This window comes from Coptis chinensis, chromosome 9 (assembly GCF_015680905.1).
Source record: "Coptis chinensis isolate HL-2020 chromosome 9, ASM1568090v1, whole genome shotgun sequence".
Classification (NCBI taxonomy): domain Eukaryota; kingdom Viridiplantae; phylum Streptophyta; class Magnoliopsida; order Ranunculales; family Ranunculaceae; genus Coptis; species Coptis chinensis.
The window spans coordinates 26,094,852-26,166,940 of record NC_141464.1 but is presented as its reverse complement, the minus strand read 5'-3'; the positions used below and the strand labels follow the sequence as shown (position 1 = coordinate 26,166,940).

Here is a 72,089-nt window from a genome sequence, read left to right as displayed (position 1 = left end):
TTATCTCATCTCATTTATCTGCTACTGAATAGGCAACTTTGATTAGGATTATTCGTGAACATCGTTCTGCCATTGGTTGGTCTTTAGATGACATTAAGGGTATTGACCCTAGCGTATGCAAACATCGCATATATTTGGAGGATAATGCGAAAACCTCCTGAAAGCCACAACGTCGTTTGAACCCTGCCATGAAAAAGGTAGTTAGAGTGGAAGTTTTGAGATTACTTGATGTTGGCATTATATACCCCATCTCAGATAGTGAATGGGTGAGCCCAGTTCATGTAGTCCCTAAAAAAGCAGGTGTTACAGTCATTCATAATGTTGATGGAGAGTTAGTTTCCACCCGAGTGCGTATAACGTGGCAGATTTGTATTGATTATAGGAAGCTTAATGCTATAACACGTAAGGATCACTTTCCAATAACTGGCCAAGCTTACTATTATTTTTTAGATTGCTACTCTGGCTATTTCCAGATTATTATTGACCCTGATGACCAAGAGAAGACTATATTCACATGTCCCTTCAGTACGTATGCATATAAAATAATGCCCTTTGGCCTTTGTAATGCACCTACTACTTTCTAGTGTTGTATGCTACATATTTTTAGTAACATGGTGGAGAAATTGATGGAAGCATTTATGGATGATTTTTCCATTCATGGTCCTTCCTTTGAAGATTGTCTTTCAAATCTTTCTAAAGTTTTGAAACAGTGTTAGGAAAAGAACTTAGTCTTAAACTATGAAAAATGTCATTTTATGGTCACTAAAGGCATAGTTTTAGGTCATATTGTTTCTAAAAATGGAATAGAAGTAAATAAAGCTAAAATAGATAAGATAGCGTCTCTGCCTACACCATGGACTGTTCGTGACATTAGGGCCTTTCTAGGCCATGCAGGCTTCTACAGACGTTTCATAAAAGATTTTTCAAAAATAGCTAAGCCTTTAACAAAATTGCTTTTAAAAGATATCATTTTTTTATTTTAATCATGACTGCAAACAGGCTTTTGAAACTTTAAAAGCCACTTTAACCTCTGCACCTATCATACAACCACCAAACTTGTCAAAACCTTTTGAACTTATATGTGATGCTAGTAATTATGTCGTTGGTGCTGTGCTAAGACAGAAGTTAGACAATAAATGCACAGTTATTTTTTGTGCTAGTATAACCTTAAATGATGCTCAATGTAATTACACTACTACTGAAACGAAATTTCTAGCCGTTGTCTATGCCTTAAATAAGTTTCGTCCATACTTGGTTGGTTCCACGACCATCGTCTATACAGACCATGCTGCGCTTAGGTACCTTCTCATGAATAAGGATACTAAATAGAGATTGATCCATTGGATTCTTCTCCTAACTGAATTTACCTTAGAAATTAAGGATAAAAAAGGAGCTGAAAATGTAGTTGCAGATCACTTATCTAGATTAACTAATGAGGATGACAGTAATTCCGAATCGATATCTGACTCTTTTTCGGATGAGTATCTTTATTCAATTTTTTCTAAACCTTGGGATGAAGACATTGTTAATTTTTTAGTGTATGACATCATTCTTGAGATATGGTCCAGGAATGAACGCAAGAGATTTTTGGCCAAAGTTAAGTTTTACTACTGGGATGAACCCTACCTTTTTAAGTATTGTGCTGATCAAATAATTCGACATTGTATTCCCCAGTGGGAGCACAATGAAGTCTTATCCTTCTACCATGAACAATCATGCGGGGTCATTTTAGTGGAAAGAAAACTGCCGCCAAAGTTCTTCAATGCAGTTTTTATTGGCCGACCCTGTTTCAAGATGCCCATGCATACTGCAAAGCATGTATTAGATGTCAACAACTTGGGCGTATTACTCAACGTAATATGATGCCCTTAAATCCCATTCTCATAGTGGAGATTTTTTATGTTTGGTGTATTGATTTCATGGGCCCGTTTCCCACTTCACATGGTTTCATTTATATTTTTGTAGCTATAAACTACGTTTCTAAATGGATTGAAGTCATGGCTTGTCGTAGTAATGACCATAAAACTATAGTATTGTTTATGAAAGAATATATCTTCTCACATTTCGGCATACCTAAGGCCATCATTAGTGATGGAAAAAAATATTTTTATAATAGAGTTATTGAAGCTTTAGTCAAGAAATATGGAGTTACCCATAAGGTGGCGACTCCATATCACCCACAAACTAGTGGTCACGTCGAGGTGTCCAATAGAGAAATAAAAAAGATTTTAGAAATGACAGTTAATCCCGATAGGAAAGACTAGTCTAGACACCTAATAGATGCTTTATGGGCATATAGAACGACTTTTAAAACACCTATTAGTATGTCACCCTACCGCTTAGGTTTTGGTAAACCTTGTCACTTGCCTGTTGAGTTGGAATATCATGCCCTGTAGGCTATTAAAAGTCTTAATTTCAACATTAACGCCACTAGTGTCAAGCGCAAATTACAATTAAATTAGCTTGAAGAATCCGTAGTGATTCTTACGATTTAGCGAAAGATTATAAAGCTAACATGAAACGTATTCATGATAAACATATTTTGCGTAAAGAGTTTGATCTTGGTCAAAACATTTTGCTATATAACTCACGTTTGCATATTTTTCCTTGTAAATTAAAAATGCGTTGGTCTAGACCTTTTCTAGTTATTGATGTCACCCCTCAAGGGGTAATTACCTTGGTAAACCCCAAGGACAACAGTACCTTTCAAGTAAATGACCAATGCTTAAAACATTTCCACGAATTACATTCGCCCGGTGTAGAAGAAACCCTTCTACAAGACCCTGTTTATGAGAACTGACCCTCTATGCTTGGTGTACTTCATATCCATATTCTATATTTTGGGAGTACTCCATTAAGGTAACCGGACCCTCCTTTCGGACTGTGTGGTTGTAAGTGGCGGATCCTTACTCCATGTTCAAGTAATTCATGTATTCCTTTCTTGCACTTTTTCTCGTTTCTTTTAAGTAGTGTTCCTCTATAGAGTGATTTACATTTTTACTTTCTTTGTTTCTTTGATTTTCAAAAATCATTTTCATAAAAATTATAAAAATAAAAAACTTATAAATATTAGATAAATTAGAAAGTCTAGGGTATCTGACTTTAAAATACCCACATTTTCACCACAATAGAAAAAAATCATCCTATTCCAAAATTTTGTTTGAGGGTGGGTAATCACCCCACCTTGTTCTCTCAAATTCCTATCTTTGTCTATGCTGCCTTTTAGTCATATAGATTTGTGTGACATAATCTAGTAATCTAGATTTCCATCGCCCTCATAACTTATGCCATTTACGCATTCTGAGACATTCTTCCACCATTTCATATGTCACCCATAGTTAGATTTGAGTTTTTCCTAGATCATTAGATAGCATTCTTCATGCTGATCATTTTCATAGCTCATTCGTAAAAATCAGACCGCTAATGAATCGGATATCTTAGTTTTAAGTTTTACGATGCATCTGGACATGATGGGTATTTCATAAAAGATTTGGGCTTGGGCCAAAATTCATTTTTCCACCCAACCCATGATATTTACACCCCACCGACCATCCCATTTAACCTTGCACCCCAACCCATTCACATCATCTTCCCAGACGAAATTAGATCTGACCTAAATTGATACCAATGCGAACAGCGCCTAACCAAACCTAAATCCATGCACGCCAAGTGCCTTCATCGAAACAGACCTTATCAAGTTTTTTACAACACCTTCCCATCAGCATCCCCTACTTATACCCCTACCTGTATTCAAATTTCAACTTACCAATGGCCAGACCAGCAAAAATCATGCCGAAATTTGCATTCAATGCGGACCAATTCCAGCCATTTTACGGTACAGAAATGTGTGCTAGAAGGTGGAATAGACTGTGGTACTCTACTGATGAGTACTACCATGAGGATTTGGTTTTGAAATTTTATCGTAATAAGAGGATAACTACTTCAGAAAGACTGTTTGTGGATTTGGACGGAGTTCAAATGGATGTGACGCACGATTTGCTAGCATCCATCACTGGGATACCCGTGAAACAGGTCACCCTGACCTTACAGAGATCCCAGTTCAACGGTGTGTATCAGTTGATGCTAGAGACGCTACTCGAGGGTCGATACAACAGTTGTTCTGACTGTGCCAGGCAACAATCACTAAGGATTAACCAGCTAGCTGTGACGCAGTGGGTAGGCAAGAACCTCTGTTGCACTTCAAAGTCAAGTGACATCATCTTGTCATTCCTGCACGTCCTTTGGGTTTTGCAAAATAAGAGGTATGGTTTTTGTCTCATTGATTTTCTGCGTGAAGAGCTTATGGCTGTAGGCCTACTGCACCCCTACCTATTTTAGTTACTAAGATTATGCTATCTTGGGGTTGCATGCCTTAGTCCCCTAGGACTCATATTAAGCTTCACTCGAACGTAAAGGCGTATAGTGACTGTGTTCAAAGGCATTGGACACTGCCTTAAGAAAGGGCTGATGGTATAGATCAGGATGAGGAAGAGGATGAATATCCTGTTTGTTTTGCTGAGAATGCTATGGATCGTGCTTCTTCTAATTTTGCACATTTTTCACTACTCCATAACGGGATGCGTATGCTTTATGATTATCAGTGAACCCTATCTACGCTCTGTGAATCGATACAGAAGCACTAGGGTTCCATTCAATGTCATCACCAAAACTTAGAGCAGAACATTCAAACCATAGATGCCAACCACATTGACATGCTTAATACTCTAGAAAATATGGAACAGGAGCAGGCATCTTTTCAGGCCGAGGTCTTGAGACGTTTGCCCCAGCCCGAAGGTTTTTCTTCTTCTTCTGACTCTAGACGTGAGCGTCGTCGTCATCGTCCTTCTAATGGTTCTGGGCCCTCTTCTTCTAAAGGATAGCTTATTTCTTTTTGATTTGTTGTGATGCAATTGAGTTAGATTTATTTCTATTTTGTAATAACTATATAATTTTGTATTTGTTTTAATTTCAGTAACTTAGTTTAATTATTTGTTAATTGCATTTTCTTTAGTTAAGTAGTTAGTATTTTAATGTTTATGTGATTGCGCTACTATGCATGTATCGTTAAAATTAATGCATGATTAATCACATATTCTTTACCATATTTTGTTTTCTTGTTTGCAATTCAGCATGTTTAGGTATTTTACTAAACTATTGCATAAACCCCCCCCCCCTCAAATTGTTTGAGGGTGGTATATTTTCATTTTAGCACAATGTATGTGCACGTATGAAATTGCATGCCTTAATCACACTTTTATAAGTTTTGGGCCATAAATATGACAACCCTTGGGCCTTGTTTAATTTAATTGGGATCCACAATGTAATTAGGTACCTGATATTTCGAGGAATTTCATAAGCTAATCTAATAGAGAAAACCCATTATATGCAACCCATGAGCCTTGTTTCATTCAATTGGGATCCATAATGTAATTAGGAATCTTAAATTTCATAGAATATCAAAATTTCAGGGAATTTCAGAAGGTAATCATATATAGAAATTCCAAAAACTAAAATAGAATTCATGTGTAGGAAACTATTCTAAAAATACGTTTTTTTCACATCTTTTTAATTTAGCAACCATCCAACCTTAAACTTAGCAACCAAACACTATAAAAACAATCTCTAAGCATGCTCTTTCGTACCTAAAATCCCTAAACACATCGCTGCATCTTAGAGCGTGCACGCGCCCTACCCAAGAACAAATATAGTGCACACCACCCTCATATAAATTTGGTATCAGCATTAATTAATCGCGCCCCGTTCCCCCCGAAGGATTATCTGAAGTGCGAGCACACCCTCACCACAAGCTTCCAGGGTTGGATTTCCAGGTTTTTTTTCTCTAACTTCCAGTACTTACATTCATTACTTGTTTGCTATGTCTACTCTAAAAATTATACCGGAACAGTCTTTTGAGGATCTATTTCTCAATAACAAGTACGGTATATACTTTGATGATATGGTAATGGAGCACGATTGATACACCCTACTGGTAAGACCTAATCAAACTTATTCTCCTACCCTTACCAAATACTTTTATGAGCATGTTGAATTCTTTACACACTCCCATGTAGAAGACGGACTCATAGTGACGTTAGATGACAAACCTTGTTTACTGACTAAGTACTTAATTGCATGTGCATTAGAAATTCATGTCCCTGCCCAACACATCCATATTAATTATATAGATGATAATGACACCATTATGACTGGGTAAACTTCCACGAAACCTATGGTGCGGGTATATTCCAAGTAGAACATCAAGGCTAACATAATGTATCCCTAGGAAGCATAACCCTTAATACTGGCCTTGCTATGCTTTTCCTTAAGCTTAATGTCCTAGGAGATTGGCACTTCAAATCTGCGGATTCCCACGCATGCAACGCCTTCATTGATTTAGCGAGGGGCGTTAGTTTTATGATATATCCAAAACCATAGTGTCTGATCTTGCCATAGCACAGACTGTAATGCATAAGTACCTTCTTATGCCAATTACAGTCACTCGTATCATGACCTTCTTTTTCCTAGAACTCTACACACATTTATTGATTCGGTCAAGGTTGATACAATGTGCACGACCAATGCTATAGTCCGTTCTTTACATGCTATGGTTTGGCCTGGCTGGCGCATCCAACCTCACCTAATAGCCCCCCATATACCCCGTCTGACCAAGTCGTACTAAATAGGTTGGCTAGGGTAAATGACAACAGAATGAAGGCATGGAAACTAGTCATAGATAGTCAAGACTTAAAGGAGCCTCATTTCACAAGTGAGGAGCAAAAGGAGGATAATGCCTGATTAGCGCAACTATATATGGTAATATTTATAATTTCATGTTAGTATCCACTTACGTCCCAAGCGATTTTTTATTTCTTGTTAGCTCTATAATGGATGGAACTCATATAGGAGTTGCGTCTGCATTTTATTATTTATATTTGTAGTGTTTTAACTTTCTTTTAACAGGTGCTCCCATTTCCAAGCATGTTTATGTGGTACTCTCTATCCTTTATTTTCATTCCATACTTTGGGGGTAAAACATGATTCTGTTTGGGGGTGGTATAGAAACATGCTGTAAATGTTTAAGCACATATTAGGTTGTATATTACGTATTATTTGTCGTATAAAAAGTAAAAAATAGAAAAAACATAAAAAATAGTTTATACTATGCACTTAGGATAATGGTATTATTTCATTTTCCATTATGATATTAGTCTAGAAATCTTAAGTAGCAATAGAATTAAGGATAGTTCTTAGAAACTTAGGTTAATATGTAGGTAATAGTCAATGCATCTTTTCATTAACATCTTGCATGAGCATGTATGAGTGTACTTGGCAGTATTTTTCTGAGACCTAGGTTAGACTACTTAATTTTACATATTACATATCTTGTGAGATTCTAGCCTAAAAGCCTCATATAAGTGAGTATCTGAGTGATGACACAATAGAGAAGTATAATCTGAGTAGAGAAATCACACATCCACTTGCTTGATCACCATACCATATCCTAAGCGAGAATTTAGGCCCTCTTTGGATCGATATAGCTAAAAATTCGTACCTATAAATAATTATCCGCTAGTCGCCCCACTGAGCCTTTCATTTAGCCTTTTCACAACCACAAATCATTTACCCATCTTTAAAACTAATAAAAAAATAATAAGCCTACCCATCTTGAATGAGTCTGAGAAATAGGATGAGTAAGGAAAATAAAGAGAAAGACCTGTGGAAAACCAAAATTAGTTAGTTTTTCAGAAAAGAAAAAGAAAAGAAGTTTTCATCCAAAGAAAAGAAAAGAAAAATAGAAATGGAAATAAAACAAAAACACCAAAAAAATAGAATAAAATTAGTCAAAAAACCAAAATAAGAAGGGCTAAGGATGGAAACTAAGTATAGAAGCAAAGTAAGAACAAGGTTTTCTCTAGTTACATGTAATTGAAAATCCTATTATCTCAGACTTGTTTATTTAAATATCCATTCCGTTTCTTCTTAAACCATCACCTCAGCCCCGTATCACCCAATAAAGACCTCTAACTCAATTAGGATTAATTTGGTGTGATAGTAAGTGGTAGATGTGATTGATCGACCTCAGCTCTTTTGGACGTTATTAAGATTGTGAGGAAATGTGTGCCCACTGTACGCTGGAGTGAGTAAAACTTGAGTGGAAAAATCAGAGTATTTTTGTCTTGACAAATTGTGAGTACCTATTTAATGATGTTATTCCAAAAGTTTCATAAACGGACCTACCATTGCATTTCATAACATAGTTCATAGCATCTATGTGTATCTTTAGATGATTTGATTATTATGTGTGTATTAGCTTAGGTTTCAAAAGCATTGTTCTTATTATATTGTTACCGAGATGTATAGATATATGAGATTAATTAGGAAATTTTACTTTTATCTCTTAGTCGTTGTAGTATAAATGAAGTTTGTGAGTATCTTCTCTGGAAAACTTTCACGAGGCTATAACTCGTCCACTAGGGAATTCCTAGTGGTATAAGGCCTTATTGCATATGGTCAATGCAATCGCACTCTACAAAACGAGATTAGTTAGGTACACATTTTTTGCCACTTATCTGTTTTCTATTTCTCATCTTTGCTTGAGAACAAGCGAAATATTGTTTGGGGGTAGTGTGATAAACACCCAAAAGTGTAGTTTAAACCCCTTAATAGTATTCTACTTAGGCCAATTATGTTTATAATAAATGAGAGTTAGTATTGTTTACGTGTTTTTGTGTATTTTAGAACTTAGAGCTGATTAGGTGACTAAAGGCACCACTTTTGCATGGAAAATGAGTCAAGATGATTGCTAAGAAAATTCTACATTTAAAGCCTAAGAATCATGAAGAAAAGCCTTTTTCAAGCCCAGTCAAAGTCAATCTAGGTAGAAAAAGAACATAAAAGCCAACAGAACTTCAAGATGTCGTATCTTTGTACTCGGGTCTCGGAATTGGGCCTACTTTATGTCAAAATGACTGGCTCGGAACCAGCTTTGCAATGAACCCGGCCTTGCCCCAATCAAACTTGTAACAGTAGATGGAAAGGGTATAGAAGTAATTTCCAATAGTTGTAGCGTCTTTAGACTTAACCTAATGGACTTTGGGCTCACATTAGAGGCCCAAAGTCCCCATTTTTTACCCATGCACGAAAATGTAACCCTAACCTTCTCCTATATAAAGAGGGTTAAGGCTAAACACTCATCTCCTCTTCTTTTCTCTCAACCCCTTAGTTTATAATTAGTTTTAGTTTAGTTTAGGGTTATAATAGTTTTAGTTTGTAGCCACCATTAATTCCTATCAATAAAAAGCTTTAAGTTCTTCAATTAAATTCTTGTCTTTTACATTATGTCTTATTATTATTGTTTAGTTGATATGATTCCAATGACACAAGGCTAAACCTCCATTAGAGGAGGTTTATGAAGCCACGTGAGGATGAGTAGCCATTAGTATATTATTGTTTTGCATAAAAGAACTTGAAGTTCTTCTTTGTGAGGTCCAGCAAGATGGAAGTGGGTATGGAGGGACTATACGAGATGGCTTGGGGAATGTTGTTCGCGCTTATGCAGGTTACTCGTCAAGGAATTCAGTCATTCATCAAGAAATTCAAGCCATTGCAATTGGGCTTAAGCAGGCCCAAGAGATGGGTATAGAAAATCTGGAAGTCAATTCGGACTCTCTGGGAGCCATAAACATTTTGAACGGGAGTGAGCGCTGCCCATGGTATTGTGCTAATATGGCTGCCTGTATTAGAGGTCTTACTCGCACATTTGTTAAATGCTCTTTTAGTCATATTTTTCGAGAAGGAAATCGGGCAACTGACTACCTTTCAAAAATGTATAGATCGCCAGAAGAAGGTGTTGTTTTATTTTCACTTCCTCTAGATGAAAAGTTACACCATATCATAGAGGAAGATAGAATAGGCACTATGTATCCCCGTTTTTCTCCTAATACAGGTTGAGGTCAGCCATAACCTCTAGATTATTTAAAAAAATAAATAAATAAATAAAATAGAGCTCATAATGGAGAACTAGAGTTTAGAGCCACGACCAAAGAGATTTGTGGGAGAGCTAAACTCTCAAGCTAGTGAAACCTCGATCTGAGACGACTTGGTGTTCACTAAGGATCAAATAAGCAATTCAATAACTAACTAATAACCAATCGAATCGCGTGGCAGATTAAATCCCTTCTAATATTTTCCCTCATCATATAAAACACTGTTTTTCACCCTTAAATCTACTATTTTTACTCTCACTAGTAAAGCATTTATCTAATCTAAACTTGCAGTCATGTAATGTATGACTAGAGTGGTTCAAACACAACTACTCCACATTATTTCTATGAATTTTTAGAGTATTTAATTATTGTTTTTCCATCTCTAATCTACTATTTCTTCACCTTCAATTCACTGCTTTGGTAGTATAAAAATTTGTATCTTATCAGTGCCACTCGACAGCTCAATCAGCCTATGGACGGAATTCACTTCCTCCATGGAGGCAAAAGGATTCTGCACTAGCACATCTACTAACTCAAGCAAACGCAAGGAGTCATTATAGCTATAACACCCCGTGTTTTTATTCTTTTATTTTCCTAAGAATAATAATAATAATAATAATAATAATAATAATAATAATAATAATAATAATAATAATAATAAATAATAATAAATAATAATAATAATAATGAAAATAGATAAAATGGATAGATGATAACTATCAGTTAAGGATAAAAGTCCTGTAAGTAATAGATAAGTGTTGTCCTTATTTTTTGGGGAGTTTTCTCTCATAGATTTTTTGGGGGAAAACACAGCGAGAGTTTTATACAGAAAAACGGGATTTTACTGATAGCAGAAAAGGAAGATTTTTCCTGGTAGCTGGTTGATAGTCGGAGCGCGCTAAAGGTGAGTAGATATTTTATGGATTCTTAGTTTATAAAATCCTTATTACTATCGATTTCTTTTCGGTTGAAATCTGTTGGGTTGTTAAAACTTAAAACTCTGAAATTTAATATTTAACTGTTGAACTGTGATACTGTGCCTTAAACTGTCGAAGCTTGAAACAAATTTGTTAATGGCGTAAGCCCCCACGTTAAAGATTTCGGCTTGTGTTTTGTTTAGACTCTTTTTGTTTGTGGTTTTGAAACTCTGAACTTAAACCGCCGGCTCTCATCAAAGCTTGGAGGCGTTAATGGCGTCGACTACGTAAATCGGCCGCATTGTTTTTAACGTTTTGTTTTGTGGTGGTTTTTAAAGTCCTATTGTTATGAAGTGTTGGGTATATTGTATGGATTGTGGATTTGTTGATTTGATGATTGGGTGGGCTGTTGGAGCTCGTAAGGGCGTTAATGGCGGCCAGAGAAATCGCCCAGTAGCTTAGATTATTTAAACCTTATTGTTGGGGTTTTGGTTGTGTGTTGGAATGGATTGTTAGTGATGGGGTAGTGTAGTGTGTGTGTGAGGGCTGTTAATGGGTGGTGTTGAGGCTTGAATGTCCAGTAATGGCGTCAAAACGCGTTTTTGAAGAGTGATGGAATTTCAATTGGGTGATATCGGCATGTAGGGTTTTTCGGGAGGAATCAAACCGATATGATGGAATTGGAGGAGGAGAAATACGGTGGTGGCTGGCGGTGGATAGGAGCTGCTGGAGAGAAGTTGGTGAGGAAGATGACACTGTTCCTTAGTAGGGCTTGGGCCAAGATCTACTTTTGTTTTGGGCCTTAATTTGTTTAGTTGTTGGGCTGAGACATTAGTTTTCTTTGGGCCGAAATCTATTAGTTTAGGTTGGGCCATGTTCTATTATGTTCTTGGGTCAGACCACATTGGATTGGGTCGAAACCAATTAGACTTTGGGCCTTTGACTTTGGGCTTTTGGGTTAGAGGAGTTTGGGGCTGGTTGACTGCTGTTGACCCTTGGTAGGTCGACTTTGACTTTGACCAGGGTTGACTTTGACCAAGGTTGACTTTGACCAGAGTTGATTTTTGACCAGTTGACCCAAGTTGACTTTTAACTCGGATTATGATTTGGGCTATTAGGATAGGTCTAGGGCTATTAGCTTGCTTGGCTTTAGGCTAAGACCTTTATATATACGTGTGTATGTGTATTAACTACTATGTGAGATTTTCGTCTTTTATGATATACAACGTTATGACACTTATACATCTATGAAATTAATAACGCATAAACCAAAAATACATGAATCAAGATATTCCTTCGTTCTCTGAAATAATATATATAATAAATTTCAATAATGCGTAAACAAATTTACCGCACTCTTTTAGAACTCTCCACGCCTCAAGTTTTGGAAATGAGACTTATAACTAAAGATGTCATGTGATAGGTGGGCATTTATTGAATGTGCCATAAATGGCCCGTTAGCGTTATCTATGGGTATTCATTGAATGTGCCATGAATGACCAAATTCTTTGGACTGCCCTAGATAGGAACTAAGGAATTCGCCTTGCGGGTTAGTTGTATTCTTTGACTATTGATAAGAGCCCAAAACTGTAGTTTTAACCCTTTAACAGTCATACTTTTAGACCAATTATGTGAGTAATAATTAAGAGTTAACACTGATTACGTGTTTTTATGCATTTCAAGCTTCAAAGTCCATTATGTGCAGAAATGTGCCACTTTAGCGAGATAAAGGAGCAAAGGTCGGTTACTAAGGAGTTCCATGATTAAAGGCCAAGTTTCGAGAAGACAAAGCCTTTCTAAAAGCCCGGTCAAAAGCTAAAAGTCGACGGGCGAAACAAAGACACAAAGTCGTGAGAACTTCCGAAGGACATATCTTTGGACTCAGACCTCGGAATGGGGCCTACCTTATGTCAAAACGACCGGCTCGGAAAGATCTTTCCAATGGTTTAAGCCTTGACCCAATCAGAGGAGCAAAAGTAGATGGAAAGTCTGTTGAAGCCAACTGTAGTTGAAGAGGCCTTTTTGGACTGAAAGAATTGGGTTTTGGGCCTGATTCTCTGGCCCAAAACATGGTTCCAAGCCCATGCACGATTTTTGGATCTGAATGTATAAAAACAAAAGCTTAGCTCTTTGTTAATGGTAGATAGTTTGACCTAGAAATAGATTATATTAGTAGCCTCCATTAATGAATTCTAGATCTAGTTTTTCATGTAGATTAATTAAGTTTAGTTCCATTTCAATTATTGTATTAGATTAAACCTTTGAATCTTGTTCTTCATTTTGATTAGATCAATAAAGTAGTATTTTTATCAATTTTGATTTTGTCATTTCCATTCCTAGATCTAATTTCAATTCCTGTCTTTATTTCATTTGAGTCATTAAATTAGATTTCATTATTGTTTAATTAAGTAAATTTCAATTCTTTATATCATGTTTAGTTTAAATGTAATCGGAAATGATTGCGTAATGATTCTCGGCTAAACCTCCATTAGAGGGGGTTGAGAAGCATTGATGAAAGCTTGATTCCGAATATCGTAGAATCGTCGTAATTTCCTTTCCACTCTAGAAACGATTAGTTCACCATGAGAATGGGTTTAATCATTCACATGCTAGTTATGAATTGGTAGGAATGCCATGTGTAATTAGGGATTAGGAAGAACCAATTGTTTCTTGCGATTCAAATTCGATTACTGACGATTCATCGTTAATAGGATTAAGTCGAAGTTAAGGTGGAATCAATCCCCCTCTAACTCCTTATCATAGAATCAACGTAGCATTCCCTTAGTTATTCCCATCGTCGACTAGTTGCATTGGGTTGCATCATAGTCTAGTTGCCTTTTTCGTAAATCTCTCATTAGACTTTAAGTTTAGAGTACTTACACTTGAGAACATAGCATGCGGAAGGACTAAGAGTGGAACGAATCACTCTACTCCACTATATCTCATAGACTTGAGAGTAGAATCTTTGATAAATATAAGCATCATAAGATAGTTTTAGTTTACTTACGTTTTGATTTCATCGTTCATTTCGTGAGTAGACTATTCATTTTTACTTTTATCAAAAAATACGCTGCCATCTTAGTTTCACTTTTCGCATTGTTTTCGTAGTGTTAGTACTTTTCTTAAAGTCCCATTTCACCCACCCACCGTGTTTGATTCATACCGTGGTTATCCGATTCAACGTTGGAAAATTCGGAAAAATTACCTTTGAAGCGACGGCGCCCTAGTAGAAGCGACCTGCGCTCTATAGCTGGAGCAAAGAGCGCTGACCCCCCCATGTGGAGCGCGACCCGCCCTAAAAACACTGTAATTTGAAAATTACCCGGAGCGCGACCGCGTCCTATCCGAGCGCACAAGCGCCCTTTGTTAATTTTTCCGGATTTCAACAGTTTTGATTCGAACTTTGATTTTTCATATTTTTCAGTGTTCTAACCTGTTATATACACTGAACACGCGTAAACAAGACGCTATTCATAAGCGAAGCAAGGACGCAATCAGGTATTCTTTTCTTCCACACCTCGCTCTCCTGTTAGAGGTTTATACTAGTATATCAGAATTGTTTGGAGTGTTGATGTGTTTAGCTAAGTTTGGTTTTATCCTTGTATGAGATTAAGGTCTGGCCGAACAAAAACACCGAACGTAATTACACAACAACGTCAACAAACAAGTCTATCTAGTATACCACCCACTACACCTCTAGCTACTATTTCACACACATCACCTGAGACAATGCCCGATGAAGAAGAGAGGCCTCTCTCTGACTTCTACAAAGCCTTGAGCGATAGCCCCAAATCGTGCATCGTTCTAGCAGACCCAGCGGGGGATTTCCAAATCCCCCCAAATATTTTTAATTTGTTACCCGTTTTTCATGGATTAGACCATGAAAAACCTTATCGACATTACATCGTAGGATTGAACAAGTCCTAACAACATTCCACCATCCCTACGGTTGGTGCGGAACAAATTAAATTAAGGGTATTCTCTTTCACCTTAGCCCGATAAAGGCGTCTTGGTTAACTGCCCAAACGCCTAATTCGTGGACTCGTGGGCTAAACTTGTTCAAATTTGTTTATGGAACATTTTTACCCACCCCTAAAGACGGATGAGATGCTTTCGAAGATTCATTTCTTTCGACAAAATCCTTATGAAACATTTTCAGAGGCTTGGAATCGTTTCACCGATCTCCTTATAGAGTGTCCACATCATAACTTAGCGAAAGACACGTTAGTTCGTGCCTTTTTCAAAGGACTTCTACACCACCATAAAGAAGTCCTTGACATAATGAATGGGGGTAGTTTCTTAAACAAAGGAGCTTCGGAGGCTTATAAATTTTTAGAGGACCAAACTACGCGAAATAACAACTAGGGGGGTAGTGACGATTACTCCCTCTCCGCTAGTTCTTCTTCAACAGTTAAGGCTACCAGTATGTTTGAGGTTAAATCAGATCCTGAGCTTAAAACTCTAATTGAATCCCACAAAAAGGTAGAGGCCATTTCGTACAACAAAAGCCAATCCCGTCATGAATGTAAATTCAAATCCATGTAGTTTCTCATTTGAGCCCCCGAGCATCCCGACTCATCGTCCCTATAGCCTATGAACAGGCTTGTTCCATTAATAGTGAACCTAAAGCCCGCGGAGACAAAATCCCAACTTTGGTTGGAGAAATAACCAAAACGTCACACCTCAAGGGGGTATAATAACCAATATGTTAGGCTACGCATACGGCTTTAACCAAGCCCCACTACGACAAGGGCGAGTCGGGGAATTTTAATAATTATAACAACCAAGTGCAACCTCGACAAGGTCAAGCACAAGGTCAAAGTAGTTATAATAATTATAATGCTAGTAGAGGTATCGTTAGGTAAATAATAACTACCCAAATCCACCCATAAATAATTCACTTGAAATAGTTCGGTCACACCACCCGTGACTACTACACCCACACAACCGGATCGTCTTGACACCTTCATACAAGTGAGCCAAAAACTTTTCCAAACCATGGCTCAATCTAACCAATAGCTTCTACAATCCGTTAATAATTTAACCAAACAGTTGGCTCAAGATAAAGCCCAACCCAAAGGTGTGTTTCCAAGTAACGAAATACCTAATCCTAAAACAACAAATACAGCCTTTAAGGTAACCGATAATACTAGTAGTGAATATGAAAATGTAGGTGAGCTAAAGGCCATCACCACTCTCCGTTCTGGCAGAGTGGTTGATAACAAAGTAACTATGCCTATAGTTACCACACCAGTAGCCCCTACACCTGCTATATTACTAGATACCGAAATAGAAACTGAAGAGCCTACCACTGTAGAGGTACCAGTTACAACAAAACCTAAGAAACACAGGAAGCCACGGTTAAACACCCAGGTAATACCATTGCTAAATATAGACAGAAACCACCGTTTCCACAAAAATTAGCCGTGTTAACTAGGGATACAAATTACGAGGAGATTAGGGATGTTTTTAAGAACCTAACTATAAACCTTCCCTTCCTCGAAGCTATAAAAAAGCTACCACACCATGCTAAGTTTCTTAAGGAATTGTGTACTACTAGGCGTAAGACCAATATACCAAAAAACGCCTTTTTAACAGAACAATTCCCAACTCTATCTGAACATAATGGAATTGTTAAGTACAAGGACCCTGGTCGTCCTACTGTACAATGCACCTTAGGAGATTCCTATACGACGACCGCGTTATTAGACTTTAGGGTTAGTGTAAACTTACTCCCGTTTTATTTGTATAGACAAATAGGTCTAGACGAGATGCAACCCACTAAAATGAGGTTGCAATTAGCTGATCGGTCTATTAAGTATCCTAAGGGTGTCGTCGAAAATGTTCTTGTAAAAATTCAGGATTTTTACTATCCGGCCGATTTTGTCATCCTCGAGACGAAGTAAGTCGCTAACTGTCCCGATCATCTTAGGGCGTCCTTTTCTGGCAACTGCCAATGCGCTCATTAATTGCCGTGATGGTTCAATGTCCATGTCTTTTGGCCATTTTTCTGTTGAAGTCAATGTTTTTAAAACAAAGACACAATTACCCGATTCGTCTTTGGATGGAGAGGTCAGCATGATCGAGAGCATTGCTCGAGATTATTTCAATAACACGTTCTCTGATAATCATATGCCCAAATTTCTTTCCTTTGGAAGTTCAGACTCCAACATTTCCATCCCTACACAAGTCGATACACATATTACGGATGAGGATGAGATAGATGACTTTCTCAAAGATGTAGAGGACTATCATAGTAACGAGGATATGACCAATCTAGATGAGCAATTCGATGAGTTTTTTCGAGCAAGTGATGAATCACCCTATCAAGAACTACTTTACACAACATCCATCGACTCTCTCCTTCCTTCCCCTTTCAAAGGAATCTCGAGTTTGCTTTCGATCCTTTTTTTTTTCTCCCTGTGCTCCATAATTTTTAAATCCACCTAGTAAACAAATACTTCAGAAGGACAAACCATTTGACACCTTCATTTTCAGACTTGAGACAGTCCCTACACACACCATGAATGAGTTTTGTGCTAAAACCACATCCTCATTGTTTACATGTTGTCCTTCTACAACTTATCCATATCCACCATATTCTCCACAACCATTCACTTTTCCACACTTATTTACTAGAACACTCACTCATTCAAAAATGAAAAAGAAGGTGCATGTTAGGTTACGTAATAAGGTTATCCGACTTCGCTTTCATTTCACTAGGTTGGGTCATAGGAAATCTTGGTGCTTGATTGTGTTTGGATATGTTTTCTGTGATATTTATTTATGGAATGATCCACAATTATTTCGGTTGTTGATATATGATAAACTGCATGTTCATACATATGTTTAGACAAGTCTCGAGTATCTGATTATAAACGACTCAACTTTTGTGTTTGGTGCATGTCCTTTCATTTCCATATATTGGTGAGTGCACCATTAAGGTAACCGGGCCCTCTCTATGGAGTGTGTGGCTATAAGTACCGGAACCTAAGTCCACGTTTAAACATAATTCACGTTTTCCACTCTTGCATGTTTTCTCGGATTTTTTGAGTCATGTTTCTCTATGGGGTGAATTATGTCTTTATTGTTTATTATTTTTATTTTTAAAATTAAAAAATATATATATATATTAAAGAATAAGCATAGTAACCTAGGAAGTCTCGGGAATCTGACTTTAAAAGACCCACTGCTAAAAACAAATTTTCTAAGCTTCGTTGTAAAAATTTGTTTGGGGGTGGGGTGTTCGTGTTTCCGTACTAAATATTTATGTCCCATTAGAGTTGCTTAGGCCGTTTTATTATATTACGATTCGGGTTGACATAATCCATGAATTTAGAGTTCAATTGTTCGCATAACGTACGTCATGCACGCACTTCGAGGCATTTTCCACTATCTTATATATCATCCACAGTCGGAATGGAGTGTTTTATGGATCATTAGATTGGAAATTCTCTCCTGATCATTTCCATATCTCATTCGCAAAAATCGGATCGATGCTTGGCGGCAATTTTGATTTGAAGTTTTTGCGAAAAATCGAAAAAAAATCACAAATTTCGATTTTGGGCTTGGGCCCAACCCAACCCACGCCTTACCTTTTAGCAAAGACTCGCGATCTTCTTCTCCATTCCGCCATTAACGCCAAGCTCCAAAACTAAAAAAAAAACAAAATCAAAATAAAAGGAAACGAGAATTAACCCACTTCAAAATCAAATCCCAACCCAAATCGACTCCAAACACCACCGACCACCACTCCCACCGATTTACATCACTAAAACCACCAAAATTCAAAATTTTGGTGCTGCCGCACCACCACTCCACCACCACCACTGTTGCTTCAACCGGTCGATTAAAATCCCACCACTACATCACATTTAAACCCCCACTACATTCCAAACTTCCAATGGCTCAACAACGCCGAATTTTGCCGGAGCAAGCTTTTACCGCCGACCACTTCGCACCGTTTTACGGTGACGAGATGATCAGTCGAGACTGGAGTAGCTTGTGGTACTCGACTGAAGCCTATTACCACGAGGACTTAGTCCGACGGTTCTACGATACGAGGGAGTTGGAAGGGACGAGGATTTTTGTTGTTGTGGCGAAGAGGCGGAAGGAAGTGACGACTGGGTTGTTGGCTGAGATTCTAGGCATTCCGCCTAGAATCCATCTGGATGTCACCCTGCAGGAGTCCCAACATAATGGGGTAGAGCCATTGATGCACGAGACAGTTATTGGAGGGGACTACAATGCAAGATCGCATTGTGTTCGACAGGCTTCCCTTAGGACCAACCAACCGCGGCTTCTGACCGGTGGATTGGTCTGAACGCGTCTAGGGAAGGGAAGGTCAGCGATATCGGCCTGAACTGCCTCCATATCTTATGGATACTCCAGGAGCGGAAGTATGACTTCTGCATCTTAGAGTTTTTACTGAGCATGATTAGGGGAGTAGGGAGGTCTGTTGCCCCTCTCCCTGTGTTGATAACAAAGATCATGCTCCAAGTTGAAAGCGACTCGCGATCGATCGGACATACATCACTCTCCACCGTAACCCTCGTGATCTATAAGGAGTGTGTCCAACGGGTTTGGAGATTGGCTGAGGATAGAGAAGAAGAAGAAGAGGATGGAGGAGCTGAGAATGCCAAGGAGGTCGGGGACATCGGGATGCCTCCGAGGATGAGGAGGACTTGACTGTTTTGACGCGGATGCCTTGGAGAGGGCCGGATGCGTAACGCATGGCTGTGATCCATCGAGGCATGCGTTCGCTTAACACTATCTGTGAAGACCTCCGGACTCGACAGGCAACGATGCATCACAACTTCGAGCTCCGTACCTAGAGAGAGGACGAGAGGTGGGAACAGATGAGCACCGAGCTAGAAGCTCAGCGCCAGTTCCGGGACGAGTTGCTGACACGATTCCCACCTCACGGGGACTCTCCTTCTGAGGACACACCATCCAGGCACGAGCGTCGTCGTCGAAAGATGAATGGTGCTAGCTCTTCAGGAGTTCAGGAGCAGTCTCCAGAGCATGTGCCTTCGCAACCAGTTCCGGAGTAGCTAGGGATAGTATAGTTTTATGTTTTATGTTTTATTTGTAGTTTCATTACTGTCATTTATTTTTATGTAAGTTTATTTCCGTAAGTTGAATTTTGTAGTGAAATGTACTCCGCATGAATTATTTTTAATATAATGGGTCATTTTCATTATGCGTGGTTGTTTAATATTGACCCCACCTTCCCAACTTGTTTGGGAGTGGTTTTATCAATTCAAGCATTATTTTTATAACCCTCGTGTTAGAATTTATTGCGGAGTCAAGGTGAAAATTTGGCCGTTTAGGCATATCTATGATTGAGTATCATTGTAGGATGAAATCTAGATTAAATAGGTACATTCTATCATAAAATCAACCTAAAAGATAATTGGGTTTGAATTAGAATCAAGGATATGAGTTGTTTTCGTTTCGGGTTTGGAAATTTTAGGATTTTCAAAAACTGCCGTAATTAGTTTTGGCAACTTCGATCCATTTTAGCAACTTTAAACCTATATAAACTTGATACAATCTATCCTCACAACTCACACTACACCTAAACTCCATCACTCACCTTTCACTCCCCGCGATTCCCTCGTTTTGGCTCATTTTCCGAAGTTTACGCAACTCCGAAGCACTTTCGCCCTATAGGGCGCTTTTCGCTCTGTATATTTTTTCTGAGTTTTTGTCAGAGCGCGCTCGCGCCCAAGCTGAGCGCGACCCGTGCTCAAACACTGGAAATTTCAATTTCTTCAGAGCGCGACCGCGCCCTGACTTCCGTGGACCAGAAAATTTCCAGTTTTTCGCGCGTAGTATCCGGATCATTTGCAGCTATTCCAAAGCATAATTTTGAGATGACATCTCCAACATTGATACCGGAATAGTCTTTCGAAGATTTGTTCCAAAGCACTACTTATGGTGCTTGGTTTCGCGAAGCGATCACATTCGTTGGCTGGGAGCCGCTTATGGTAAGACCGGATGCACTTTATTCTCCAACACTAGCATCTTATTTTTACGATAACTGCATTTTCTTTGAAAAGACCGGATGGAGAACAAGTGTTCTCCATCAACATTGATAATGAACCAATGGAAATTACCGTGTTCTTGCTAGCATTTGTTCTTGGACTTGCTATGCCCGCTGAAATACAAGACCCATGGTGCTATTGGGTCGATAATATGTATGTCTACACTTACGAGTTTTTGCATGAGTCGTATGGCGCGGGAATTTTCCGTATTGAGGACCAAGGGGAATATAACGTCGCCTTTGGTAGCTTTGTCCATGAACATAGGAACTGTTATGTTTTGGATCATGCTAAACATTTTAGGGGAATGGCGTTTTTCTTACGTGAATGATCCCACTTGCGCCGTCTTCCTTGCTTTAGCCACGGACGTATGTGTCATGACCTTCCCGAACCTTGATGTCTAGTTTAGCTCGATCCCATAGCATGAGGCATAAGTACCTTCTTATGCCCGTTCTAGTTTCTCGTATTATGCTATGTTTCTTTCCTTTTTTGTACACGCTTTCACGGATTGGATTACGGTCGATTAATCGCGCACGCGACCCACCAATAGTATTATTCGATCTTTCCGTGCAATGACTTGGCAAGGGTGGAGGATACAACCTCATCTGGTTGCACCCTACACCCCGTCAGACCAAGTGGCTCTTAATAGGTTAGCAATAATAGATGATAAATGGCGGGAAGCCTGGCAAATTATCATGGCATGGCAGGACGCGAAGGAACCTCAATTCTTTATGGAAGAAGAGGATGAGGAAGATAATGAGTAATGCGGGGGGATAAGGTAAGTTTTCATTCTAGTTAGTGTCTGCTTATGTCCCAAGCAATTTCATTCTTGTTAACCCCATAATGGGTAGAACTCGTATAGAGTTGTGTTAGTTTTTATTTCCTATATTAGTACGTTCTAACCTTGTTCTACAGATGTTCCGAATTTCGGCGCTTCAATGGTATTTTTCCTACCCTCTTTATTTAAATGCTTTGAGGACAAAGCATGCTTCTTGTTTTGGGGGGGCATAGAAACACGTGTAATTAAGGCATCTGTTAGGATATAGATAGAGTTAATATGCATTTGTTTTCTAGTTAAAATTTTAAAAATTCAAAAATATAAATAAATAAGTTCATGCTATACACTTAGGAATAGTGGTATTGTTTTCCTTCTCTATGCTCTTAACAATCTAGAAGTCTCACGTAGCTTTTGTATTAGAATAATTGTTAGAAACTTAGGTTAATATGTAGGTAATAATCTTTGCATCTATCTATAAATATATTACATTAGTATCTACGATTGTTAGCGAAGAAGTTTTCAAATCTAGGCTAGAGTACTTATTCTACAAATCCTGTGAGAATATAGCCTAAAGCCTTATATGAGCGAAACATTTGAGAAATGACACAAGGGAGAAGTAAAATCCAGATAGAGAAATCACACGTCCACTTGCTTGATCACTATGCCATATCCTAAGTTAGTTAGGCCCTTTTTGGATCGATATAGAATGAGGAAGAAAGAAGAAGAGAAAAACCTGTGTAAACAAAAGTTAGTTAATTGCTTCAGAAAATAAAGAAAAGAAGTTTCCATCCAAGGAAAAGAAAACTAAAAATAGAAATAAAATAAAAACTCCAAAAATAGAATAAAAGGGAGTCAAAAAAAAAAAAAAAAAAAAAAAAAAATGAAAATATGGCTAAGGATGGAAACAAAGTGTAGAAGCAAAAAAAGTAAATAACAAGGTTTTCTCTAGTTACATAATATGAAGACTCTATTATCTCAGACTTGTCCTTTTTGAATATCCATTTCCTTCCTTCTTAAACCATCTCCTAATCCCCCATGAACACCTAATAAAGACCTCTAGCTCAATTAGGAATAGGCTAGTGTGATAGTAAGTGGCAGATGTGTTTGATCGACTCGGCTTCCTTGTTGTCATTGAGATTGTAAGGTAAAGTGTGCCCACTCACAAGCACTAGAGTAAATAAACTTGAGTGGAAAAATCAGAGTGTTGTATCTTGACTATTATTGTGAGAACCTACTTAAGGACGCTTATTCGAAAGTTTTAAACGGACCTACTAGACATTTCATAGTATTACTCATTGTATATATGTTTATTATAGATGATTGATTATTATGCATATATTAGTTTAGGTTTTTGACTTGGTTATTCTTGTTCATAGCTAGTGAGATGTATAGATAGTTTGGAGCATGAATAAGGAAACAATAGTTTTATTTCTTAGTCATTGTAGTATAGATGAAGTTTGTGAGTACCTTCACTGGAAAACTCTCACGAGGCTATAACTCGTCCACTAGGGAATTCCTAGTGGTTTAAGGCCTTGTTGCATATAGTCAATGCAATCGCGACTCGCTAAAAACGAAGTAGATAGAACTCCATTTTTGGTCACTTATGTTAATTTCTCATCTTTGCTTGAGGACAAGCAAAATGCTGTTTGGGGTGGTTTGATAAGAGCCCAAAACTGTAGTTTTAACCCTTTTAACAGTGATCATACTTTTAGACCAATTATGTGAGTAATAATTAAGAGTTAACACCGACATTACGTGTTTTATGCATTTCGGGCTTCATAGTCCATTATGTGCAGAAATGTGCCACTTTAGTGAGATAAAGGAGCAATGGTCGGTTACTAAGGAGTTCCGTGATTAAAGGCCAAGTTTCGAGAAGACAAAGCCTTTCTAAAAGCCCGGTCAAAAACGAAAAGTCGGCGGGCAAATAAACAAAGACACAAAGTCGTGAGAACTTCCAAAGGACATATCTTTGGACTCAGACCTCGGAATGGGGCCTACCTTATGTCAAAACGACCGGCTCGGAAAGATCTTTCCAATGGTCTAAGATTTGACCCAATCAGAGGAGCAAAAGTGGATGGAAAGTCTGTTGAAGCCAACTGCAGTTGAAGAGGCCTTTTTGGACTGAAAGAATTGGGTTTTGGGCCTGATTCTCTGGCCCAAAACATGGCTCCAAGCCCATGCACGATTTTTGGATCTGAATGTATAAAAACAAAAGCTTAGCTCTTTGTTAATGGTAGATAGTTAGACCTAGAAATAGATTAGATTAGATTAGTAGCCTCCATTAATGAATTCTAGATCTAGTTTTTCATGTAGATTAATTAAGTTTAGTTCCATTTCAATTATTATATTAGATTAAACCTTTGAATCTTGTTCTTCATTTTGATTAGATCAATAAAGTAGTATTTTTATCAATTTCGATTTTGTCATTTCCATTCCTAGATCTAATTTCAATTCCTGTCTTTATTTCATTTGAGTCATTAAATTAGATTTCATTATTGTTTAATTAAGTAAATTTCAATTCTTTATATCATGTTTAGTTTAAATGTAATCGGAAATGATTGCATAATGATTCTCGGCTAAACCTCCATTAGAGGGGGTTGAGAAGCCTTGATGAAAGATTGATTCTGAATATTGTAGAATCGTCGTAATTTCCTTTCCACTCTAGAAACGATTAGTTCACCATGAGAATGGGTTTAATCGTTCACATGCTAGTTATGAATTGGTAGGAATGCCATGTGTAATTAGGGATTAGGAAGAACCAATTGTTCTCATGGAAGCTCATTCGATTCGGATTCTGACGATTAATTAATAGGATTAATTCGAGTTAAGGTGGAATCAATCCCCCTCTAACTCCTTATCATAGAATCAACGTAGCATTCCCTTAGTTATTCCCATCGTTGACTAGTTGCATTTCGTGGGTTGCATCGTAGTCTAGTTGCCTTTTTCGTAAATCTCTCATTAGACTTTAAGTTTAGAGTACTTACACTTGAGAACATAGCATGCGGAAGGACTAAGAGTGGAACGAATCACTCTACTCCACTATATCTCATAGACTTGATAGTAGAATCTTTGATAAATATAAGCATCATAAGATAGTTTTAGTTTACTTACGTTTTGATTTCATCGTTCATTTCGTGAGTAGACTATTCATTTTTACTTTTATCAACCATGCAAGTGTTTGGGTTACTTTTGAATACCTAATATAATATCTACATATGTTATATAGAAGTTCTAACTTTCTGTTGCAGGAGGGTAGGACTTAATAACATTTTGTGTAGGGACGCGGTCCTACCCTTATACAGCAGTGGATATCGGTAAGTTTTAATTCAATGATTTAGATATTAAAACGAGTTATTAGAATGAGTTAATATAATGGAAGTTTTGCTTGGGGAGAAAATATGCCCGTTGAAATGACGGAACTACCTGTCTTCCAAGCTGAGAATGATTAAGTTATGGGAAAAATATAACGTGTTTGTTGGATAATTAAAGTATGATAATGTTTATATGTGGTTAGTCTACTTATACCAGCAAATTCTATTTTGCTGACCCATGTTTGCTTTGTTTTGGCAACGTGGGTGTGTTCTTGGGAACATAGGTGGAAGGCAGTGGAACCGCGGCATTTGATTTGGATTCTTGCCTGGAGCAGTCCGTTAGTTCTTTATTAGGTCTGATTCTTATTGAAAGGATGTAATAACGTAGTTTTCTTTTCATATGACATGAAAATACGATGTTGAAGAACTATTATTCTTAGGGTGGTTTGATGTTTTATTGAGACGGAAGATAGACTTTTTATAAAGTAATAAAGAGGATTTTGGAGATTATTTTTGTTGTTAAGATTCTTTTATGATGTGGGTTTTCGGTTTTGGCATGTGTAGTATCCACCCCGTCATAGCCTGGGTTTTTAGACAATTGAATATAGTGATGTTTGAGATATTTATATTTCAAATATTCATTTTTTTTATTATTTAGAAATTTGGGCTGTGACAATAGCGGCACAGTGTTACTAGAACACTGTAGAGCATTAGAGATGCACTCCCGCATAGCAATAGACACCCTAGGACCCGATGTCGTCCAGGAGAAGGATCTTCTCGACGTCGTGACTAGTCACGCACGGATTCTGACTAGGCAGCTCCCTAGTGTCCGTATAGATAGTTTATAGTTTATGTTTTATCTTTAGTTTGATGTTTGTTTTCTTTTCACACTTATGTATAATTATAACGTTAGTATAATATTAATCTTATATGTTTGTTTTATTTGTTTTCTTATGGATTTGGTATATGACTAGAAGGTAATACAAATACATCATGCCAAAATTTCTAAAAGCCTTTTTATTCTTCGCCATAAATTCCTGACTCGTTACAACACATAAATTCCTTACCCAGCTGAGAAGTTGAGAATTGGATAGATATCAGAAAAGGAGAAGAGAAGACCTTGTACAAAAATAGATAAGTTAGTTGCTTCAAAAAGAAAAGAAATTGAAGAAAAGAAAGACCCATCAAAAACCAAAACTCTAAAAAAATCAAAGGAGTCAAAAATCGAATCTCCTAAAAGTTCAAAATCAAAAGGAGACGATATCAAGAAAAAAAACAAAAACAAAAACAAAGATAGAACTCCCAAATTTCAAAATCAAATGGAGTCACAAAGTCAAAAGGCTAAAAGAATGAATCACAATTCGGAAGCAAAGAACAAAACGAGATTCTTCTCTAATTACAAGTATCTTGAAGACCCAATTTCTCAACTTATCATATTTTTGTTTTCCCCTTCCTTTTTCTTTCTAAACCATCACTGATAAGAGCCCAAAACTGTAGTTTTAACCCCTTAACAATAATACTTTTAGAATAATTATGCGAGTAATAAATAAGAGTTAATGCTGATTACGTGCTTTCATGTATTTCAGGCATTGGAGCCAATTATGTGCAGAAATGTGTCACTTTTGCGAGATTAAGGAGAAAGGGTTGGTTGCTAAGAAGTTCTGTGATTAAAGGCCAAGATTCAAGGAAAAAAAGCCTAGTCAAAGCTGAAAAGTCAAAGTCAACGCGGGCAGAAACAGCGCACAAAAATCAGCAGAACTTTCGAACACCATATCTTTGGACTCAGACCTCGGAATTTGGCCTACCTTATGTCAAAACGACCGTATTGGAAAGAGCTTTCTAATGGTCTAAACCTTGATCCAATCAGAAGAGCAAAAGTGGACAAAAAGTCTGTTGAAATCAAATCTAGCTGAAAAGACCTCTGTGGACTGAAGAAATTGGGTTTTGGGCTCGATTTTCCGGTCCAAAACATGGCTCTAGGCCCATTCACGAAATTGGGGATCTCTTTCTCTTCTTGAAAGGAGGAAAGGAGGAAGACTCATTAGGTAGACCTAGATTAGAAAATAAATTAGTTTAGACTCCATTAATTAGTTTTATTACTTTGTTTTGAATTCAGTTTTTAATCAGTATTGTTATTATTCATTAGATCAATAAAGTTAGTTAGTTATTCATAAATCTGGTTTCATTTCATTAAATCATTTTAGCTTCAATTCATAGATTTAGTTAATTATCATTACTAGTTTCAATTCAATCTTACATGATTAGATTTCCATTTAAAATCAAATAAGTAAATTTATAATCTTTTTTATCATGTCTTGTTATGATTTATATATTAATGATAGCATAATGATTCAAGGCTAAAACCTCCATTAGAAGGGTTTGAAGAAGCCTTGATGAAGCTTGATTTTTGTTAGCGTAGAATAGTTCGTGATATTCAATTCTATTCTAGAAAACAATTAGTTCACTATGAGAATGGATTTGATTGTTTCACATGCTAGTTGTTAGTTGGTAGAGATTACCATGAACAATTAGGGATTAGGAAGACCAAATTGCTATGCGAAAGCATTTCAATTCGGATTACGACAATTCTTCGTTAGTAAATTAAGTTGAGTTAAGGTGGAATCAAATCCCCCTAATTCCTCCTCATATAGTCAAATTACCAATTCCATAGTTTGAATTATCGTTTCCTGATTAGTAGTTTCCCATCGTAGTATAATCCTATCGTTACTTTCATTAACTTTGATAGACTGATAATCGTAGTTAACTTAAAATTCTAAAGAACTAGGAGTGGAACGAATTTTCTATTCCAACTATATTGCAATATCATCGAGAGTAGAAAACTTTGATAATATTAAGCGTAATTTAGTTTTAGTTTTACTTGCATTTGAGTCTCGTTACTTATTCGTAGGTAAAACTATTGTTTTACCGTTTATCAATCACCCTAGCCTCGTAACTCCTAATAAAAGACCTCTATCTCAATTAGGAATAGGATGGTGTGATAGTAAATGGCGAGTATGATTAATCGACCCCGGTTTCTTTGGACGTCATTCAAGTATGTGAGGAATATAAGTGCCCACTGCACTTGAGAGAACAAAACTTGAGTGAATCTATCAGAGAGTTATGATTACGACACACCCCTATGAGAACCCACTTTAAGGACGCTTTCCAAAAGTTTCAGAAATGACTTTGCTTTTGTATTTCATTGCTCATGTTTTGCATATTTATCTTTAGATGATTAAATTACTGTACATATGTTATTTTAAGTTCAAAAGAGCTTGTCCTTATTCCCCGCTAATGAGATGTATAAACTTCTGCGAATAAATAAGGAAACAAGATCTTTATACTAGATAAAAGAAGTTTGTGAGTACCTTTACTGGAAAACTCTCATGAGGCTTAAAGCTCGTCCACTGGGAAATTTCTAGTGGTTTTAAGGCCTTGTTGCATATGGTCAATGCAATCGCACTCCGCAAAACGAGATTATTATAATTAATAATAAATCAGTCATTTATGATCTTAGTTTTTCTCTCATCTTTGCTTGAGGACAAGCAAAATGCTATTTGGAGGTGGTGATCAGCTCCCAAATGTGTGTTTTATTATACTTGCATTACTGCATTATAACCCTTCTTACGCATAATGAAAAAATAACTCATAGCTTTTATTGTCTTTTTTAGGTTACAGAGCAATTCATACCACTTATCATAAAAGTTGCATCTTAGCACCAAAAGGAGTCTTATTTACGCTTATTATAAAAACTCGAAGCTGCTATGAAATAGTGTTGAAAAAGTTAAAGGTCAATGTCAAAGGTCAAAGGTGAAGGACTCATAACCATAGAGCTGAAAGTCAAGTCCTTAACTCAGAAGACCAGAGATAGATGTCCTTGATACAAAAGAATTCTTTTTCTAAACCTTACTTGATCAAGAAGAAAAGAAAAAACAAAAACAAAAGCATAAAGCATAAAGCAACATGAGAGGTGTCTTGATTATCGAGGATGATAGCAAATCAGTCTTTTGTAAAAGTAGGGGTATAATAACCAAAAGTTAAGGAGAGAGAATGCACCTAGACTTATTCTAGTGTCATGTAGGATTTATTTTCTAGTCATTTTCATTCAAGTCATTTACTTTTTGTTCTTCATTTTCAATCAAGTTGCTTACTTTTTGTTCTTCATTCAATCAATCATTTCTTTGTTTGTTTGTTCTTTCTTTCAATCAATCATTTCATTTCTTTCAAGTTTGTGTTCCCAACCATTTAAACAACTCAGTCTTTTCAAGCTTACTCACTACAATAGAGTTAACCAATACAAGTTCTAAAACTAAAGAAATCTACTTTCCTTCCTTCTAAAACTCCCAACTATTCAAGCTCCAAACAATTTATGGTGAACCTCAATCAATACGTTTTTATGACTCCCACTACTACAGCATCATGTTTCTTTATGGAGTGAGTTCCATTTTTATTTCTTTCTCGTAATTTTGTTTTTCCAAAAATCAAACATATAAAAATTACAAAATTTAAAAACATAAACATGTATTAGTAAGTCTAGGGAATCTGACTTTAAAATACCCAAGTTTTTTGTACAATACCACCTTTCTGGAGTATATGCCACAAAAAATTCAAACTTAAAAAGAGTTTTCAAATTTTGTTTGGGGGTGGCGTATTTTGGTCATTCATTTCAAAACTTTTTGCCACCTTTTGCCCATCATGTTTACTCCAGCAGAGTCTAGGGTAGTTAGTTATGTAATTTAATTGTGCTATTGAATTATTTCATGAACCCCCTTCTCCAAAATTGTTTGGGGGTGGTATATATATATATATATTTTTTTTTTGGTAGGCAAGCGAGGTTTTTAGAGAGGTCCCCTACCCCTTTTCATAAATTAAAAAATAAATTTCAGCTTGTTACAATCTCACATATTCCATGCCTATCGCATCTTCGTATACAATTTTCCTAATATCCTCTGAAAAAGAGCTAGCGATAATATCAATATTACGCACATTAGGTACATTATTGGCTAATGCATCAGCCAATTTATTTGCTTCTCTATACACATGATATATTTTGAAATTTTCCAGCTGTCCCACCAACAGTGCGATGTTCCTGAGCATCTTTCTCGCTTGCCATGGCTGTTGCCCTGTGTCTCTCATAAATGCGACAACATTTGTGGAATCTGTTCTTGCCTCTAACCTTCTAATGCCCAGCCTCATTGCCAGTTCCAGTCCCTTCTCCACTCCTTGCAGTTCAATCATTGCAATTGTCCCATAGTCTGACTTCCCTTTTCTTGCCGCAACCACTCCTCCCTTTGCATCTCTGATCACAGCAGCCCATCCTCCCATATCTCCTTGAAGTGTCCCATCTGTATTCAACACATGTTTGTCATCTTCTCCTTGCTCCCATCTGCATTTTTTCTGAACAGCAACCTTTTCTTTGATTTGCACATTCCAGATGCTACTAATGAACTGCGCCTCATTCCCTGGTTCCATCGTGATTCTCATTGATTGCAATTTGGTTCTTGCATCATTGAATATCATTTCCACGACTTGGTCTGCTGTGCTTTGCTTCTTCTCAAAAATTCTAGTGTTTCGCTCCCTCCAAATCCAATAAATCATCCCATTCCAAACTAATTTCATTGCATCTTGTTTCACTCCCTTTCCTTTTGTTATTTGAATAACCCACTCCAGTTTCTTCCGCCCATGTGGTCGCTCGCCCTCTTCGTACCCAATTCTTTGAAGTAACGACGCCCAAACAAATTGTCCATAGTAACAGTCGAAGAACAGATGCTCTTCATCTTCAATTTCTCGCCAGCAAAGAATACAAACATCTGATTGTACCGTCCCCCATTCTCTAAGCTTCTTGAGTGTCTTCAACGCTCCTTGTATAGCCATCCAGCTGATGAAAGAATGTCTCGGTATCCGATTAGAGTACCATACCAACTGACTCCATTCAGTTTTTGTTTTCGATTTCCTAACATGATGATAAGTGTCTTTCATACTATAATTCCCTTGCTGCGAAACTGACCAAATGAGTTTATCTTCCCCTCCTGTTATTCCCACGACCTCCTCCATTTGCATCACTATATCTGACAAGTGCGTCTTAATATTTTGTGGTATCTCCCAGTTTCCATTCTCTATAACCTGCGATACTTTTGCATTAAGGTTACCTGTCGAGTTATATAGAAGTGTATGTGGAAAGAACTTCTTGAGTATTCCAGCTGGGTGCCAAGGATCCAGCCAAAATCTAGTGTTTTGCCCATCCCCAATTTGATGCATCACAATCATTTTACCTTCTTTCCTGTTGTTTAGTATTCCTCTCCAGCTCCATGAGCAATTTCTTGGTACAGCCATATGCCAGAAGTCCTTCCTCTTTATAAGATTTTTCTGTACCCATTGCACCCAAAGTGTTTCCTTGTTGCTCACCACATTCCACAAATGCCTTAAGTTCGTTGCTTCATTAACTGCTACTATGTCTCTCACTCCCAACCCTCCTTCTTCATAAGGATAACAAACCTTCTCCCAAGATATCAATGCATGAGATGTAACACAGTCTGGCCCAGTCCACAAAAAATTCCTACACAGTCTATTAATCTCCTCAATGATACTTTTCGGTAGTATGAAACAAGTCGCCTAATACATGCTAACATTATTCAATACCGCCTTTATCAGTTGTAGTCTTCCGGCATATGATAATGATTTACCTTTCCATGATTGAATTCTGACTGCCACTTTAGAAAGCAGAGGGGCACAATCAGTGGCTGTTAACCTTGTTGTTATAAGAGGAATCCCAAGGTACTTCACCGGAAGGCTTCCTCTTGGAAATTGAATGATGCTTTGGATTTCCTCACATGCATTGTCCTCCAATCCTGCAAAGAAAAGAGAGCTCTTTTCTATATTTACTTCCAATCCCGTACACTTGTGAAAATTCTCCAGTGTACTTCTCAATGACTCAGCTGTTCCAATATCACCATGCATGAATGCTATAAGGTCATCCGCAAATGATAGATGAGTGATAATTGGGTTATGACATCTGTAGTGGAGCCTGAACGATCCTTCTCACACATTCTGCATCATTAGTTCATGAAACAAATCCATTACTAGCACAAACAGGTAGGGTGACATGGGGTCACCCTGCCTAATTCCTCTATTACTCTTGAAGTAACCATAAGGAGCTCCTTTTAACATGATGGAGAAAATCGGAGTTTCAATGCACCTTTTGACCCACGCAATAAATTTATCTGGAACTCCAATCCTGTGTAGAGAAAAAATTACTGCTTCCCATCTGAGTGAATCATATGCCTTCCTTAGATCAATTTTTGCCGCACATCTTGGTTGCCCTCCCTTTCTGTGATAATTATGAAGCAGCTCATGAGACAAGAGAATGTTATCCTGGATGTTTCTTCCGGGAATGAGAGCTGACTGATCATCTGCTACTACCATAGGCATGAAGCCTTTCATCCTGTCTGTTAGAATCTTTGTAATACATTTATATATAACTCCACAACAAGCAATAGGTCTGTAATCTCCTAGTGTTGTTGGCCTAGCATTTTTTGGGATTAATGTAATACAAGTAGCATTTACCTCTTGAAGCATCATACCAGATGTAAAAAAGTTTCTAACTGGGTGGTATATTTTAGCACATTGTATGTTCACGTATTAAAATTGCATGTATAAATATCGAAATATAGAACCCATGGGCCTTGTTGATTTAATAATGTAATTAGGTACCTTAATTTTGTAAAATTTCCCTATTTCGCGGAATTTCGGAAGCTAATCCTATAGGAGCCACGATATGCGCATACTTGATTTGTGAACTTATGGTATTATTTTATTTCTGTTAAAGTCCGTTTATGTCCCAAGTGCTATTTATTATTTCATGTTATCCCCATAATGGGTAGAACTCATATAGGAGTTGTGTATGTTTTTATTTCTTTATATTAGTATAGAGTAACCTTCTTTTTCAGGTGCTTCCATTTACAAGCACGTTTCTATGGTACTCTCTATCCTTTATTTTCATTTCATACTTTGGGGACAAAGTATGATTCTGTTTAAGGGTAGTATAGAAATACGTTGTAAATATTTAAGCACATATTAGGTTGTATATTATGCACTTTTCTTTATAAAAATATTAAAATCATAAATATAGTTTATACTATGCACTTAGTGATAATGATATTGTTCGCTTCTCCATGATGATATTAGTCTAGAAATCTCACATAGTACTTGAATTAGGATTTAATTTTTGAAACTTAGATTAATATGTAGGTAATAGTCGTTGCATTCTTTCATTAACATCTTGCATGACCATCTACGATTGTACTTGGCAATCTTTTTCTGAGACTTAGGTTAAAGTACTTAATACATATCTTGTGAGCATCTAGCCCAAAAAGCCCATATGAATTAATATCTGAGTGATGATACAAGAGAGCAGTCAAATCTGAGTAGAAAAACCACACGTCCACTTGTTTGATCACCATACTATATCCTAAGCGGGAATTTAGGCCCTCTTTGGATCGATATAGCCAAAAATTCTTACCTAAGTATATTTTCCACTAGTCGCCCCACTGAGCCTGTCATTAGCCTTTTCACAAACCACAAATCTTTTACAAAATAAAATAAAATAATAAAATCAGCTTACCTATCTGGATAAGTCTTAGAAATAGGATGAGTGAAGAAAAGAGAAGAGAAAAATCTGTGTAAACAAAAATTAGTTAGTTGCTTCAAAAGAAAAAGAAATATAAAAATAAAATAAAATAAAGTTTTCATTCAAAGAAAAGAAAAATATAATATAAATAAAATAAAAAGTTAGAACTCCAAAAACAGAATCAAAGGAGTCAGAAGCCAAAACAAAAGGGCTAAGGATGGAAACAAAGTGTAGAAGCAAAGTAATAACAAGGTTTTCTCTAGTTACATAATATGAATACCCTATTTTCTCAGACTTGTCTTTTTGATTATCCACTTCCTTCCTTCTTTAACCAACACCTACGCCCCGTATCACCTAATAAAGACATTTAGCTCAATTAGGAATAGGTTGGTATGATAGTAAGTGGTAGATGTGTTTGATCGACCTCGACTTCCTTGGATTGTCATTGAGATTGTGAAGAAATGTGTGCCCACTACACACTAGAGTTAGCAAACTTGAATGGAAAAATCAGAGTCCTATGTGTCTCGACAAATTCCTTATGAGAACCTACTTAGGCACGCTACCCAAAAGTTTCAGAAACGGATCTGTCATTGCATTTCATAGCATAGTTCATTGTATAGTTATTTATCTTAAGATGATTTGATTATTATGCATGTATTAATTTAGGAGTTAGATTGATGATCCTTGTTTAAATGCTAGTGAGAAGTATATATATCTTAGATAAATTAGGGGACATTACTTTTATTTTTTAGTCGTTGTAATATAAATGAATTTTGTGAGTACCTTCTCTAGAAAACTCTCACGAGGCTATAACTCGTCCACTAGGGAATTCCTAGTGGTTTAAGGTCTTATTGCATATGGTCAATGCAATCACACTCTGCGAAACGAGATTAGTTAGGACTACATTTTTGGCCACTTATCTGTTTTTATTTCTCATCTTTGCTTGAGGATAAGCAAAATGTTGTTTGGGGGTGGTGTGATAAGCACCCAAAACTGTAGTTTAAACTCCTTAATAGTATTACATTTAGGCCAATTATGTTTATAATAAATGAGAGTTAGTACTATTTAAGTGTTTTTGTGTATTTTAGGTCTTAAAGTTGTTTATGTGCTTAAAGACGCCATTTTGCATGGAAAACGAGTCAAGATGATTGCGAGAAGAGTTCTATATTTAATGTCCAAGAATCAAGAAGAAAAAACATTTTCAAGCCCAGTCAAAACTGGGATGTCAAAGTCAATTCGAGTAGAAAAATGACAAAAAGCCATCAGAATTTCAAAAGGGCATATCTTCGGACTCAGACCTCAGAATTGGGCCTACTTTATGTCAAAACAACCGGCTCGGAATAAGCTTTCCAATGAACCTATACTTGTCCCAATCAGAACTATAAAAGTAGACGAAAAGGGTACTGAAATAATTTCCAACCACATTGGCCCCTTTAGACTTAACCTAATGGACTTTGGGCTCACATTAGAGGCTTAAAGTCCCCTTTTTGGCCTATGCACGAAAATATAACCCTAATCTTATCCTATATAAAGAAGATTAAGGCAAAACTTAAGCTCTCTCCTTTATTAGTTTAGTTTTAATTAGGTCTCTCCCTCTTTTCCCCCTTTCTTTAATATAGTTTAGTTTAGGGTTTGTAACCTCCATAAAACCTTCAATAAAAATACCTTCAAGTTCTTATTTTTAATACAAGTTTATTTATGATTATCTCTCTATCTTCTTCTTGTTTTAGTAGAATAAATCCGATGACACAAGGCTAAACCTCCATTAGAGGGGGTTTATAAAGTCCATTAGAGGGGTTTATAATGATTGTTAGTTAGAATTGTTATTGTTTTGTAATTAACGCTTCAAGTTCTTTGTTGTGAGTTTCTAGAGATAGAACTCATAACGGTGAACTAGAGATTATAAACACCATCAAAGATATTTGTGGGGGTGATAATCTCTCGTGCTAGTGAAACCTTGATTAGAGATAACTTGGTATTCACTATTGATCAAACAAGTAATTCGACAACTAAACTAATAGTCAACCTCTCTATATCTTTCTCTCATCTTTAAATCACTGTTTTAATATCTTAAATTTACTATTTTTATCATACATTATTACTCTCATCATTAGTGAATTAGTTTATTTAGTCTAGATTCGCATTCAAGTACGTAAGTATGTAAGGAACAAGAGTGAATCGAACACGATTACTCCATCTATCACATGATTTTAGAGAGTATTATTAACTTGATATGCATGATTTAGTAATATAGAAACACAATTTTCACATCTATTAAATATCATTCCATTTTATCATATATGTTGATGATTTGATCTTTACTAGCAATGGTGTGCGGATGTTTGAAGATTTCAAAAGGTGCATGATGCAAAAGTTTGAGATGACAGACTGAGTTTACTACATTTCTTCCTTGGAATTGAAGTAGAACAGAGGGAAGATGGTATTGTTGTTTCTCAGAAGAAATATGCAAATTAAAGGAACTGCTGGAAAGGTTTAGAATGGAGAATGCTACACCAATTAGCACTCAAATGGACGCCGGTTTGAAGCTGAGTATAAGTGATGGAACGTTAATGGTGAATCCAACACTTTATCGGAGTCTTGTCGAAGGTCTTATGTATCTGACCACAACCAAACCAGATCTCACATATTCGGTAAGCTTTCTTAGCCAATTCATGGAGGCCGCCCCTAGAGATGTTCATTGGGAGCTTGGCAAAAGAATTATGAGGTATGTGAAAGGAACAACAAACCATGGTCTCCATTACTTCAGAGTTGAAAATCCAAAGTTGATTGGATATTGTGACAATGATTGGGCTGGAAATGTCAACGATTGCAAGAGCACATCCGATTATGTCTTTAACATTGGGTCAAGTGTTGTTTCATGGTCTTCAAAGAAGCAACAAGTAGTGGCTCTCTCTACAGCTGAGTCTAAGTATATTACTCTTGGTTCCGCCGGTTGTCAATCAAGGTGGCTGAGATGTATTCTGGAGGAATTAAACCTGGAGCAAGCAGAAGCTATGGAAATGTTGTCAACAACAAAGCTGCTATTTCCCTCTCCAAGAATCCAATGTTTCATGCAATAAGTAAGCACATAAGGATCAAGTATCACTTCATTCGTGAATTGGACAAGGAAGGCGAAGTTGAAGTTGTATACTGCAAGTCTCAAGATCAAATGACGGATATATTCACAAAGCCGCTGAAGAAGAATCTATTCGTGAAGATGAAGACTTTGATGGGACTGAAAGAAGTCTAGATTAAGGGGGGTTGTTAGAAGTTAATAAGCAATATTCTTTTCAGTAATGATGCGGTTCACTTGTGTGTGGTTAAAGACAATATGTTTATTGAGATGTAATAAGTTTTATTAATGTAGGAGTTAGGTATTAATGTGGGAGTAGCAAAAGCACACATATAAATAGGGTGTGTAATCACATTTCAAAATCATCGAGTGAATTTAACAATTCTTTCTTTCACCATCAGTACTCATTATTTGTTGGTTTGTATTTAAGAGAACAAGTTTCTTCTTTTGACCATTTGTTGTCTAGTTACTCTTGTTGGTAACAGGAATGTGGCGAAAAAAACTATAATGTGGAATAATTGAGGGATAAAGACTAGTTACTCTTGTTGGTAACAGGAATGTGGCGAAAAAAACTATAATGTGGAATAATTGAGGGATAAAGACGGAGTAGAAGAACAGTGAAAAGTTGGGAGGATGACTTGGAAGAGAGTTGTGTCCCAAAAGATAATGATAGGCCATCCGTGAGTCGTTTTCTGATGCCAAGTGAAAGCCATGAGTATAAGCCACTGCCAGCAGGATACATTAGGCCATTCAGGGGGGTTGAACCCTTGATTGGTAGTAGGGGTCATATGGTGCCATGGAATGTAGGTGTTCGGCAGCTCTTCCCCAAGCATTGTAACCAGTCAGGTATAGCGAGGCCAGTATCAGGAGATGGAAATGAGGACAACCTAACATCCGTTCGACAAATGCAGGGAGTATTAGATGCTGAGTTGCAACAGAGACCGGAGGTTTTGTCCCCGTTGCAGGATCCTGATGCTATAGCCATATCGAACTCGACCAGGCTAAACACTAGGTCCGAGAAAGTGAATCTAATTGTGACAAAATTAAGTGACGCAGGTATATTATTAATTTTAATTTTTGTTTTTGTATTTATTTGACTATATTAAGTGTACTTAAATCATACTTTCCATATTGCAGTTATGCAAAGAGTTACTGGATAGAGAAGAAGAAGAATTAAAAGCTTGCAAAACTCGAGTAAAGACTCTGAATGAAGAAGTTGATAAATTGAAGAATGAAAAGGACGGGGTAGAGAAGGAGCTAACAGCAGCAAAGCAGGAGAATGAAGAGAACAAGAGCTTGTTAAAAGAGGCTGGTCTTAAACTAGGGAATAAGGAACTTGAGAAGAAGAACCAAAGAGAGCTTATGAATAGTTGTACCAGATGCCAAAGTCCCACCGAAAGGAGTGCCCAACAGCCCACCTCCATATGGTGCTAGACTAAGGCAAACAATGCAAACCTTTGAATTAAATAAATCAGTTGAGGAAAAATTTGTCGTGTTGCAACTTCTAGAATTTTCTATGTTGTGGTTTTTGTTGAATGCTATTGCGAAAGGGGTGCCTTACTATTTCCGCATGGAAGGTTCCATTGTTCCATCGTATATTGATGTTTCAAGGTATCAGGAAAGAACATCACCAAGACCAAGAGAGAGACACCGGACTTCATTATGTCATGAATTAGACGTCATGACTAGAGTCACTCCCACAGTTTTTTTATTTCTGTAACGGTGTGCTGGAAGGTCACCACCTATTTTCTCCAACTGTGCGCTGTAAAAAAAACAAGGCAGCATCCCGTTTCCATTACTTCGCCTTAGTATAAAGAAAAGTTATATTTCTCTCCCCCTCCTTGAAACAAAGCCAAAGTTAAACTGCAATGTTAGGAACTGAATCTCTTCTTTCATTCCAAACCATCACCACAAAACAAGTTCTATCTAAAATCAGCTCAAGTCCAACAGTGAAGCTGAAAAAACCGGCAGCGAACCTTTACGAGGTCCTAAAACTTAAACGTTCTGCCTCCCCAGCCGAGATCAAGAAAGCTTACATGAGTTTGGTCAAACAGTTTCAGCCAGATGCCAAAGAATCAGAGGCTGATAGTCGTGATTTTATCGAGATTCACAATGCGTATTCCACTGTCTGATCCAATGGCTAAGACTCGGTATGATATCTCCCTCTCGGTAGGGTCTAGACGCAGTGTCATTAACCATTCTGTATGTTATCAGACTAGAAGAAGATGGGAAACTGCTGGTAGCCATATGGAAGTTGTTGAAGTAACCACTAACCAGCCAATGCTCCTGAAAATCCCAGTATGTAAAGAGCAAAAATGACAACAACAATTTGTAGTGCTCTCCTCTTTGGCGCCTGCACTCGCACATCAGTCGCTTATTAGCGCACCATCAATGCATAACAGCAAAGCATTATAATCTAGACTCTCGCCTCACGGTCTCACGTATCAGTCACTTAGCCCCTCCCAATGTTCAAACCTTGTCTAGGAGCCTAAAGTTTATTACTTAGCATGTGATGCACAACCTTTTTGAGCGTTTTCCGTTTAAGTTATGTGTAAGATTTGTTAATTGTGCAATTCGTGTACAAACTTAATTTCTTCTCCAAATCAAACCGTAAAAATGTTGTACCGAATACTGACGATGCAAACTTGCAAAGAAACGTTGCTTTCAGTCCTATCACCATTCTAGTATGAAAGTTGTACCAAGGATGCGATCAAATCAAGCAAAGATGCAAACCAAATTCTTATTGACTGGTTATGGCTGTATGGAATCAATTTAGAAAACTAGTTAAACGGCACGGTCTCAGTGAGAGATTTTTCAGAAAATCGGCGAAAGCTGACGTCAAAAAGGTCAAACATGGGCATTGGGCACTGGGCAGTGCCTTTTTTTTTTTAATTTTAATAAGAGATTTTAACTAAGTTAGCAACTGTATTATAAATTGAATAAGCTGCAAAAGGCTGGCTTAACAGAGTGAAAGAGCTCAGTTAACCACAAGAAAAATCTAAAATAAGCTACATCAAGCGACTCCCAAGCATAAACCATTGGGGTCTACCTTCATACAAAATCGTCAAACATGGACTGTGCCTGTTTACTCTGCTAGCAAATTTTTCATGGTTAGAGCAGGGTTTGTTTCAGACATTATAGGTAGTTCGACAACAAAAAACCTGGAAAGAACAAAATACAGAAAAATTTGCAGTTCTGAAATTCCAACGAAACTGAATTTCCATTTTCTCCAGGACTGATATTGGTGGTGGTGGAATGACCGACCAAGCCCCTTGAAACAACCATGCACGTTGGGCAAATTTTATGAGGAAAGTTCCACAAATTGCTCATATGAATTGTACAAAAGTTTTCAATTATGAATAAATCTGGTGTATCGGACTATTTGACAAATAAACTAAATTATACAGTATAATAAATTCTGGGTCAGCATAATACACTCACAATCTCTTGAAGACCGTCTTCTCCAACCTATGCAGCTAAAACCAATGTAGAACACTTTTTGCTTCAGCAAGCTGATGACTTCAATCATAATCCTTCTCCAAAGCAAGTAGAACAAACTTACAATTACAAAGAAATGTCTACACAAAATGGGAAGTTCAAACTACTCAATAGCTATATATGAACTTGTAAAATTCCTCTATGATGAAATGAATTATACTTTAAGCTCAAGTGAAAAGAGCAGGCCCTTCAAAGGTGGCCTTACTAGCTCCTATACGTTTCTGAGGTTATCTTCTTTTTTCCTCCTCAATACAATTACAACCCAAAAATGTTGTTTCCAGTGAATATGTTGGTGACTTGCAGAATCAGTGAATCAGAGTAAGTACATACATGAGGAAGAATGTAAGTACACTGCATGATGGCAATTAACTGCGCCTTCAGCGGTCTGAGGAACCCCAAAATTGTCATAATTTATTCAGAAAAAACAACCTACAAGTACAGAAGATGATCCATTAGATTCAGTTGGAATCTTTGCGATGAGAAAATAAAAGCACGGAGGAAGAGAAAAATAATACTACATAGCATCACAACATGGAAATTAACATGCCTCATGCCTCTTCGGCATTCATAACAGATCAGATTTGAAAGTTCAACCAAGTCAGATTATAGTCATTATTGTGGACAGCACATGATTATTTTCGGTAGGTTACACTATGGCAGCTATGTGCAACGGTTCTAGATATGATACTAAGAGAGCAAAATTATTAATCAATAAGAGTCAACAGTAGCCAACAACAGCCCAGATACTTCTATGCAGAAAAATCCACTTTAAGCTAGAGAGACGTATCAACCAACAAAACTCACTGAATCAGATGAATGACTAAAAACTTATCCTCCAGCTCCACAACATATTATACTAGGAAAATTGTATACCAGAATGCTCATATCGAAATTATGAATATTCAAAACATCTCAAATTGAAATATACTGTGACAAAACAAAATTGATGCTTTCATACGTACAAGGAAATGATAAAAGAAAGAACAAAAGATAAAAAATAAATAAATAATAAAAATAAATAAATAAAATAAAAATAAATAAAACAAATAAAAATTAAAGAAATATAATAAAGCTCGAACTAGAAAAGTTTCTCACAAAAAGTTAAATGTCGAGAACTGTAGCTCAAATTAAGGAGGAAAAAAACCAGAAAACCGAATAAGAATCTTAGCTAATAAGACTGCACACTCTTTCCATAAAAAAAGATAACGGAAAGACAGAACTACATAAGGAAACCTACAACAATGCTTCCACACATAGAAAACGACAATATTATAACAAAAGTGGTTGGGTTTGTCTTTTGAAGGACATCTGCGCACTACCATTTTATGCCCTAGAAACCCAACCACTTTTGTAATATTGTCGTTTTTCAAAAACTAGTCAATGAAATATCTATTTAACGATCAAAAAAGAAAAAAAAACCCAACCACTTAATGAAGGAAACAGTCAACAATCTCAATGCAGAGTAGAAGTGGACTTTAAAGGACAGCATACAAACCTAGTACAGATAAAAGATAAAACATAATATTTTAAAAACAGGCATATGCCATGAACTTTATCTAAATATGAATGTGACATCTCAAAAAACAAAAACAAAATAAGATAAGAAATTACACAAAGTCATAACAGGCACAATTTTAAGAAGAGAATAAAATCAACAAGTACTTACAAATGAACCTGATAGAGCAAGATATTCTTGTGAATCATGCATATCAATGACAACTCAGCTGGAATCAAAAACCACTTGCGCCTAAAAGTGGTGATTTCATTTATAGCCTGCTTCTTTCATCAGATGGCGATAGCTGCGACCACGTATGATTCGCTGCCACATGTATCGAAATGATTGAAGAAAGCTCATCTGCATCCGTTCATGTACAAGCCTGCAGCGAGGAAGCAGATAAAATATATACTCTAGCTACCACGTCTACTGAATGATCTATACAACATAAAAAGCTTACCATCGAACAAGACACCTCTCAATACCCCGAGATATAGGACGAATGTAGGGTGGATCTCGTTGTGTATAAAGTAAACCAACCTGGGAAAATAATGATGAAAAATAAAATGAGTTCAGAATTAATTAAAACAGAACTGACATAACTTCTATGTAGACATACGATACCTCCAACATTGCAGTTGCAGAAGGATCGTCCAAAATCTCAAGGCTATAATCAGAAAAATAGTTAAGCTACACAGGAAAATAAGCAACATGTTAGACTAGTTTTTGTTGTTACAAATGCTATCTGCAAACTCTAGTAGGCACGCCTAGTTCCATGTCAGAGGATACCCCTTTGCCAATATTGCAGGTACAACGTCCATTTCGTACTATTTAATGATAAAGGTCGTACAATGATATTCCAAAAGAAGTCCAACTAGTACTTTTCCAACGCCAAAAGGTTTAAGACTTCAACTGCAATTACGAGCACTACAGACAGTACTTCCATTTAAGCACTTAGATACCGCCATATTTTGTTTTTTGGTAATCAAGCGAGGTTGTTATAGAGGGGACCCCTTTTCATTAAGTAAAATGAGCGATTAAATTCTGACACATTTTTCCTGATGCATCTTCAGATGCAATTTTCTTAATGTCCTGCAAAGGAACAGACATACGTAACATAACATTAGAAGGATATGCACATGGCTATGGAAATACCAATAGAGCAGTTGATTTTCTTTTTTTTTTTGCATTGAAGCTCAAACACAATAAATTCTAAAAAGGACTTAACAGATGGTACAAAGCCAAACTTGAAATCCAGAACATGAACCTGAATGCTATACTATAAGACCCAAGTTCAGGCTTTCAAGGCTCGCCTAGATCCAACTCCCAAGAATAGTCCAAAAACATTCGAGAAATAAAAAATTCTGGCTTGAAAAGACCAGTATAACTAACTCAAGCATGGTTCTTTTATGTGCAGCATTGTTTTTTGGACATTGTAGGCAGATCTTTCTTTCGACTATTATGGAAAACTAAGTTTTCATCATAATAAATCGGGAATACCATGAATAACCAGATAGAAGAGTCAGCAAATTCCAGTTTCTCAAAAGCTGTCAAACATCTTGCACTTACGTCCAATGTTTGAGAACAACATACCAAGCCTCACAGACAAAAAAAGCACCGAGGCCTAATCCTCTTTGTTAGTTGAAGAGGCTTACACCTCATAAGTGTGAGGCGTACACCTTAATACCTACAAATCAAGGCTTACCAAGGATTAAACCTCGATGATGCCCTTTTTCAGCTCTTTTTAAAAAAAATCCAAAGTAAAAAAAAAGCAGAAAAATAAAATAAACATATCCTATTAATTATGACTATTACATACAATCCCCACACTATATATATGTTGCGCTAAACCCTTAGTTTCAATTCCGTGGATGACCCTGATAAAGACGATGAAAACATTGAGGAATGAGAATAGAAAGGGAGATTAAATTTTCTCAATTTCTTTGCTTTGGACTTCTCATAGATGTGTAGAGCACTTGTCTTTCTTGTATCTGTTACCTTTGATTTTTCAATATCATGGACCTATGCTGAGTTTTATAATTTGTCTTATTGTTATCAACTCTCGTTTCGATGTTGGAATTTTCGATGTTAGAATGGGAAACTTTTGTTGCCTTTCTATATAGCAATTGTTTTTGCCTGGGAAATAGTATCTTGATGCTGACATATTACTTGTTGAGTATCGAAGGCCTTTGTTCCATATAATCTGAGTCAGTCCAACATGGTACATATATGGATTAGGACACTGGGACACAGTTAATTAAAAAGAAAGCTATTACTATTCTTTAGTTAGGTAAGTACGTAACTAATTCTTGGGCTCAAGACCTTACAAAGCAGCTCTTTACAAATAAATAAATATAAAATTGGCATATCATGAAGTTCTAACTATGTTAATAGATTATTTTCTTAGTCTTTCGGGTATACAAGAAAGTGAAGAAACCCTAGTTTTAAATGGTATGCACAACGTGTCCATGTGCCTAACACGGATTTTTTATGAATATGAAGTGTCCATGTTACTTAGCTTATAAATTTATATCTCTTGCTTTGTTCAAGACTTTTACTATGCAGCTCGTCAGTGACACTGACAAGGTAAAACTTACAGCATCAATAACGTTTACACTTTCTAAACTTACAGCCTCAATATTATTTACGCTATCTAAACTTACAGCCTCAGTAACGTTTATGCTTTCTTAAGTAAATATGTTGATATGACATCAAGTTTTGTATTTTTCTTGATTTCTTTATAATTTTTCAAGAACTTTAAGAAAAAGAGTTTGAGGCTTTCTAAACTTACAGCCTCAATATCGTTTACGCTATCTAAACTTACAGCCTCAATAACGTTTATGCTTTCTTAAGTAAATATGTTGATATGACATCAAGTTTTGTATTTTTCTTGATTTCTTTATAATTTTTCAAGAACTTTAAGAAAAAGAGTTTGAGGCTTACTCGTACACCTGTGAGGCTAGCATCAATCCTCAAGGAGGCCTTCCACCCAAAGAACTGAAAACGTTTTTGCAAAACACTTCCTTACGTCAAATACATTCCACCTAGAAATCTTGTAGGATGGTTAGGATTCCTACCAAGCCTTCTATCTTTGCGCAAAAAAGGTATTGCAGGCTGCTCCAAAGGTGAGCATTTACGCACAAACCTCAAATCACTTTTAGAACGTTGGTACCTTGTGCTATTTTTAAAGATGACGTCGAGCCTTGTAAAAGGTTGTGTGGAAACACAAACTTTAAGAAATTCATCTGAGGCTATCTTTTATGAGGATGATCTCCATGATGGGGAGATCACCTAAAAACAAACATTCCAAAATTTATGTGAGGCATATGAAGATGATCTCCTTGGTGAAGAGAGCCTTCACAGCTTCTTCACCAAATATCAGCACCTAAATCATCTTGTGGGTACATTTTGGCACCAACAGACTTAGAGAGTTATTTTTGTTTGCCTATACAATATTTGTGTCTGGTTCCAACCGGGTTTATTTTGATAGTCTTGCTTCTGCTTGCAATAGTAACAAAATTCCGCAAAAAAATGCCATCATAGGGTACCAGTGAATGGAGCAGCAATTATTCTTCAAGTACATCAAATTCCCGGAAAATCCGCACTAAAAACGGAAAAAAATTGGTGTTCGGTGATCTGTCAACAGAGTTTTAATTTTTAAATGAAGTCAAAGTAGTCAAAAACGTTCAAAAGTGATAAGAGAAAGAGTGCTGCATATAAATGAGATAATCACTTCACTAGTGTAACTTTTGGTTATTATTACTGCATATATTTTTCTTAAAATAATGGCACCAAATTTTTTACGAAGCTTTCACGTAATTTTCCCAATTAAATAATTCCGATTTCCGAACTGACCCCTCGGCGATTTATTACCGAATCCGAAGTTTGTCACTATGCTGCTTGCCATTGACACACCTCCCTTACCTATAGCCCACTTCTTCCAAATTAGGAGTGGCATGAGCACGTGCACACAGAAAATAGAAGATAGAATAGAATGACATACCCCAAATTCTGCATTGACAAGAGAGTGAACGAAATCCATTAGTTGAATCTTTGCCCACTCTAAACAAACAGTGGGGTTGTCTGTACGAGGAGGATGTCTCCAAGGAGCACCAAATTGCAAGCGGTCTTTGGATATTTTACCATCACGTGCGTCAACAGCAAATTTTTGCATAAGAAACAGCACAGAATCCATAGCAGGATTGACCACAGTCACCTATATAAAACAAACAGAAAAGCAATTGATTTAGAGATGAAGAGCATCATTCCATTTCTATGTTACAATAACACCATTGATACCAATAGCCCATATGTCAGATGACTTTCAATGGGATTTCTTTATGACATTTATAGGGATAATGGAAAATCAGAGACAAAGTTCAGCATACCCAGTTAGCTCTATAGTAGAGCTAAGGCCCATATCCTATTGGCTTCAACTACGGCACATAGGAAGAGATGGAGTGTGAATGATGTAATAGGCGAATTAGGCGCCCATATTGGGACATTTTTTTTATTTTATATATATTATAATTTTATTTTATTAGATGACCATGTCGGCTGATAGAATAAACCCGCCTAGAGGTTTTAGGGTTAATGAGGCAAGGTTAGTATAGATAGATTAGTACCTCCTTACAGAGTTGGTTCGGAGTTTATTGAAAGAATAGTTTTAGCTATTGAATGATATTTTTTTATCAAGAAATTGAGTGTTATTTGATTTGCATAATTCACATTAGTGAGCTACATACATGAAAAAAGAAACCAATTGCAAACCACCTCAGATTTTGAAGAAACAAAATAAGGAGGATGAAATAAAATTCATGAACACTAGGTTGTGAACACTATGAGGTCCAGTGATGTTTATGAACACTTGGTTGTGAGGAAATCTCTTTAATAATGAAGCCTTGCGGCATCATTTATCAAGGAATAAGGCTAAAGACTTGTAAGCCACCTTCTTTGATGAGTACAGTAGTGATTTATCAGTGTTTAAAATAATGCATTAAGGCTACAGCCTCATAGCTAGTCCATGAGACAACTTTTTTTTTCCAAGTTACATCGACACGGATACGTTCATCAGTGTCTGACATTGGTAAGGATTGTGGGACGAGGTGATCACTATGAGTTACGACACGGGGACACAACTAGGAATATATTATCATTCTTTAATTTCAATTAGATGTTTTTAAAAGTATTGAGTGATCAAGTTAGTGTAACAAGTTGATCTGTATACTGAAAAATGTTTACCGACTTTAACAAAAAAAAAAGTATAATATATATATAAACCAGTTATTAGTTCTTTGGATTTTAAGACAACTATTGGAAGTAGGGACTTCCATTTTCAAACAGGCCTTAAGTAAGACACGACAGAGTCAATAAAAAGACTTTACTACTGTAAAAAGAATATAAATATTATTTTTATGAAACTTACTTGCAAATATGCCAAGTATGCATCTACAATGTCCTCGAATGTACTCCCACTGCTATCCTGCATGATCCTATCAGTAAAGCAAAGAAAATAGCTTGAAGCAACAATATCAAAGGAAATTGTGCCTTAACACTTTTACTTCTAAAATATATTTTCCATGAATTTAAGATACAAGTTGTAACCATCATTTCGGAACCTGCGAATAAAATGATGGGTATGGAACAATCAATGTGAGTGGGCATTAAACGTTTGGTAACAAGCTAAGTCACATTGACACAGATACGGAGTGTCTGACACGGAAGAAGAAAACTAATAATATTTTTGAGTTACACAACTAATTTGTTGGGCTCAAGACCTTACAAAGCACCCCCTTAGTCCTTACAATAAGAAAGTGGCATATCATGGAGTTATAACTATGTTTTTTTTTTTTTTGGATTGGCAAGCCTGTTTTAAATGAGATCAGTAACTCTTTAATGCTGGTGGGGTTCGAGCCCCAGACCTCTGGTATCATCACCCAAAGGTTTTACCGACTTTGCTAGTCGGCACCTGTTAATAGATTATTTTCTTAGTCTTTAGGGTAGAAATCCTAGTTTGAAAGTGTATATTCAACCTGTTTGTGTGTCCGACACGAGTGTTGGTGTCTGTTTGCCTGCACTTAGGTAACAAGTAAGCCTGCTGAATCTGTTTTCGGTTGCATTTTCTAGTTTCATTTATTGCATGTTTCTTCTTCAGTTGTGGATGAGATATTAACTTTTACGTCTTTTTGAAACATAGTGAAGTTGCTTTTAAATGTTTTAATGAAATAACAGCTGAAAAATGTATAACTTGTATAAACTTCCTAACACTTAGTTGTCTATTCAATGAAAATCGACACATGCTATCTCTTCAATGACATCTATTTGTGTTCATCAAGAGCATATCTTTTAAGTGACTACTTCATACTTCATATTCATGTTCCGAACTAAATTAACTACTACATACTCTCATTCCTACACTGTTTTGAATCTGCAAAAGAAAAGTTTTATTTATATAGAGCGATTACAAGATAAAATTTCCCAGGTTAGAAGTAGTCTCCCAATAACCACTTGAAAACACCTTAGATGAAGGGGTTCTAAAAACAAAAACCTCCACCGCAAGGTACAAAAGAAGTGAGGCCCCGGAAAAAAAATTATATTATGCTAATACATTTCTCCCACCCAAACATAAGTGGCTCAGATAACTCACACATTTGCCATTAGATTTGCTTAAATGTAAGGAACTTGTCCATGGAAAGTATTAGCATATTCCAAAAAGACTCTCAAGAGGAGATAGAGAGTGACTGCCATTTTTGTATGATATCCATCAAGATTGCTTCATTAGTATCGCCGAGTCTAACACACGATAAAAAGTATGATATACAGCAATCAATCGACTAATCAGTCAGAGAGGAAATGGTTTCTCATACAAGACCTGATAACATCACCTCAAAGTTCGACTTTCCAATATTTAGATCTTTATGGACAGATACAATAGGAGTGAGAAACCCACATATAAACCTTTTTTTTTTCAATACCCCAAGAACTAATGATTTGGAGGACTGACCCCTTCATATATGACCCAGGATACACGCTCAAACGTACAAAACATGTGCAACCCTGAGAAACAGATTAATAAAAGAGGGAGATACTAAAGAGAACACTGCCTGTGCCTAAGAATTTTATCATGGATCAACAGATATAGGGATATTTTTATATAGCTATGCACCATTAAAAAGGAGCAGTGCAACCCAGCATACTTTTTTAATTCAACTTAAAAATTGGCCGCTCAGATGATTACACATTGAAGGAAAAATAAACTCATAGAAATTGATATAAGATAAAAATAAGACTGGTGCTTACTGGTCGTAGTAGCTACTTTGCTTCAGTGTGTAAATCTCGGAGATATGTCTTGGGTTTGATCCAAGCACCTCTACAATAACCTTCCACTGAGATTCCAACAAGAAAAATGTCAGTCGAGAAACAAGGTCAACCAGAAAAAAGTAGTTATAATTTTTGTTTTTCTTTGATTGATAGAACTAATATAGCTTAAAAAAACAGGGAAAAATTATAGCTTAACAAGCAGAAAAGAGCGAAATTTCCTGTCAGGAATGAAGACCCACCTCAGATTCACTGAAGTAATCAGATACCATATGCAACTTAGCTTCCGGAGGAGTCCATCCAAATGTCTTCACGTCAAACAAAGTCATCATCAAAGTTAGATGTATAAAGATTACAATTTTTTTTGCTTGGTATAAAGATTGCATATGCCACGAGCTTAACTGATCCATTTAAATCAAACAGGACAGTATGGATCAGCATAGTGGCTTAGGTGCCACTTATCATCCCACTTTCATTAAAGAATGTGTCTAACTAAACGAAAAACAAGTAGGGTCCTTTTTGGCTGTAGTTCCTTGAGTGGGGTATTTACTGTAACTATTACATGTAATTTCTTTGCACTTTTGGGGGTGGGGGTTAACTGCCTACTGATCATCCATAAGAATTTTTCTTTATGTAATTTGTAAGATATGTCAATGCATACCATTTATCTATTGGGAGGAAAAGCGGAAAAAAGATAAGCAAGAAACAAGGCCAAATAACAAGAAATAAGTTCAGAGATGGTACCTCACGGGAGATGAATATTTCTTGATATCCAAAATCAAAAGTGACTCGGTAAGAATAATAGCTGGGAAAAATATTAAAAGGCAGATTTACTAACCAAAAATAAAATAAAATCACAAGAAACAGAATATTTACATGAACTTAGAAACTACGCTGTTAAAGGCGGGAGTTGGGCAGGTTTTTCACACGCACGCCTCTCGCCTGCTTCCACCCATGACCTGCGCAACAGCAGTGGCACCGCCAGGGCGGGCGCCTTTGGCAAGGCAGGGCGGTTTATGAGGCGGGAAAGGCGGTCAAACTAAACGCAGGTTTCAAAATTAAAAGCCCAACAGAAAAATTACAAACAACTCCAAAATCCTTAAGCCCAGAAAGAAACCTGCAGTTTAATAAAAATTCTCGACCTTCTATTCTATTCGAAACATGATTTATCTCTATATAATTTGTAATTTGTTTGGCACTCCGACACTTTTAGAGTTTAAATGTTCATAAAATATGACATATTACTAAAATAATGTATTCATAAGAGTAAACAAACTGCAAGAAGTGTCTTTTTGAGATGTAGACAAGTATATGCTGCTGGAAAAACTTAAGGTTTTTCGTATGTTGACTGGTCAAAGGCGGCCAAGGCGGGTTGAAAAATGGTAAATCATTCTTCATTCATATGCATATCTGCATGTTGAGTAGTAGAAAGCAATGGAATTTAATCTAAACTAGTCAAGTCATTTCCAGATTTATGAGATTTGAAGTTTTGAACTCCATCACATTATAGTCAATTTAGGAAAGTGAAAGTTTCTTCTCAAAGATAATGCAGAAGAAGGTTATTTCACTAGTTGAACTTCTTATACTCTGTCCTGAATTCGGAGGAGCTAAAAGTGCTAGGCACAGGAAAGGTGTCAGGGGTGCACCTAGAACATGGGAAACTAGTTTTTATTGATGTTAAAGTTCTTACCTCCACTTGTGATCACTAATCTTCGATTTCAACAGATTATCCCAACTTAAAATATATGTCGTGGAAGGACAGAAAAGAAGCTGAAAACAGACAGAGTCTAAAAGACAATAAAAGCTTAGATAGGTGGGGTACTAAGATAAAAAAATAATAATCTCCTTTTTCCTCCCCTTTTTGGGGTATATTTCCTCAAGTCTGTGCTTCTTCTTTCTTTTCTTTTGGGGTATATTTCTGCCTATTTCACATAGGTTTGATTTTGATACCCTAACCTAACATCATTCCATTTCACCTTTACCTTAGGCTTAAGGGGTGTGTCAATAGCTTTTTGTTAATGTTTTTGTGGCGTTATGCAACACTGGCTTTCACTTATGCTTGCATTCTCTCAGTGTCGAAAAATAAATAACTAGATGTTGGACAAGATGATGAGTTAAGTAAAAAAGAACTTGCGGTAGCAGCTCAAGAAGGGAGAACCCGGAGGGTTTTCCAAATTTGGCAATTTCCGAGTTTACAAACTTCAGACCCTTTCTATATAATACAGCAAATCACACTACTCAGAACTTCCTTAACAAAAGAACCCTCGAATGCTAAAGAGAAATAAGTGGAACACCAAAAAATTACAAGAAGAATAAAAACATAGCAAGCAGAAATAAGAAAACATAGAGTGAAAAGATCAAAGTAAATGATAAAGAAAACAAATGGAATATCAGATATACCTGTCTGATGTTACGAGTATTACGGGTAAAGACCTCTCGTTAATGCCCAATGCGATTAGTCTCCACAGAAAACTGTCATGATACATTTGTGCAGAAACTGTCGTATCGTCCGTTGTTGCATACCGAAGAATCTCAATATTATTTATAACCAATTTCGGCTGAAAACAAATAAGTCACATCCTCAATCAACAAAAAAAAAATATCGAACTTAATCTTAAAAATCCCCCAATGCAAGCAAAAGAACATATAGGCCCTTACCTGAAAGTAACCAAGCTCAGCTGAAGACGACAACAAGTCCAACAAAAGACAAGGCCAATCCGTAAAACAATTAGCTAACGACCTCGAATACCCACCACTCCTATTCAACTCCCTCGCCGCATTACCCCTCCATTTCTTATGAACCTCAATTACTTCCTTTGCCAATCTCAACGACAACATAGCTTCTCTAAAATAAGACTTCTCCTCAATACTAACCACCTTCCCTTTCTCATTAAACCCCAAAATCTCATCAATCTCCTCATTTTTCACTTCTTTAGATATCGCGAAAACCGCCCTCGACCATAACACCGAACTAGAAACCTTATCATTCCTTTTACTAACACTTCTACTTCCACTAACTGGTAACGCAGTGCGGGTGTCAATAATACGATGAAGGGCCGTGTTAATACCATGCCATTTATTCAACGTAGTAAAAACTTGTTGTGAACCAATTGCACCAAGACTAATACCCTTTTCCACTAACTGTTCTAAACACGTTTCGAGTTGGACATTAAGTGATTTCAAAGTTGGCGGTGTTAAACATTTATTATTCCAAGATGTCCATGGTACATAACAAGTGTGTTCTTGATTATTACCACCACCAAAGTCGACGTAGCCAGTAATGTGTGGGCCTTTGTTCCAACCATCAAGTAGCCCTGTAGCAAAGAAAAAAACAGAGGAGTTAGAAATATAATAAATAACACAAGGAGAGAATTGTAATTGTAATTGTAATACTTACGGTTGAGAATGAGAGTGGTTTTGCCAACGCCACGTGGACCGTGGAGGAAAAGGGGCTGTGGAACACGGTGGTGTTGGACGTGGTTGTTTAAGATTGTTTCTAGTAATGGACGAGGGAATATTTTCCATGCCTTGTTTACCATTTTGTTGGAAATGAAGTGAGTCAATAATAATAATAATAATAATGTTTAGTTGTGTTCATTTTTTATTATTGGTTTGAAATGGGAGGGTTTTAGGGGTAGAGAAAATAAGAAAAGAAAGGAGGGAGGGTTTTTGATGAAATTCTGAGTGAGGGAAATATCAGAGATACCGAAATATACCGATAACTCTGACATATTTAATTTTTTAAGTGGGCGCCATTTGCGATTTTATTTTGACATAGCATAACTCAATTCCAATAAATGACACAGTGACACACGGGCCTATTGAAGATGATAATGAAGTAGCTTTTTAGAAAATTTTGTATTTTCACTATTTACATGAACCATGAAGAGCAAAGAGATCATAATAAAACATTAATTAATAAAATGTGGCTGCCCTGTGCAAAAATACATATGAGAATGCTACTAGGTATCCATGCCTCTGAAATTTCCCTCACCTCTAACAACAATTTTGGCTGCTCAAGAACTCTATACTTGGCAAGACATGCAAAAGAGAAATATTGTGATCATAATATTTCTTTCCACTTGAACGAGGATCCAAAGAATACTTCCCGTCTTGTGCATAGATCTTGAGAACGTTATTTTGATATTCGTAGGCATTTCTTGAGTACCATCACAGGTCCTAGTGTCCGACGAATGTGAATTTTCTCCAGTCTCCCTGACATAAGACGAGGTTTAGAATGAAAATATTTGACTCTAACTTATCTATATCTCGAATTCGTATGAGTATATCAATGTCTGAATTGGACTTAATCTTGAATCCCATCTAACAGAGAAATGGCCTTGCTCAGAAATGGATGGAAAAGAAATTTCTTGAACTAATATATGATCACATAGCTGATAATAATATACAAATACAAAAACACTATTTTCTGAAAAAATCAAAATATGTGTTTTGCTATAATCTCATTTTGATTCTGCAACCACAACTGTTGTTCATGTACGATGTGTGGCTGACTCATGGTCACTTGAGACGATGTTTGAACTGTGTTCATTGGCAAATTAAAAAGGTCGTTTTCTATTGTTCCGTTAGGATTCTGAGCACAAAAGGTTGGAGTAGCGTGAAAGGTCGGGAAAGATAAGAAAGAATCAGCTGGAGAATGAACGATAGGCAGCTCATTCGCAAGAGTTAGAAATGGGTTGTTGTAGCTGGATTGACCCTGAGATGTGGAAGTCTGATTGTATAAGTTATCTGGAAAAGTAGATTTGCTTCTGATGAGATTTTCTGTGGAAGATATGCTGTTGGCAGTCTCAGCTAGCACAAGTTCCCAGTCATCCCTGCTCACGTTCTCCTGTCCGGATATGGAAGGTTCATTTTGTTGGTTCTGTAAATGATCATCAAAATGTCCTAGATCAAGAGCTGAACTTGTTCTTTGATCGATCGACATGGCAGGACTAGTTCCAGCTGTGTGCAAACTTAGCAAATCATCACCTGGTGAATGCTTCCCTGAACTTCCACAGTTTCTTTCATGGTCAGCTGATCGTGCTGGACTTGCTGTATCCATACTTAGAAAATCTTCTATGGAGGACGATGGCTGTAACTGCACTGGTTTTCTTTCTTTATCAACAGAAAAACCTGGGCTTGTTCCTATATCTGTCGCACTTATCAAATCCTCTAGCGAGATTCCTCTGTGTCGATTATGATTATGTGGCTCTGACCTCGCCACAGAACGCCTCCCTTCAATGGACATCCTCTCCACAGGTTCACTGTCAGAGTGATCAGAATATGCTTTTCTGCCAGAAGTTGACCGGCAATTTCCATTCGGGACCGGTGGGGGGAGAAGCAATTGGGGGGGATGATGTTTGGATGGGAATGAAGTCTTGTCTTTGAGAAACTCTTGTAATGTGTCTATAAGTTCTTCGGATATCTTTTGAACGCTTGGGTACTCAGATGACCTGCCAACACCAATATCTTTGCACACAGCATAAAAATCACTAAGATCTTTGAATTGCTTTGAGGACTTGATGCACGCTTGATAGGCATCAACACAAGATTTGTGCTGCAAATGAAAGAAGCTATCAAGAAGAAGCGCTAAACCATCAGATATATCTCGGTATAGATCAAAAGTCTCTCTTACTAAAGCATAGAGAGAGATTTGCACCAATCGATTCGTCTTGGCCGCACCCGTTGGACGAGTACCTATTGCCCTATCGAGCAATCGTTGCCAGTAAGTTATCCTATCGAGAAGCACTGCAGGCTTCATGTCACGGACATGCTCATTGTACCTCTGCCTGTTTGGCTGGTACTGATAATAGTCTCTTTCTTTCAAAACCATGCGACGTTGGAGCCTACCAGTGAGGAAACATTCTAGACGATCATTTAGATATAGTGCCATTGTTCGAACAAAGGCGGTGTAGTCCCACGGACTTGAATTGTAATCGTCACGGAAGTTGGAAAGGTTTAGAATTTTTCCACCATGCTTCATAGTAATGAGCACCTCTCTGGGAAAGTAAGGATCACCATCCTGGAGTACACGTAAAACGATCATCAATGACTTGAGAGCCACAATCCAATTGCGAGTGCGGCTAATTCGTTTTGCTAATGTTTGGGCACATGCCGCAGCGTACAACTTGTTCGATGAGATGAGGAGGAGGATTTCATTGATATACCGATCTTCAACAGGAACTTCTTCATGAGTTGTAGCTTTTACAATAGCTACTTCAAGGTTTGATGAATTGTTGGTGGATACCTTAGCAAGACCAATACTGGTTTGGTCTTTCACCGCTCCAAGCGCCCTTCTGAATTTGCTTGGCATGGTTGATACTGGTCTTTCACTACTCAGAAATTCATTGCCATCATCACCGCCACCTCCTCTCTCATTCAACTTCTTTGTACATTCAAAAATTCAAAAAAAAAAAAAAGAAAAACCCTCTAAAATCAATCGGAGTTAGTATTATTTTGTTGAAATGGAGAGAAAACTTGGGATATGGTTTGGTTTGTTCACCATAGAGAGGTCTAGATTCATAGACGGAAATCCTTTTTTAAACTAGTTGAAAGATGGATGTTTGGGAGAGATTCTCGCATAGAAATGTTAGGCTGGAGTCCGAATTTGTTCACCACCATATTTGTGGTGAAATTTACCAGCCGCTAAAATGAGCCCACGTGTAAGAGAGAAATTATTTAATAAAACTCTTCATTTCATTTTTCCTTTTTAGCCAAATTAACAAAAAATATTCCAATAAAAAAGAAATAAATAAGATTTTCTCCCCAAACCCTTCGTACTCTCTCTCCCACTTCCTTCCGACTTCTTCTCTCCACCCGTTCCTCTTCTTCTCCACTAGTTTTAATAATTTTCAACAAGGGGTCAAACAAGAAGATAGGAAACTACTCTGATTTTTCTTTACACATGGATTTTTGTTTCTTGTGGTACTATTCTTTCAGTTAGAAGCATAGCTTTTGAGGATTCCAGTGTTCCCTGCTATAGTAAAAAGTCTCTTTAGCTACTGGATTGCAAAATTTACACCAAACATCACAAGCTTAGACTGGTGTAGACTTTTCCAATCTTGGGGCAAGAGGAGATTACGTGCTGGTGGTAGAGCAGATGACGCGAAATGATAAAAAAAGTAGTGGTTCGGGGCTAGCATATGCCATATAAAATTTGATTTTGAAATAGAAAAGCTATAATTTGATCCTGAAGTAGCTTTAAGATATAAAACCAATACTTCCAAACGTTCTCGACGACAACTTTCAAATAAGATTACTCATTAACACTGCACCAAACTTTTAAAAGTAAGAAATGCCTTTTAGCCTTGATAGGGCGAGACAATTTATATTGGCGGGATGTAGAAGGGCAGTGGAGGGTGTTGTAAAAACAGGTGAATGATGTAATGCAATGAATGGCTTAACCACGGGTGGGCGCGGCGACACACTCTGCCCATTATAATTGTACTCAAGTTACTACACATCTTAGCTATCCAAATAAGATGAATTGATATCAATACTAGAACAAAAACAAATAACATTACATAAATCATGAGCATGTTCAACATTGTTGAATGTCATTCCAAGTATTAGTTCCATCATTACTGGAAAAAAAAAATAGTAGAGAAGGAGTACTCGTGGAGAAAACAGACGGATGGAGGGAGAGATCGGAAGTTGGTGGGAAGTGAGAGAGAGAGATTGGAAGTTGGTGGGAAGTGAGAGAGAGAGTGTTCCAAAATCGTGGAGGAAATTGTTATTTCCTGGTTTTTTGTATATCTATTTTTAATTAATTTCTCTAAAAAAAAAAAAAAAAAGTTTTAGTAATACACGTGGGCTTCTAGTAGCGCTAGTAGATTTCACCGGCCAAATATGCTGGTGAATAAATTTGGACTCATTAGGCTGGCTTCTTTGTTTGGCCAATAACTAAACTATTCCTAGAATACTGGTTAATGTTGGTTTTGTTTACCTGGTTTTTTTTCAGTCGTTTTTATTGGGCATGTTCCGGTTGTTCCCTTCACTGGATCAATCAATGAAAATTCGGTGATTGGAATAATGGTTGACCTACTTGATCTTCTATGTCCTCCCCATTAAGCCTTCCCCAGTTGACTGTTACCCCACATAACCTACTTTCCAAGTGCATAACACAAGTGGCATTAGCTAATCAAAGACCATTAATACTGATTAGTTGAGAATGCTCCCAGGAAGCCACGTTAGCCCCTTTTTTTCTCTTAGGTGGACACCTCAGCTTTTACCAATGATTTGGAAGAAAAAAATGAAATACACGCCCATTTTTACTCTTTTCAATTGTTCGCCACGATAAGTTAAAGAAAAAAAACTTCAAAAGGGAACAAAAAGGAAAGTCCAAAAGAAAAGCCCTTCATGCCTCTTTCCCTCTCTCTCACCGAACAAAAACGATGGCTAAGAGAAGAGAAAGCTCCCACCACTTTCTCTGTCGTGCTTTCTCTGTCGTTACAAAACTCTCTCAAATTAGTTTCAATGTTGGTAAGTTTTTTTCTCCTTCTTCAAAACCCATTAATTTTCATATCTAAAGTCAAATAAATAAACCAAAGTTTTGATTTTTATTATGCTTATTACGTTTCTTTGCCTTTGCCTACATTTAGATGCAACATATCCAGGGATGATGTGTTAAGGTTTCTATTGGGATGAGGGTCACTCTTGCCAAATCCAAGAAGATCATATGTTATCAAGCGAACACAAATGTTTTGCAGCAAGGACTCTTTGTTTCCAGGTATCCCTGTTTCAATAACAAATAAATGTGACACATTATTAAAAAACCTGTTTTTACCTATTACTGATTTTCAATCCATAGTTATCAATAGTAGAAATTTTCTTATTTATTTTGGTGTTACAGGCAATGTCGCATTACGGATATGAAATAGTTCAGACTCTTATGAGCATGTGAAAAGAGCAATGAATGAGATCAATGTAGGTTAGTGGCTTTACTCAATAAGTTGATGGCTTTGTTGAAAAGTTGATTTTAGTTAATTGTACGAGGTTCGTGAAGTTAGACTGAGAAAAAAAAAACTTCCTACTATTGTTTCCAATTTAGTTTTACTATTTGACAACCTATAACAGCTAGCAGATATAGGTCCCAACCAATTCTACTACAAAATGTGTATTGCATCCAAACAAACAAATGACAGGGATACAAAGCAGTTAAGGACTAAAGTTTGAAAGGGATGAAGGGAGAATTAACAGGTATCATTCAATCGGGATTGGTGATCAAGCGTTTTGCACATGATCCAAGTATCGACCAAAGAAGGCGCGTAAGAGATTTTCCTATAACTAATTGCTTATCTCTGTATATCTTCTTTCCCACCCTTTTTTTAGCTTTCCCATTGTTGTTTTGATCTTTCTTAAACTTCTGTTGTTGGTGTATATTGATTATCCACTCTTTCTGTTTTTCAGAAGGAAAGCTATAGAGTAGGGAATAAAGATGTTCTCTCGCACTCCTGTATACATGATCAGTTACTTGAACAGAGGAGCAAACACAATATAGTGGCCACCTTCTGCTGCTACAGCCATGGTCGCCAAAGCCCCTGTTGATTCCCTCCTTGAACCTTCTGCCAAACGTAAGTTACTACCGTTCTTTTTTTTTTATTTATTTATTTGGTTTTTGTTTTAATCTTTCGTCCGTTCTTAGGATGCAATGAGCTTATTCTCGAATGAAAATCATCGCTATGAATAATGGGTAATTAGTGCAATTACTTTGCAAAAACTTCTAATTAATGGGTCTATAACACTCTAAGCTCAAAGATATTTGTCTCAGGTATCATTAGTACTTAAGTTTTGAGAACTTTGAAGGACTTTAATTCATTTTCTTCAGCCGCTGATGGCCACAAATAAGAAACAACACAACCAAGTTCCATTTGACAAGAGATGGTATGATCAAATATTGATGGCCTGAAATGTTTCCTTGATAATTTATACCAAAGAAATTTGATTTTTGATGGGAGTAGAGAAACAATAACAATTTATTTTTGAGTTTCAGGGACCCTCAACTTCTTTGACAAAGAATGTTGTTACATAAAGCTCTTCTTTAATAGTGGTTGGGTTTCAATTTGAACACTTTAATTGTTACTATATTAATTGGTTGTATGTTTACATGTTACAATGACTCGATTTCTCTACTAGGCGCAAAAAGGCCTTGCAAGATCTTACATTGTGTGTTGTAGCTTATTTTTTAGCATAACATTTTTTTCTTCTCTTTGAATACATGATAGAAAAAATACACAATTCTTGGATGCTTGGACCCATTTGAACTATGAAACCTCCAATATATTACCTATTTATATTGATTTTGTAGGCACATAAACATTCAATATGTACAGGGCTATCAATAACTTGATCAAGCATGGTTACGTTTTGACAAGTCTAACGTGTTTATTACTCTTGGAATTTGATTAAAGTAAGCTCTTGGTAATATGTTGCTTTAATCTGTTGCTTCTACTTTTGCTCTACTAATGTTTTCTTAGATGTCAAAATTATTATATATGCAGCATAAGCTATGGTGATGTCATTAATACCACCATATATAGTAATCAAGATTTCAAACAAGGAGTAAATTTTGCAGTGGTTGGAGCTATATCATTTGATCTTGCATTCTTTGAGGAGAAAGAAGTTCATGTCTGCACTAACTACTCTCTTGGAGTTCAAATTGAGTGGTTCAAACAACTTTTGCCTTCTTTTTGTGTTGCACCTTCCTGTAAGTCAAATAACTTGGATTTTTTTTTTCTTCTATCTTCCCTTAACAAGTAAACAGGTTGATAGAGTTGTTGGCTGAATTCGTTATGTGGTTAAGAATATGTCCAGTAGAGATATACGAAGAAGATGATGCTAAAATGCTCTTATCATGAATTAGTTTTTATGATCTATATGACAACTTGAATAGTGATATATAGAATGGCCAAATGGGTTTGAGTCTTTGTATAATGAAACCAGTTAAGCACAAACAATATATTACACAATGAAAAACTTGAGTTGGTCTTCATGTCCCTATATTTTTTATGTCTACTTGATAGAAACAATTTTCCACTGTAATGTATATATGAAATGGTGTACAAAAGGCCTTATGAATCCAACAGTATAAACTAGCACCTTAGTAAAGGCTTATTGCCGATTAAAGATGTTGATCATAGTGAAAATCATTTAAAGAGGCCCATTGCTCATCAATCTCTGAGCTTGAAGTTCAAGGCTTTTTTTTTAGGTATGAATTTGACTATCCCAGTAATGTCAACTGTTTTAGTGTATAGGTATAATACTTACTATAACTTATAGTGCTAGAGTATCCCATTTAGATGTTTGGTGAAGATTTGAATTGCTTAATTTTTTTTGTAACGACACTTACATTCTCTTTGGAAAGACGATGTAGAGATGAAGACACCTACAAAGAATTATTTTGTTTTTTTGGGTGATTGTCTCAAATCATACATACCTTTACCTTGGTCTGACAAAAGCATATGTGAAGAGTCACTTACAGGTGAAATTATTTGGACTTCTGATGGTAGGGAAAGGAGCAGGGGAAAGGAGCTAGGGAAAGGTAATTAGGTGAGCACTTTCCCTTTTCCTTCTTGGACATGATGGTTGTTTATATTTTTGTCATTTCTAGAAATGTTGTTTTTTTCTTTTTTTTTGTTTTGCAATCTTAGATAATCTTTGAAATGTGTATTTAGTATGAATCTCATTAGTTAGAATACAAGGTCTTGATTGCACCTCCATTCTTCACGACTTCACAATTTGAATCAATCAAATAAACTCTCAACAATAGGAACATAAAACCAAAAAGTAACGGCGCTAGTTATTAGTTGCAGCTAAAAAAACTACCCGGTCAATATCAGTCAACCGTCACTCTATCACTTTCTTTCTTTTTGAAACAAGGATGATCACTTTCCTAACCTACTACTATATACCTCTCCCCGCCGTTCCTACTTTAACATAATATCGTTTCGGACTTTAAAACAATAAACCATACCCAAAACGAGTTTTTTTCTATCATGGTAGAAAAGCGCGCGTTAGTAGAGCATCAAAGTACCAAAAGAAGAAAAAAAATGAGTGGAAGGGAAAAATGTGGATGTAGTGGTGATGGGGACTGAAATATTTTATGTCAAACCAAGGATTTCTACTTCTCCACAGCTCAAAATTGTGAGTATACGCATACTTTATATGTCTATATGTATGAATTTGCTATTTGTTTTACTGCTTAATTCTCAACTTTGATTGGATAGAATTGCATGACTTTGTGATATTAAGCCTTGTTTTTTTGTTTGTCATATTTGTCAAAAGCTGAATTGTAATTGTGAATATGTGATAGAGAGGCAGAGCACAGTAATATAGAGTCAGAGTGATTAAATAGCTAACTTTGATTTACTTTGTTGAATAATTCTCGAAGCTAACTAGCTGATAGGCTAGCCACTGGTTGCTCACAGTATTGTGGTTCTTATTGTTAATCGTCTTTGCGTTTATGTAGGAGCAAATGCCACTCTTCAGCTTAGTTTATGCAACTTTTATAGTTGTGATAAATGTAAAATGAATAGTTTTACCTATGAATAAAAGATTGAACTCTCAACATAAGTAAAATTAAAACTATTTTCTCGTGTGTTATATCAAAGATTATTCTACTCTCGAATCTATCGAAATAGAGTGGAATAAAAGATTTGTTCCACTCCTAGCTCGTTAGTATTCAATGTTTTCTACAACTATCGGTCTATCCAAAGTCTAATGAGAGTAATGTAGGATTTATACTACGATGCAAATTATACTAACAAGATACGAAAAACTCAAACTACGGAATTTCTAAATTTACTATATGATAAGAAATTAGGAGGGATTGATTCCACCTTAACTCGACTTAATCAACTAACAAAGATTTGTCGTGATCTAAATTTCAATGCTTTCGCATATCAAAATGGTATTTATAATCCCTAATTATACATGACAATCTCTACCAATTAATAACTAGCATATGAAGCAACCAAACCCATTCTCATGGTGAACTAATTACTTTCTAGAATTGAATAGATTATCACGACGATTTCTAAGTTAACAAATAGCAAGCTTCATCAAGGCTTCTTCAAACCCCTCTAATGGAGGTTTAGCCTAGAATCATTATGCTATCATTTTTTATTGAATCTAAACAAGAAATCATATAAAGATTGTAAATTTACTAATTTGATCTAATCAATAATTCAAATCTAACTTAACAACTAAGAAATGATTAACAACTAAGAATCGAAATTAGATCTAAGTAATTTTAAATAACAAAAACTGAAATTATAAAGAACTAACTATTTTTATTAATCTAATAAAGAATTAACAATCCTTCAATAATCTAAATTAAAACAAGATAATAAAAACTAATTAATTTAATTAAATCTAAAATCTAGATCTATAATTCTATGCTCTAATGGCTACTTGCTACCTAAACTAAGTATGACTTAAGAGTTAAGTCTTGTGTGTGGAAATGGAGGAGACTAGATCCACATTTTCGTGCATGGGCTGAGGAGCCATGTTTTGGGCCAGAAAATCGAGCCCAAAGCCCAATTTCTTCAGTCTACAAAGCCCTTTTCAGCTGGCTTTGTCTTTAATAGACTTTGCATCCACTTTTGCTCCTCTTATTGGGTCAAAGCTAGGACCATTGGAAAGCTCTTTTTGAGCCGGTCGTTTTGACATAAGGTAGGCCCAATTCCGAGGCCTGGGTCCAAAGATACGGTCTTCGGAAGTTCTGCTGACTTTTGTGTGTTGTTTCTACCCGTGTTCACTTTGACTTTTCAGCTTTTGACTGGGCTTTACAAAGGCTTTTTCTTCTTGAATTTTGGCCTTTAATCACAGAACTTCTTAGCAACCAACCCTTGCTCCTTTATCTTGCCAAAGTGGCACATTTATGCACATAATTGACTTCAATGCCTGAAATACATAAAAGCACGTAATCAGCATTAACTCTTATTTATCACTCGTATAATTGGTCTAAAAGTATTATAGTTAAGGGACCAAAACTTGGTTTGATAAGAGCCCAAAACAGTAGTTTTAACCCCTTAACAATAATACCATGCTAAGTTACCTTTTCTTGAAGCAATTAAAAAGTTACCTTACCATGCTAAGTTTCTCAAAGAGTTGTGCACTACTAGGCGTAAGACAAAGATTCCTAAAGACGCCTTTTTAAGTGAAGAGTTTCCAACTTTAACAGAAAACAATGGAATCGTTAAGTACAAGGACCCTGGTCGTCCTACGGTACAATGCACTTTAGGGGATACTCACACGACCACTGCTTTATTAGACCTGGGGGCAAATGTTAACTTACTCCCTTATTATTTATATAAACAAATAGGTCTACAGGAAATGCAACCTACAACAATGACGTTGCAATTAGCTGATAGGTCTATCAAGTATCCTAAGGGGGTAGTGGAAAATGTGCTTGTTAAGGTTCAGGATTTCTACTATCTTACTGATTTTGTTATCCTCGATACAGAAGTCGCTAACGACTCTATTCCGATCATTTTAGGGCGCCCTTTCTTGGCAACTGCTAACGCGCTTATAAACTGCTGCGATGGTTCGATGTCCTTATCCTTTGGCCATCTTTTTGTTGAGGTCAATGTTTTTAAAACGAGCAAACATGTTCCTGATACGAATATCGATGGAGAGGTTAGCATGATCGAGAGTTTAGCTCATGATTATTTCAAAACCACGTTTTCGGATGATCAGATGCACAAATTCCTTTCCTTTGGAAGTTCCAACTTCGACGCGAACTCCTTGGAAGTCGAGGAAGATTTCCTTCAACTCTTTTGCAACTCTTCTTTGCCACCTCGCGAGTCCCACCCTGCCAACATTTTTTCATCCCTTGACACTATGACGGAAGATGAATTTTTCACCCTCTATCCCAGTGATTCTTTTGACCGACCTATTGAGGAATGTCTTCCATATCTCAAGGCTTCTGATGATCTAGACCTGAGAGCTCTAGCTGACACTCATTCATCTTCCTTCACCAATTTTACCCACCATCCACCTTTTCAACGGAACTTGGAGTTTGTGCTTGACCCTCGTGCTTCTTCTATGCTTAATGAATTTCTAAATCCTCCTAATACGAAAATAATTCCCAAGGGAAAAGCAATTGACACCTTTATTTTCAGAATGGAGACAGTTCCTACCTACACCATGAATGAGTTTTATGCTAAACCCATATTCTCATTTCTTCCATCCCTTACGTCTAAAACTTATCCATATCCAACATCTCTTCCACAAACATCCATTTTCTCACGATCATTCACTTGGACACCCTCTCGTTCAAAGATGAAAAAGATAGTGCATGCTCGGTTACATCCTAGATCTATCAGACCTCACTTTCATTTCACTAAGTTGCGTCGTAGAAAATCTTAGTGTTTGATTCTAACTAATTTCGTTTCGCCGAGTGCGCACTCGGCGAAACGAGATTAGTTAGAACTCCATTTTTGGTCACTTATGCTAATTTCTCATATTTGCTTGAGGACAAGCAAAATGCTGTTTGGGAGTGGTTTGATAAGAGCCCAAAACTGTAGTTTTAACCCCTTAACAATAATACTTTTAGATCAATTATGCGAGTAATAAATAAGAGTTAATGCTGATTACGTGCTTTTATGTATTTCAGGCATTGAAGTCAATTATGTGTTAAAATGTGCCACTTCGGCGAGATAAACGAGCAAGGGTTGGTTGCTAAGAAGTTATGTGATTAACCCCTTAACAATAATACTTTTAGATCAATTATGCGAGTAATAAATAAGAGTTAATGCTGATTACGTGCTTTTATGTATTTCAGGCATTGAAGTCAATTATGTGTTAAAATGTGCCACTTCGGCGAGATAAACGAGCAAGGGTTGGTTGCTAAGAAGTTATGTGATTAAAGGCCAAGATTCAAAGAGAAAAAGCCTTTGTAAAGCCTGGTCAAAAGCTGAAAAGTCAAAGTCAACACGGGTAGAAACAACACATAAAAGTCAGCAGAACGTCCAAAGACTGTATCTTTGGACTCAGGCCTCGGAATTGTGCCTACCTTATGTCAAAACGACCGGCTCGGAAAGAGATTTCGAATGATCGAAGCCTTGACCCAATCAGAGGAGCAAAAGTGGACAAAAAGTCTATTGAAGTCAACACCAGCTTAAAAGGGCTCTGTGGACTGAAGAAATTGGGTTTTGGGCTCGATTTTCCCGCCTAAAACATGGCTCCTCAACCCATGCACGAAAATGTGGATTTGGTCTCCTCCATTTCCACATACAAGACTTAACTCTTAAGTCATACTTAGTTTAGGTAGCAAGTAGCCATTAGAGCGTAGAATTCTAGATCTAGATTTTAGATTTAATTAAATTAATTAGTTTTTATTATCTTATTTTAATTTAGATTATTGAAGGATTTTTAATTCTTTATTAGATTAATAAAAATAGTTAGTTCTTCATAATTTTAGTTTTTGTTATTTAAAATTACTTAGATCTAATTCCGATTCTTAGTTGTTAATTATTTCTTAGTTGTTAAGTTAGATTTGAATTATTGATTAGATCAAATTAGTAAATTTACAATCTTTATATGATGTCTTGTTTAGATTCAATAGGAAATGATAGCATAATTATTCTAGGCTAAACCTCCATTAGAGGGGGTTGAAGGAGCCTTGATGAAGCTTGATCTTTGTTAACTTAGAAATCGTCGTGATAATCTATTCAATTCTAGAAAGTAATTAGTTCACCACGAGAATGGGTTTGGTTGCTTCACATGCTAGTTATTAATTGGTAGAGATTGTCATGTATAATTAGGGATTAGAAATACCATTTTGATATGTAAAAGCATTGAAATTTGGATCATGACGAATCTTTGTTAGTTGATTAAGTCGAGTTAAGGTGGAATCAATCCCCCCTAATTCCTTACCATATAGTCAATTTAGAAATTCCATAGTTTGAGTTATTCATATCTTGTTAGTATAATTTGCATCGTAGTATAAATCCCACATTACTCTCAGTAGACTTTGGATAGACTGATAGTTGTAGAAAACATTGAATACTAACGAGCTAGGAGTGGAACGAATCTTTTACTCCACTCTATTTCGATAGATGCGAGAGTAGAATAATCTTTGATATAACACACGAGAAAATAGTTTTAGTTTTACTTGCGTTGAGAGTTCAATCTTTTATTCGTAGGTAAAACTAATAATTTTACCTTTATCAAATGGCGCCGCTGCCATCTTAGTTCCCGTTAGTATTGTTTTCTTTAGTATTGTTAGTCTTCCCAAAGTCCCACCCACCCTTGTTTGATTATAATTGTGGTTGTCCGTTTTAGAACTAAAAATTTCCTCGTAGGAATACACGGAGCGCAACCCGCGCCCTACCAAGGCAAAACTCGAGCGCCCCCCGCGCTGAACGATAGCCCTAAATCTTGCATCGTTCTATCAGACCCAGTGGGAGATTTCCAAATCCCCCTCAAATATATTTAATTTGTTACTCATTTTTCATGGGTTAGACCATGAAAAACCTTATCAGCACATGCGTAGGATTGACCAAGTCCTTACTACATTCCACCATCCTAATTCTGTGGGACTTATGGGCCAAACTTGTTCAACTATTTATTTTACCCACCACTGAAGACTGATGAAATGCTTTCCAAGATTCATTTCTTTCGACAGAATCCTCATAAATTATTTTCAGAGGCTTGGAATCGTTTCACCGATCTTTTTATAGAGTGTCCACACCATAACCTCGCGAAAGACACGTTAGTTAAATTGCCTTTTCAAGGGGATCGTTGCACCACCACAAAGAGGTGCTTGACATAATGAATGGGGGTAGTTTCCTCAGTAAGGGAGCCTTAGAGGCTTATATATTTTTAGAAGATCAAACTAAGCGTAATAATAATTGGGGGTAGTGACGATATCTCCCGTTTCGCTAGTTCTTCTACAACAGCTAAGGCCGCCGGTATGTTTGAGATGAAACCCAATCCTCAACCTAAAAATTTAATTGAATCTCTCACTCAAAAGGTAGAGGCTATTTCTATTCAACAAAAACCTATTCCTGTCATGAATGTTAACACCAATCCATGTAATTTATGTTTGAGTCAAGAGCATCCCAACTCCTATTGTCCTCTTGCCTATGAACAACAACAATCACCCAAGATAATGTTTGTTCCATTAATAGCGAGCCTAACACAGCTTGGCGACAAAACCCCAACTTCGGTTGGCGAAATAATCAACAACCTCCAAGGTTGTTTAACCCAAATGTTAGGCCAACAAACAATTACAACCAAGTTCAACCGAGGCAAGGGCAAGGATAAGGAAATTATAATAATTATAACAATAACTATCAAAATCCACCCATTAATAATCAACGTGACATAGTTCCTATCAAACAACCTCTAACAAACACTTCTCCACAACCGGATCGTTTCGATACCTTTATGCAATCTCAACAACATATTTTACAAGCTATCCAACTTTCCTTACAGTAGTTAGCTCAAGAGAAAGTACAACCCAAAAGTGTGTTTCCAGGTCAAGCGATACCTAATCCTAAAACAACAAACACAGCCTTTGAGGTAAACGGTAATATTAGAAAGGACAATGAACACGTAGGTGAGCTAAATTCCATCACCACTCTCCGTTCAGGCAGAGTGGTTGATAACAAAGTAACTATGCCTATAGTTACCCAACCAGTGGTCCCTACACCAGATATTGTGCTAGATGCCGATGTAGAAATTGAAGATCCTACCCCTGTAGAGGTACCAGTTAAACCACAATCTAAAAAACAAAAAAGCAAGGTTAAACATCCTATTAATCTATACGCTAAATATAGAGAGAAACCACCGTTTCCTCATAGATTACCTATGTCAAACAAGGATACAAATTTTGACGAGATTAGGGAAGTTTTTCAAAATCTAACGATAAACTTACCTTTTCTTGAAGCAATTAAAAAGTTACCTTACCATGCTAAGTTTCTCAAAGAGTTGTGCACTACTAGGCATAAGACAAAGATTCCTAAAGACGCCTTTTTAACTGAACAGTTTCCAACTTTAACGGAAAATAATGGAATCGTTAAGTACAAGGACCTTGGTCGTCCTATGGTACAATGCACTTTAGGGAATACTCACACGACCACTGCTTTATTAGACCTGGGGGCAAGTGTTAACTTACTCCCTTATTATTTATATAAACAAATAAGTCTACAGGAAATGCAACCTATAATAATGACGTTGCAATTAGCTGATAGGTCTATCAAGTATCCTAAGGGGGTAGTGGAAAACATGCTTGTTAAGGTTCATGATTTCTACTATCCTGCTGATTTTGTTATCCTCGATACAGAAGTCGCTAACGACTCTGTTCCGATCATTTTAGGGAGCCCTTTCTTGGCAACTGCCAACGCGCTTATAAACTGCCGCGATGGTTCGATGTCTTTGTCCTTTAGCCATCTTTCTGTTGAGGCCAATGTTTTTAAAATGAGCAAACAGGTTCCTGATACGAATATCGATGGAGAGGTTAGCATGATCGAGAGTTTAGCTCATGATTATTTCAAAACCACGTTTCTGGATGATCAGATGCACAAATTCCTTTCCTTTGGAAGTTCCAACTTCGATGTGAACTCCCTGGAAGTCGAGGAAGATTTCCTTCGACTCTTTTACAACTCTTCCTTGCCACCTCGCGAGTCCCACCCTGCCAACATTCTTTCATCCTTTAACACTATGACGGAAGATGAATTTTTCACCCTCTAACCCAGTGATTCTTTTGACCCACCTATTGAGGAATGTCTTGCAAATCTCAAGGCTTCTGATGATCTAGACCTGAGAGCTCTAGCTGACACTCATTCATCTTCCTTCACCAATTTTACCCACCGTCCACCTTTTCAACGGAACCTGGAGTTTGTGCTTGACCCTCGTGCTTCTTCTGTGCTTAACGAATTTCTAAATCCTCCTAATACAGAAATAATTCCCAAGGGAAAGGCAATTGACACCTTTATTTTCAAAATGGAGACAGTTCCTACCTACACCATGAATGAGTTTTATGCTAAACCCACATTCTTATTTCTTCCATCCCTTACGTCTAAAACTTATCCATATCCAACATCTCTTCCACAAACATCCATTTTCTCACGATCATTCACTTGGACACCCTCTCGTTCAAAGATGAAAAAGATGGTGTATGCTCGGTTACATCCTAGATCTATCAGACTTCGCTTTCATTTCACTAAGTTGCGTCGTAGAAAATCTTGGTGTTTGATTCTGTTTGGGGGTGCATTCCATGTTATTTATTTATGGAAAGACCCACAACTCTTTAGGTTGTTGATATATGAAAAAATGCAGGGTATATATATCCAGTTATTTGTTAAAGTCTCGAGTATCTGACTATAAACGGCTCATTTTGTTGTTTGGTGTACTTCCTTACAAACTCATATATTGGTAAGTGTACCATTCAGGTAACTGGGCCCTCTTTATGGAGTGTGTGACTGTAAGTACCGAATCTTAAGTCCACGGTTAACATAATTCACGTATTCCACTCGTGCATGCTTTCTCGGTTTTTGAGTCATGTTTCTCTATGGTGTGAATTATGCATTTATTGCTTTCTTATTTTTCTTATAATAAACCTTATTAAAAATAAATAAAAATTGTTTAAATCATAAAAATAGTAATTTAAGAAGTCTCGGGAATCTGACTTTAAAAGACCCACTTTTAAAATAAATTTTCTAAACTCTGTTGTCAAAAATTTGTTTGGGGGTGGGGTGTTCATTTTTCTGTCATTGATTGTTCAACTTTCTATTTGTGTTGTTTAGGCCATTTAATCGTATTCTGATTCGGGTTGACATTATCTATGAATTTAGATTTCATTCGTTTGCAAAATTTACGTCATGCGCGCACTTTGAGGTATTTTCCATCTTCTTATATGTCACCCACAGTTGGAATAGAGTGTTTTATAGATCATTGGATTGGAAATTCTCTTGATCATTTCCATATCTCATTTGTATAAATTGGACCAGTAACGAAGCGGCAAATTTAGTTTGAAGTTGCGTGAAAAATAGAAAAAAAATTCGAAAAATCAAATTAAGCTTGGGCCCAATCTCGGGCGCACGTGCCACGCACGTGTATCTCCATCTTCAAACCAACAGTCGGGAGTTTGTTTCATCACCACCATTAACAAGCTTTAAACCCTAGACCCAAAAAAAAAAAAAAAAAAAAACCTAACTACACCTACACCCACAATACAAAAAAACCTGGATTCGTTGCTTGGACCAAAGCCCGCAAAAAAAGGATAGAAGGATAGTGCAGAAGAGACAAAATCGGCTTACGCGTCTGGGACGCATGGATCGACACTATAACCAATTTCTTCTCAGTTTTGGAGATGAAGTTGGACTCTAAAAGAAGTCTATTTGTATTAGGAAACAAATGACGGTTTGGAATGCTTCTAGAGCTCATTGTAACCTCTATAAATAGAGGACCTAAGTGCTTTATGTAATTGGCCAATTCACTTATACTCTTGTCTCCAGAACTTGAGGCAGAGAGAGATTAATAATAAAAGACTGGTTTTAACTAGCTGAGTCTTAATAAATTAGTCTTTCTAGTCTTATGTTCTTCGACTCTTCTTCTTCTCGTTCTTCCTTCTTTATGGAAGGCTAATCTTCTCCTTCAAGGGAGGAGATGAAGCCAGTGCTTAAGGTTTAATGATTCTTCTGGGTCATGGTGTTCTTCAATCAGGTTAGTTCTTTATGTTTTTAGTTATTAGTTCCATTGCCCAGACCAGGGGATGGAAGTGTAGATTAAAATTTTTATTTATTGCAATCGAATATCATACTAGTTTAGGGTTTTATTTATTGCAATTGAATATTTACTAGTGACATGCTTTTATTTATTGCAATTGAATATAATGCTAGAATAGGGTTTTATTTATTGTAATTGAATATTATACTATTATTCTCTACTTTTCTTCTAGTTGTGTAGTGTTTTAGAGTAAGGAAAGTATTCCTTGTGTTTGCCTTAGATGGTGATTCATTGAATAGCTGCCCAAGCTCACATAAAAGGAAAGAAGATACTAGTAACATGAACATAGGAATAACCTTAAGTAGAGTTATTTGTTAACGATGTTTTGTCCAAGAGGGCATCGACACTCGCTCGATTACCTAATTGTAGTCTACTTATAAGAACAACCATGAAGCAAAAGGTCATTGAATCAAAAGTATTGGTGGATTCTAATATCTTGAATTCTCTTTCTTATAAATTCTCAATAGTTTAGTTTAGTTTAGTTTAACATTAAAATCTATATTATCTATAATCATAGTTTTTAATCCCTCAAACCCCCTTTCCAGTCCTGTCCTTCACATAACACACATTTAAAAGTGGAACGATACCCTACTCATCCTTTACTTATTGAGGGATAATTAGGTTTTGATACGCTTCTGTTTTGTTCAACGACCATACACCATCTACATACACAAAAAAAAGCTTGTCAAATGGCGCCGCTGCCGTTTTAAGTTGTTTATGTTTAACATTTTCTTTCAAGATTAGAATTTTGGATCTTGAGGTAATTTTAGCCGCATCATCCATCCTTTTGAGAAAGAAAGAAGCTTGAAGGACATCTCGAAGACAAGATCTACCGTCCAGGTTAGTCGAATCTTCATTCTTTTTATTTCATTCTTAGTATAGTTGCATCGTAGTTTAGTTTTATTGCTTTCTTAGTATAGTTGCATCATAGTTTAGTTTTATTGCTTTCTAGTATAATTGCATTTAGGACCTTTTCAACAATTGAAGTTGTAAGCCAACACAGCGAAACATCAAACTCTAGTGTTTCTTGTCTAAATCTTGACAAACGGACTATCGTCTATGGGCCGTGGTACTTAAGCAATCCAAGTGATTCACCATAACCCTAGAAGAGACAGTTTTAGACAATGGGTGAGATACTAGCTGCAAAGCCCAATCCAGTTGAAGGAAAGTAGTTTTGCATATTAGTATAATTTAGAATAGTTGCATATTAGTTTAATTGCATTCAAGCATAGTAGGATAGTTTTCATCATCTTCGCATAGCAAGAATACTAGACAGGATTGATACAATGGCCACACGCAATGATGGA

The 72,089-nt window shown here is 36.7% G+C and overlaps 2 protein-coding genes, 1 long non-coding RNA gene, 1 other non-coding gene and 1 pseudogene across 7 annotated transcripts; 2 read left to right on the top strand and 3 right to left on the bottom strand.

Annotated features, from left to right (window-relative positions):
• Positions 1-15,010: 15,010 nt before the first annotated feature.
• LOC147475353 (small nucleolar RNA R71) lies at positions 15,011-15,114 on the bottom strand. Its single transcript, XR_015209956.1, has one exon. It is a non-coding gene; the product is annotated as a small nucleolar RNA R71 (small nucleolar RNA).
• Positions 15,115-36,162: 21,048 nt separating this feature from the next.
• LOC147475352 (secreted RxLR effector protein 161 pseudogene) lies at positions 36,163-36,744 on the top strand (annotated as a pseudogene).
• A 3,328-nt stretch (positions 36,745-40,072) lies between these two features.
• On the bottom strand, positions 40,073-52,718 carry LOC147475351 (uncharacterized). 4 transcript variants are annotated; one of them, XM_086582199.1, is made up of 13 exons: positions 52,445-52,718; positions 51,706-52,361; positions 51,448-51,605; positions 49,792-49,852; positions 49,290-49,355; positions 49,030-49,115; positions 47,156-47,222; positions 45,734-45,946; positions 42,355-42,420; positions 42,191-42,270; positions 41,902-42,112; positions 40,566-40,664; positions 40,073-40,270 (listed from the first exon to the last, which is right to left on the bottom strand). In XM_086582199.1, exons 1-11 carry the CDS (start codon positions 52,584-52,586, stop codon positions 41,998-42,000), a joined length of 1,710 nt encoding a protein of 569 aa, XP_086438325.1. In that variant the 5' UTR covers positions 52,587-52,718; the 3' UTR covers positions 40,073-40,270; positions 40,566-40,664; positions 41,902-41,997. The 4 variants fall into 4 exon arrangements, with proteins under 4 accessions (XP_086438325.1, XP_086438324.1, XP_086438326.1 ...); XM_086582200.1 differs by lacking the exon at positions 40,073-40,270 and adding an exon at positions 42,520-42,822 and having other exon boundaries at positions 40,331-40,664; XM_086582198.1 differs by having other exon boundaries at positions 40,073-40,664.
• Positions 52,719-53,398: 680 nt separating this feature from the next.
• On the bottom strand, positions 53,399-55,639 carry LOC147475350 (ENTH/ANTH/VHS superfamily protein). Its single transcript, XM_086582197.1, has one exon. It carries the CDS (start codon positions 55,358-55,360, stop codon positions 53,486-53,488), a length of 1,875 nt encoding a protein of 624 aa, XP_086438323.1. The 5' UTR covers positions 55,361-55,639; the 3' UTR covers positions 53,399-53,485.
• A 2,297-nt stretch (positions 55,640-57,936) lies between these two features.
• LOC147475349 (uncharacterized) lies at positions 57,937-59,114 on the top strand. The gene is made up of 3 exons (XR_015209368.1): positions 57,937-58,313; positions 58,456-58,619; positions 58,817-59,114. It is a non-coding gene; the product is annotated as an uncharacterized LOC147475349 (long non-coding RNA).
• The last annotated feature ends 12,975 nt before the right edge of the window (positions 59,115-72,089 follow it).

Bases quoted from the DNA above. Each gene is read 5' to 3' on its own strand.
- LOC147475351 (XM_086582198.1), bottom strand. From the start codon at position 52,586: ATGGTAAACAAGGCATGGAAAATATTCCCTCGTCCATTACTAGAAACA. The intron at 49,356-49,791 runs GTACCATCTCTG...TTTGACGTGAAG, and splicing joins AAATATTCATCTCCCGTGAG to ACATTTGGATGGACTCCTCC. The intron at 47,223-49,029 runs GTAAGCACCAGT...CTTTACTGATAG, and splicing joins CAAAGTAGCTACTACGACCA to GATCATGCAGGATAGCAGTG.
- LOC147475350 (XM_086582197.1), bottom strand. From the start codon at position 55,360: ATGCCAAGCAAATTCAGAAGGGCGCTTGGAGCGGTGAAAGACCAAACC.